Below are 67,004 nucleotides of genomic sequence, written 5' to 3'. Positions count from 1 at the left end.
CTAGGCTTAAGGCCGGGGCACAAGTGCGGGCTAGGCTTAAGGCCGGGGCACAAGTGCGGGCTAGGCTTAAGGCCGGGGCACAAGTGCGGGCTAGGCTTAAGGCCGGGGCACAAGTGCGGGCTAGGCTTAAGGCCGGGGCACAAGTGCGGGCTAGGCTTAAGGCCGGGGCACAAGTGCGGGCTAGGCTTAAGGCCGGGGCACAAGTGCGGGCTAGGCTTAAGGCTGGGGCACAAGTGCGGGCTTGGCTTAAGGCCGAGGCACAAGTGCGGGCTAGGCTTAAGGCCGGGAGACAAGTGCGGGCTGGGCTTAAGGCCGGGGCACAAGTGCGGGCTGGGCTTAAGGCCGCGGCACAAGTGCGGGCTGGGCTTAAGGCCGGGGCACAAGTGCGGGCTGGGCTTAAGGCCGGGGCACAAGTGCGGGCTGGACTTAAGGCCTGGGCACAAGTGCGGGCTGGGCTTAAGGCCTGGGCACAAGTGCGGGCTGGGCTTAAGGCCTGGGCACAAGTGCGGGCTGGGCTTAATGCCTGGGCACAAGTGCGGGCTGGGCTTAAAGCCTGGGCACAAGTGCGGGCTGGGCTTAAGGCCTCGGCACAAGTGCGGGCTGGGCTTAAGGCCTGGGCACAAGTGCGGGCTGGGCTTAAGGCCTGGGCACAAGTGCGGGCTGGGCTTAAGGCCTGGGCACAAGTGCGGGCTGGGCTTAAGGCCTGGGCACAAGTGCGGGCTGGGCTTAAGGCCTGGGCACAAGTGCGGGCTGGGCTTAAGGCCTGGGCACAAGTGCGGGCTGGGCTTAAGGCCTGGGCACAAGTGCGGGCTGGGCTTAAGGCCTGGGCACAAGTGCGGGCTGGGCTTAAGGCCTGTGCACAAGTGCGGGCTGGGCTTAAGGCCTGGGCACAAGTGCGGGCTGGGCTTAAGGCCTGGGCACAAGTGCGGGCTGGGCTTAAGGCCTGGGCACAAGTGCGGGCTGGGCTTAAGGCCTGGGCACAAGTGCGGGCTGGGCTTAAGGCCTGGGCACAAGTGCGGGCTGGGCTTAAGGCCTGGGCACAAGTGCGGGCTGGGCTTTAGGCCGGGGCACAAGTGCGGGCTAGGCTAAAGGCCGGGGCACAAGTGCGGGCTAGGCAAAAGGCCTGGGCACAAGTGCGGGCTAGGCTTAAGGCCGGGGCACAAGTGCGGGCTAGGCTTAAGGCCGGGGCACAAGTGCGGGCTAGGCTTAAGGCCGGGGCACAAGTGCGGGCTAGGCTTAAGGCCGGGGCACAAGTGCGGGCTAGGCTTAAGGCCGGGGCACAAGTGCGGGCTAGGCTTAAGGCCGGGGCACAAGTGCGGGCTAGGCTTAAGGCCGGGGCACAAGTGCGGGCTAGGCTTAAGGCCGGGGCACAAGTGCGGGCTAGGCTTAAGGCCGGGGCACAAGTGCGGGCTAGGCTTAAGGCCGGGGCACAAGTGCGGGCTAGGCTTAAGGCCGGGGCACAAGTGCGGGCTAGGCTTAAGGCCGGGGCACAAGTGCGGGCTAGGCTTAAGGCCGGGGCACAAGTGCGGGCTAGGCTTAAGGCCGGGGCACAAGTGCGGGCTAGGCTTAAGGCCGGGGCACAAGTGCGGGCTAGGCTTAAGGCCGGGGCACAAGTGCGGGCTAGGCTTAAGGCCGGGGCACAAGTGCGGCCTTGGCTTAAGGCCGGGGCACAAGTGCGGGCTAGGCTTAAGGCCGGGAGACAAGTGCGGGCTAGGCTTAAGGCCGGGGCACAAGTGCGGGCTGGGCTTAAGGCCGCGGCACAAGTGCGGGCTGGGCTTAAGGCCGGGGCACAAGTGCGGGCTGGGCTTAAGGCCGGGGCACAAGTGCGGGCTGGGCTTAAGGCCTGGGCACAAGTGCGGGCTGGGCTTAAGGCCTGGGCACAAGTGCGGGCTGGGCTTAAGGCCTGGGCACAAGTGCGGGCTGGGCTTAAGGCCTGGGCACAAGTGCGGGCTGGGCTTAAAGCCTCGGCACAAGTGCGGGCTGGGCTTAAGGCCTCGGCACAAGTGCGGGCTGGGCTTAAGGCCTGGGCACAAGTGCGGGCTGGGCTTAAGGCCTGGGCACAAGTGCGGGCTGGGCTTAAGGCCTGGGCACAAGTGCGGGCTGGGCTTAAGGCCTGGGCACAAGTGCGGGCTGGGCTTAAGGCCTGGGCACAAGTGCGTGCTGGGCTTAAGGCCTGGGCACAAGTGCGGGCTGGGCTTTAGGCCGGGGCACAAGTGCGGGCTAGGCTAAAGGCCGGGGCACAAGTGCGGGCTAGGCTAAAGGCCTGGGCACAAGTGCGGGCTAGGCTTAAGGCCGGGGCACAAGTGCGGGCTAGGCTTAAGGCCGGGGCACAAGTGCGGGCTAGGCTTAAGGCCGGGGCACAAGTGCGGGCTAGGCTTAAGGCCGGGGCACAAGTGCGGGCTAGGCTTAAGGCCGGGGCACAAGTGCGGGCTAGGCTTAAGGCCGGGGCACAAGTGCGGGCTAGGCTTAAGGCCGGGGCACAAGTGCGGGCTAGGCTGAAGGCCGGGGCACAAGTGCGGGCTAGGCTTAAGGCCGGGGGCACAAGTGCGGGCTAGGCATAAGGCCTGGGCACAAGTGCGGGCTAGGCTTAAGGCCGATGCACAAGTGCGGGCTAGGCTTAAGGCCAGGGCACAAGTGCGGGCTAGGTTTAAGGCCTGGGCACAAGTGCGGGCTAGGCTTAAGGCCTGGGCACAAGTGCGGGCTAGGCTTAAGGCCTGGGCACAAGTGCGGGCTAGGCTTAAGGCCTGGGCACAAGCGCGGGCTAGGCCTAAGGCCGGGGCACAAGCGCGGGCTAGGCTTAAGGCCGGGGCACAAGCGCGGGCTAGGCTTAAGGCCGATGCACAAGCGCGGGCTAGGCTTAAGGCCGGGGCACAAACGCGGGCTAGGCTTAAGGCCGGGGCACAAGCGCGGGCTAGGCTTAAGGCCTGGGCACAAGTGCGGGCTAGGCTTAAGGCCGGGGCACAAGTGCGGGCTAGGCTTAAGGCCGGGGCACAAGTGCGGGCTAGGCTTAAGGCCGGGGCACAAGTGCGGGCTAGGCTTAAGGCCGGGGCACAAGTGCGGGCTAGGCTTAAGGCCGGGGCACAAGTGCGGGCTAGGCTTAAGGCCGGGGCACAAGTGCGGGCTAGGCTTAAGGCCGGGGCACAAGTGCGGGCTAGGCTTAAGGCCGGGGCACAAGTGCGGGCTAGGCTTAAGTCCGGGGCACAAGTGCGGGCTAGGCTTAAGGCCGGGGCACAAGTGCGGGCTAGGCTTAAGGCCGGGGCACAAGTGCGGGCTAGGCTTAAGGCCGGGGCACAAGTGCGGGCTAGGCTTAAGGCCGGGGCACAAGTGCGGGCTAGGCTTAAGGCCGGGGCACAAGTGCAGTGCTGGCTAGGATCAAGGCAGGGGGCACAAGTGCTGGCTAGGCTTAAGGCATGGGCACAAGTGCGGGCTAGGCTTAAGGCCTGGGCACAAGTGCAGGCTAGGCTTAAGGCCTGGGCACAAGTGCAGTGCTGGCTAGGATCAAGGCAAGGGGGCACAAGTGCTGGCTAGGCTTAAGGCATGGGCACAAGTGCTGGCTAGGCTTAAGGCATACAGCTAACTCTTTGCACTCTTTGCATAAAGGGTTAGGCACCCATAGGGGTGAAGAGCTAGCTTTCACCCCTCTACTCTGTACTTGGACATTTAGGACTAGATCCTTTGTTGTACAGTGCGGAGCCTCTCCATAACCCCATGCTCCAAGCGACCAGGCACTTCTTGTCTGTCCTCCGTAAATGGGTAATGCCTTCTTCCCCAATTACAGTCGTGCATGTGCATTCAGACGGGACAAGAGCGAAGAGCATAAAGCTGGCCCTATGTGCATAACCAACATGAAGCTGAAGACAAAAACAAACAAACAAGCATACAAGGGGCTCAAAAGTGCGGGCTGGGCTTAAGGCCTGGGCACAAGTGGGGGCTGGGCTTAAGGCCTGGGCACAAGTGCGGGCTGGGCTTAAGGCCTGGGCACAAGTGCGGGCTGGGCTTAAGGCCTGGGCACAAGTGCGGGCTGGGCTTAAGGCCTGGGCACAAGTGCGGGCTGGGCTTAAGGCCTGGGCACAAGTGCGGGCTGGGCTTAAGGCCTGGGCACAAGTGCGGGCTGGGCTTAAGGCCTCGGCACAAGTGCGGGCTGGGCTTAAGGCCTAGGCACAAGTGCGGGCTGGGCTTAAGGCCTGGGCACAAGTGCGGGCTGGGCTTAAGGCCTGGGCACAAGTGCGGGCTGGGCTTAAGGCCTGGGCACAAGTGCGGGCTGGGCTTAAGGCCTGGGCACAAGTGCGGGCTAGGCTTAAGGCCTGGGCACAAGTGCGGGCTAGGCTTAAGGCCTGAGCACAAGTGCGGGCTAGGCTTAAGGCCTGAGCACAAGTGCGGGCTAGGCTTAAGGCCGGGGCACAAGTGCGGGCTAGGCCTAAGGCCGGGGCACAAGTGCGGGCTAGGCATAAGGCCTGGGCACAAGTGCGGGCTAGGCTTAAGGCCGATGCACAAGTGCGGGCTAGGCTTAAGGCCTGGGCACAAGTGCGGGCTAGGCTTAAGGCCTGAGCACAAGTGCGGGCTAGGCTTAAGGCCGGGGCACAAGTGCGGGCTAGGCCTAAGGCCGGGGCACAAGTGCGGGCTAGGCATAAGGCCTGGGCACAAGTGCGGGCTAGGCTTAAGGCCGATGCACAAGTGCGGGCTAGGCTTAAGGCCGGGGCACAAGTGCGGGCTAGGCTTAAGGCCTGGGCACAAGTGCGGGCTAGGCTTAAGGCCGGGGCACAAGTGCGGGCTAGGCTTAAGGCCGGGGCACAAGTGCGGGCTAGGCTTAAGGCCGGGGCACAAGTGCGGGCTAGGCTTAATCCCGGGGCACAAGTGCGGGCTAGGCTTAAGGCCTGGGCACAAGTGCGGGCTAGGCTTAAGGCCTGGGCACAAGTGCGGGCTAGGCTTAAGGCCTGGGCACAAGTGCGGGCTAGGCTTAAGGCCGATGCACAAGTGCGGGCTAGGCTTAAGGCCGGGGCACAAGTGCGGGCTAGGTTTAAGGCCTGGGCACAAGTGCGGGCTAGGCTTAAGGCCTGGGCACAAGTGCGGGCTAGGCTTAAGGCCTGGGCACAAGTGCGGGCTAGGCTTAAGGCCTGAGCACAAGTGCGGGCTAGGCTTAAGGCCGGGGCACAAGTGCGGGCTAGGCCTAAGGCCGGGGCACAAGTGCGGGCTAGGCTTAAGGCCTGGGCACAAGTGCGGGCTACGCTTAAGGCCGGGGGCACAAGTGCGGGCTAGGCTTAAGGCCGGGGGCACAAGTGCGGGCTAGGCATAAGGCCTGGGCACAAGTGCGGGCTAGGCTTAAGGCCGATGCACAAGTGCGGGCTAGGCTTAAGGCCGGGGCACAAGTGCGGGCTAGGTTTAAGGCCTGGGCACAAGTGCGGGCTAGGCTTAAGGCCTGGGCACAAGTGCGGGCTAGGCTTAAGGCCTGAGCACAAGTGCGGGCTAGGCTTAAGGCCGGGGCACAAGTGCGGGCTGGGCTTAAGGTCGGGGCACAAGTGCGGGCTGGGCTTAAGGTCGGGGCACAAGTGCGGGCTGGGCTTAAGGTCGGGGCACAAGTGCGGGCTAGGCTTAAGGCCTGGGCACAAGTGCGGGCTAGGCTTAAGGCCTGAGCACAAGTGCGGGCTAGGCTTAAGGCCGGGGCACAAGTGCGGGCTGGGCTTAAGGTCGGGGCACAAGTGCGGGCTGGGCTTAAGGTCGGGGCACAAGTGCGGGCTGGGCTTAAGGTCGGGGCACAAGTGCGGGCTAGGCTTAAGGCCGGGGCACAAGTGCGGGCTAGGCTTAAGGCCGGGGCACAAGTGCGGGCTAGGCTTAAGGCCGGGGCACAAGTGCGGGCTAGGCTTAAGGCCGGGGCAAAAGTGCGGGCTAGGCTTAAGGCCGGGGCACAAGTGCGGGCTAGGCTTAAGGCCGGGGCAAAAGTGCGGGCTAGGCTTAAGGCCAGGGCACAAGTGCGGGCTAGGCTTAAGGCCGGGGCACAAGTGCGGGCTAGGCTTAAGGCCGGGGCACAAGTGCGGGCTAGGCTTAAGGCCGGGGCACAAGTGCGGGCTAGGCTTAAGGCCGGGGCACAAGTGCTGGCTAGGCTTAAGGCCGGGGCACAAGTGCGGGCTAGGCTTAAGGCCGGGGCACAAGTGCAGTGCTGGCTAGGATCAAGGCAGGGGGCACAAGTGCTGGCTAGGCTTAAGGCATGGGCACAAGTGCCAGCTAGGCTTAAGGCCTGGGCACAAGTGCAGGCTAGGCTTAAGGCCTGGGCACAAGTGCAGTGCTGGCTAGGATCAAGGCAAGGGGGCACAAGTGCTGGCTAGGCTTAAGGCATGGGCACAAGTGCTGGCTAGGCTTAAGGCATACAGCTAACTCTTTGCACTCTTTGCATAAAGGGTTAGGCACCCATAGGGGTGAAGAGCTAGCTTTCACCCCTCTACTCTGTACTTGGACATTTAGGACTAGATCCTTTGTTGTACAGTGCGGAGCCTCTCCATAACCCCATGCTCCAAGCGACCAGGCACTTCTTGTCTGTCCTCCGTAAATGGGTAATGCCTTCTTCCCCAATTACAGTCGTGCATGTGCATTCAGACGGGACAAGAGCGAAGAGCATAAAGCTGGCCCTATGTGCATAACCAACATGAAGCTGAAGACAAAAACAAACAAACAAGCATACAAGGGGCTCAAAAGTGCGGGCTGGGCTTAAGGCCTGGGCACAAGTGGGGGCTGGGCTTAAGGCCGGGGCACAAGTGCGGGCTAGGCTTAAGGCCGGGGCACAAGTGCGGGCTAGGCTTAAGGCCGGGGCACAAGTGCGGGCTAGGCTTAAGGCCGGGGCACAAGTGCGGGCTAGGCTTAAGGCCGGGGCACAAGTGCGGGCTAGGCTTAAGGCCGGGGCACAAGTGCGGGCTAGGCTTAAGGCCGGGGCACAAGTGCGGGCTAGGCTTAAGGCCGGGGCACAAGTGCGGGCTTGGCTTAAGGCCGAGGCACAAGTGTGGGCTAGGCTTAAGGCCGGGAGACAAGTGCGGGCTGGGCTTAAGGCCGGGGCACAAGTGCGGGCTGGGCTTAAGGCCGCGGCACAAGTGAGGCTGGGCTTAAGGCCGGGGCACAAGTGCGGGCTGGGCTTAAGGCCGGGGCACAAGTGCGGGCTGGACTTAAGGCCTGGGCACAAGTGCGGGCTGGGCTTAAGGCCTGGGCACAAGTGCGGGCTGGGCTTAAGGCCTGGGCACAAGTGCGGGCTGGGCTTAATGCCTGGGCACAAGTGCGGGCTGGGCTTAAAGCCTGGGCACAAGTGCGGGCTGGGCTTAAGGCCTCGGCACAAGTGCGGGCTGGGCTTAAGGCCTGGGCACAAGTGCGGGCTGGGCTTAAGGCCGGGGCACAAGTGCGGGCTGGGCTTAAGGCCGGGGCACAAGTGCGGGCTGGGCTTAAGGCCTGGGCACAAGTGCGGGCTGGGCTTAAGGCCTGGGCACAAGTGCGGGCTGGGCTTAAGGCCTGGGCACAAGTGCGGGCTGGGCTTAAGGCCTGGGCACAAGTGCGGGCTGGGCTTAAAGCCTCGGCACAAGTGCGGGCTGGGCTTAAGGCCTCGGCACAAGTGCGGGCTGGGCTTAAGGCCTGGGCACAAGTGCGGGCTGGGCTTAAGGCCTGGGCACAAGTGCGGGCTGGGCTTAAGGCCTGGGCACAAGTGCGGGCTGGGCTTAAGGCCTAGGCACAAGTGCGGGCTGGGCTTAAGGCCTGGGCACAAGTGCGTGCTGGGCTTAAGGCCTGGGCACAAGTGCGGGCTGGGCTTTAGGCCGGGGCACAAGTGCGGGCTAGGCTAAAGGCCGGGGCACAAGTGCGGGCTAGGCTAAAGGCCTGGGCACAAGTGCGGGCTAGGCTTAAGGCCGGGGCACAAGTGCGGGCTAGGCTTAAGGCCGGGGCACAAGTGCGGGCTAGGCTTAAGGCCGGGGCACAAGTGCGGGCTAGGCTTAAGGCCGGGGCACAAGTGCGGGCTAGGCTTAAGGCCGGGGCACAAGTGCGGGCTAGGCTGAAGGCCGGGGCACAAGTGCGGGCTAGGCTTAAGGCCGGGGGCACAAGTGCGGGCTAGGCATAAGGCCTGGGCACAAGTGCGGGCTAGGCTTAAGGCCGATGCACAAGTGCGGGCTAGGCTTAAGGCCAGGGCACAAGTGCGGGCTAGGTTTAAGGCCTGGGCACAAGTGCGGGCTAGGCTTAAGGCCTGGGCACAAGTGCGGGCTAGGCTTAAGGCCTGGGCACAAGTGCGGGCTAGGCTTAAGGCCTGGGCACAAGTGCGGGCTAGGCTTAAGGCCGGGGCACAAGCGCGGGCTAGGCCTAAGGCCGGGGCACAAGCGCGGGCTAGGCTTAAGGCCGGGGCACAAGCGCGGGCTAGGCTTAAGGCCGATGCACAAGCGCGGGCTAGGCTTAAGGCCGGGGCACAAACGCGGGCTAGGCTTAAGGCCGGGGCACAAGCGCGGGCTAGGCTTAAGGCCTGGGCACAAGTGCGGGCTAGGCTTAAGGCCGGGGCACAAGTGCGGGCTAGGCTTAAGGCCGGGGCACAAGTGCGGGCTAGGCTTAAGGCCGGGGCACAAGTGCGGGCTAGGCTTAAGGCCGGGGCACAAGTGCGGGCTAGGCTTAAGGCCGGGGCACAAGTGCGGGCTAGGCTTAAGGCCGGGGCACAAGTGCGGGCTAGGCTTAAGGCCGGGGCACAAGTGCGGGCTAGGCTTAAGGCCGGGGCACAAGTGCGGGCTAGGCTTAAGGCCGGGGCACAAGTGCGGGCTAGGCTTAAGGCCGGGGCACAAGTGCGGGCTAGGCTTAAGGCCGGGGCACAAGTGCGGGCTAGGCTTAAGGCCGGGGCACAAGTGCGGGCTAGGCTTAAGGCCGGGGCACAAGTGCGGGCTAGGCTTAAGGCCGGGGCACAAGTGCAGTGCTGGCTAGGATCAAGGCAGGGGGCACAAGTGCTGGCTAGGCTTAAGGCATGGGCACAAGTGCCAGCTAGGCTTAAGGCCTGGGCACAAGTGCAGGCTAGGCTTAAGGCCTGGGCACAAGTGCAGTGCTGGCTAGGATCAAGGCAAGGGGGCACAAGTGCTGGCTAGGCTTAAGGCATGGGCACAAGTGCTGGCTAGGCTTAAGGCATACAGCTAACTCTTTGCACTCTTTGCATAAAGGGTTAGGCACCCATAGGGGTGAAGAGCTAGCTTTCACCCCTCTACTCTGTACTTGGACATTTAGGACTAGATCCTTTGTTGTACAGTGCGGAGCCTCTCCATAACCCCATGCTCCAAGCGACCAGGCACTTCTTGTCTGTCCTCCGTAAATGGGTAATGCCTTCTTCCCCAATTACAGTCGTGCATGTGCATTCAGACGGGACAAGAGCGAAGAGCATAAAGCTGGCCCTATGTGCATAACCAACATGAAGCTGAAGACAAAAACAAACAAACAAGCATACAAGGGGCTCAAAAGTGCGGGCTGGGCTTAAGGCCTGGGCACAAGTGGGGGCTGGGCTTAAGGCCTGGGCACAAGTGCGGGCTGGGCTTAAGGCCTGGGCACAAGTGCGGGCTGGGCTTAAGGCCTGGGCACAAGTGCGGGCTGGGCTTAAGGCCTGGGCACAAGTGCGGGCTGGGCTTAAGGCCTGGGCACAAGTGCGGGCTGGGCTTAAGGCCTGGGCACAAGTGCGGGCTGGGCTTAAGGCCTCGGCACAAGTGCGGGCTGGGCTTAAGGCCTAGGCACAAGTGCGGGCTGGGCTTAAGGCCTGGGCACAAGTGCGGGCTGGGCTTAAGGCCTGGGCACAAGTGCGGGCTGGGCTTAAGGCCTGGGCACAAGTGCGGGCTGGGCTTAAGGCCTGGGCACAAGTGCGGGCTGGGCTTTAGGCCGGGGCACAAGTGCGGGCTAGGCTAAAGGCCGGGGCACAAGTGCGGGCTAGGCTAAAGGCCGGGGCACAAGTGCGGGCTAGGCTTAAGGCCGGGGCACAAGTGCGGGCTAGGCTTAAGGCCGGGGCACAAGTGCGGGCTAGGCTTAAGGCCGGGGCACAAGTGCGGGCTAGGCTTAAGGCCGGGGCACAAGTGCGGGCTAGGCTTAAGGCCGGGGCACAAGTGCGGGCTAGGCTTAAGGCCGGGGCACAAGTGCGGGCTAGGCTTAAGGCCGGGGCACAAGTGCGGGCTAGGCTTAAGGCCGGGGCACAAGTGCGGGCTAGGCTTAAGGCCGGGGCACAAGTGCGGGCTAGGCTTAAGGCCGGGGCACAAGTGCGGGCTAGGCTTAAGGCCGGGGCACAAGTGCGGGCTAGGCTTAAGGCCGGGGCACAAGTGCGGGCTAGGCTTAAGGCCGGGGCACAAGTGCGGGCTAGGCTTAAGGCCGGGGCACAAGTGCGGGCTAGGCTTAAGGCCGGGGCACAAGTGCGGGCTAGGCTTAAGGCCGGGGCACAAGTGCGGGCTAGGCTTAAGGCCGGGGCACAAGTGCGGGCTAGGCTTAAGGCCGGGGCACAAGTGCGGGCTTGGCTTAAGGCCGGGGCACAAGTGCGGGCTGGGCTTAAGGCTGCGGCACAAGTGCGGGCTGGGCTTAAGGCCGGGGCACAAGTGCGGGCTAGGCTTAAGGCCGGGGCACAAGTGCGGGCTAGGCTTAAGGCCGGGGCACAAGTGCGGGCTAGGCTTAAGGCCAGGGCACAAGTGCGGGCTAGGCTTAAGGCCGGGGCACAAGTGCGGGCTAGGCTTAAGGCCGGGGCACAAGTGCGGGCTAGGCTTAAGGCCGGGGGCACAAGTGCGGGCTAGGCTTAAGGCCGGGGCACAAGTGCGGGCTAGGCTTAAGGCCGGGGGCACAAGTGCGGGCTAGGCTTAAGGCCGGGGGCACAAGTGCGGGCTAGGCATAAGGCCTGGGCACAAGTGCGGGCTAGGCTTAAGGCCGATGCACAAGTGCGGGCTAGGCTTAAGGCCAGGGCACAAGTGCGGGCTAGGTTTAAGGCCTGGGCACAAGTGCGGGCTAGGCTTAAGGCCTGGGCACAAGTGCGGGCTAGGCTTAAGGCCTGGGCACAAGCGCGGGCTAGGCTTAAGGCCTGGGCACAAGTGCGGGCTAGGCTTAAGGCCGGGGCACAAGCGCGGGCTAGGCCTAAGGCCGGGGCACAAGCGCGGGCTAGGCTTAAGGCCGGGGCACAAGCGCGGGCTAGGCTTAAGGCCGATGCACAAGCGCGGGCTAGGCTTAAGGCCGGGGCACAAACGCGGGCTAGGCTTAAGGCCGGGGCACAAGCGCGGGCTAGGCTTAAGGCCTGGGCACAAGTGCGGGCTAGGCTTAAGGCCGGGGCACAAGTGCGGGCTAGGCTTAAGGCCGGGGCACAAGTGCGGGCTAGGCTTAAGGCCGGGGCACAAGTGCGGGCTAGGCTTAAGGCCGGGGCACAAGTGCGGGCTAGGCTTAAGGCCGGGGCACAAGTGCGGGCTAGGCTTAAGGCCGGGGCACAAGTGCGGGCTAGGCTTAAGGCCGGGGCACAAGTGCGGGCTAGGCTTAAGGCCGGGGCACAAGTGCGGGCTAGGCTTAAGGCCGGGGCACAAGTGCGGGCTAGGCTTAAGGCCGGGGCACAAGTGCGGGCTAGGCTTAAGGCCGGGGCACAAGTGCGGGCTAGGCTTAAGGCCGGGGCACAAGTGCGGGCTAGGCTTAAGGCCGGGGCACAAGTGCGGGCTAGGCTTAAGGCCGGGGCACAAGTGCAGTGCTGGCTAGGATCAAGGCAGGGGGCACAAGTGCTGGCTAGGCTTAAGGCATGGGCACAAGTGCCAGCTAGGCTTAAGGCCTGGGCACAAGTGCAGGCTAGGCTTAAGGCCTGGGCACAAGTGCAGTGCTGGCTAGGATCAAGGCAAGGGGGCACAAGTGCTGGCTAGGCTTAAGGCATGGGCACAAGTGCTGGCTAGGCTTAAGGCATACAGCTAACTCTTTGCACTCTTTGCATAAAGGGTTAGGCACCCATAGGGGTGAAGAGCTAGCTTTCACCCCTCTACTCTGTACTTGGACATTTAGGACTAGATCCTTTGTTGTACAGTGCGGAGCCTCTCCATAACCCCATGCTCCAAGCGACCAGGCACTTCTTGTCTGTCCTCCGTAAATGGGTAATGCCTTCTTCCCCAATTACAGTCGTGCATGTGCATTCAGACGGGACAAGAGCGAAGAGCATAAAGCTGGCCCTATGTGCATAACCAACATGAAGCTGAAGACAAAAACAAACAAACAAGCATACAAGGGGCTCAAAAGTGCGGGCTGGGCTTAAGGCCTGGGCACAAGTGGGGGCTGGGCTTAAGGCCTGGGCACAAGTGCGGGCTGGGCTTAAGGCCTGGGCACAAGTGCGGGCTGGGCTTAAGGCCTGGGCACAAGTGCGGGCTGGGCTTAAGGCCTGGGCACAAGTGCGGGCTGGGCTTAAGGCCTGGGCACAAGTGCGGGCTGGGCTTAAGGCCTGGGCACAAGTGCGGGCTGGGCTTAAGGCCTCGGCACAAGTGCGGGCTGGGCTTAAGGCCTAGGCACAAGTGCGGGCTGGGCTTAAGGCCTGGGCACAAGTGCGGGCTGGGCTTAAGGCCTGGGCACAAGTGCGGGCTGGGCTTAAGGCCTGGGCACAAGTGCGGGCTGGGCTTAAGGCCTGGGCACAAGTGCGGGCTGGGCTTTAGGCCGGGGCACAAGTGCGGGCTAGGCTAAAGGCCGGGGCACAAGTGCGGGCTAGGCTAAAGGCCGGGGCACAAGTGCGGGCTAGGCTTAAGGCCGGGGCACAAGTGCGGGCTAGGCTTAAGGCCGGGGCACAAGTGCGGGCTAGGCTTAAGGCCGGGGCACAAGTGCGGGCTAGGCTTAAGGCCGGGGCACAAGTGCGGGCTAGGCTTAAGGCCGGGGCACAAGTGCGGGCTAGGCTTAAGGCCGGGGCACAAGTGCGGGCTAGGCTTAAGGCCGGGGCACAAGTGCGGGCTAGGCTTAAGGCCGGGGCACAAGTGCGGGCTAGGCTTAAGGCCGGGGCACAAGTGCGGGCTAGGCTTAAGGCCGGGGCACAAGTGCGGGCTAGGCTTAAGGCCGGGGCACAAGTGCGGGCTTGGCTTAAGGCCGGGGCACAAGTGCGGGCTGGGCTTAAGGCCGCGGCACAAGTGCGGGCTGGGCTTAAGGCCGGGGCACAAGTGCGGGCTGGGCTTAAGGCCGGGGCACAAGTGCGGGCTGGGCTTAAGGCCTGGGCACAAGTGCGGGCTGGGCTTAAGGCCTGGGCACAAGTGTGGGCTGGGCTTAAAGCCTGGGCACAAGTGCGGGCTGGGCTTAAGGCCTCGGCACAAGTGCGGGCTGGGCTTAAGGCCTGGGCACAAGTGCGGGCTGGGCTTAAGGCCTGGGCACAAGTGCGGGCTGGGCTTAAGGCCTGGGCACAAGTGCGGGCTGGGCTTAAGGCCTGGGCACAAGTGCGGGCTGGGCTTAAGGCCTGGGCACAAGTGCGGGCTGGGCTTAAGGCCTGGGCACAAGTGCGGGCTGGGCTTAAGGCCTGGGCACAAGTGCGGGCTGGGCTTAAGGCCTGGGCACAAGTGCGGGCTGGGCTTAAGGCCTGGGCACAAGTGCGGGCTGGGCTTTAGGCCGGGGCACAAGTGCGGGCTAGGCTAAAGGCCGGGGCACAAGTGCGGGCTAGGCTAAAGGCCTGGGCACAAGTGCGGGCTAGGCTTAAGGCCGGGGCACAAGTGCGGGCTAGGCTTAAGGCCGGGGCACAAGTGCGGGCTAGGCTTAAGGCCGGGGCACAAGTGCGGGCTAGGCTTAAGGCCGGGGCACAAGTGCGGGCTAGGCTGAAGGCCGGGGCACAAGTGCGGGCTAGGCTGAAGGCCGGGGCACAAGTGCGGGCTAGGCTTAAGGCCGGGGCACAAGTGCGGGCTAGGCTTAAGGCCGGGGCACAAGTGCGGGCTAGGCTTAAGGCCGGGGCACAAGTGCGGGCTAGGCTTAAGGCCGGGGCACAAGTGCGGGCTAGGCTTAAGGCCGGGGCACAAGTGCGGGCTAGGCTTAAGGCCTGGGCACAAGTGCGGGCTAGGCTTAAGGCCTGGGCACAAGTGCGGGCTAGGCTTAAGGCCTGGGCACAAGTGCGGGCTAGGCTTAAGGCTTGGGCACAAGTGCGGGCTAGGCTTAAGGCCTGAGCACAAGTGCGGGCTTGGCTTAAGTCCGTGGCACAAGTGCGGGCTAGGCTTAAGGCCGGGGGCACAAGTGCGGGCTAGGCTTAAGGCCGGGGCACAAGTGCGGGCTAGGCTTAAGGCCGGGGCACAAGTGCGGGCTAGGCTTAAGGCCTGGGCACAAGTGCGGGCTAGGCTTAAGGCCTGGGCACAAGTGCGGGCTAGGCTTCAGGCCGATGCACAAGTGCGGGCTAGGTTTAAGGCCTGGGCACAAGTGCGGGCTAGGCTTAAGGCCTGGGCACAAGTGCGGGCTAGGCTTAAGGCCTGGGCACAAGTGCGGGCTAGGCTTAAGGCCTGGGCACAAGTGCGGGCTAGGCTTAAGGCCTGGGCACAAGTGCGGGCTAGGCTTAAGGCCTGGGCACAAGTGCGGGCTAGGCTTAATCCCGGGGCACAAGTGCGGGCTAGGCTTAAGGCCTGGGCACAAGTGCGGGCTAGGCTTAAGGCCTGGGCACAAGTGCGGGCTAGGCTTAAGGCCTGGGCACAAGTGCGGGCTAGGCTTAAGGCCTGGGCACAAGTGCGGGCTACGCTTAAGGCCGTGGGCACAAGTGCGGGCTAGGCTTAAGGCCGGGGGCACAAGTGCGGGCTAGGCATAAGGCCTGGGCACAAGTGCGGGCTAGGCTTAAGGCCGATGCACAAGTGCGGGCTAGGCTTAAGGCCGGGGCACAAGTGCGGGCTAGGTTTAAGGCCTGGGCACAAGTGCGGGCTAGGCTTAAGGCCTGGGCACAAGTGCGGGCTAGGCTTAAGGCCTGGGCACAAGTGCGGGCTAGGCTTAAGGCCTGAGCACAAGTGCGGGCTAGGCTTAAGGCCGGGGCACAAGTGCGGGCTAGGCTTAAGGCCTGGGCACAAGTGCGGGCTACGCTTAAGGCCGGGGCACAAGTGCGGGCTAGGCTTAAGGCCGGGGCACAAGTGCGGGCTAGGCTTAAGGCCGGGGCACAAGTGCGGGCTAGGCTTAAGGCCGGGGCACAAGTGCGGGCTAGGCTTAAGGCCTGGGCACAAGTGCGGGCTAGGCTTAAGGCCTGGGCACAAGTGCGGGCTAGGCTTAAGGCCTGGGCACAAGTGCGGGCTAGGCTTAAGGCTTGGGCACAAGTGCGGGCTAGGCTTAAGGCCTGAGCACAAGTGCGGGCTTGGCTTAAGTCCGTGGCACAAGTGCGGGCTAGGCTTAAGGCCGGGGGCACAAGTGCGGGCTAGGCTTAAGGCCGGGGCACAAGTGCGGGCTAGGCTTAAGGCCGGGGCACAAGTGCGGGCTAGGCTTAAGGCCTGGGCACAAGTGCGGGCTAGGCTTAAGGCCTGGGCACAAGTGCGGGCTAGGCTTCAGGCCGATGCACAAGTGCGGGCTAGGTTTAAGGCCTGGGCACAAGTGCGGGCTAGGCTTAAGGCCTGGGCACAAGTGCGGGCTAGGCTTAAGGCCTGGGCACAAGTGCGGGCTAGGCTTAAGGCCTGGGCACAAGTGCGGGCTAGGCTTAAGGCCTGGGCACAAGTGCGGGCTAGGCTTAAGGCCTGGGCACAAGTGCGGGCTAGGCTTAATCCCGGGGCACAAGTGCGGGCTAGGCTTAAGGCCTGGGCACAAGTGCGGGCTAGGCTTAAGGCCTGGGCACAAGTGCGGGCTAGGCTTAAGGCCTGGGCACAAGTGCGGGCTAGGCTTAAGGCCTGGGCACAAGTGCGGGCTACGCTTAAGGCCGGGGGCACAAGTGCGGGCTAGGCTTAAGGCCGGGGGCACAAGTGCGGGCTAGGCATAAGGCCTGGGCACAAGTGCGGGCTAGGCTTAAGGCCGATGCACAAGTGCGGGCTAGGCTTAAGGCCGGGGCACAAGTGCGGGCTAGGTTTAAGGCCTGGGCACAAGTGCGGGCTAGGCTTAAGGCCTGGGCACAAGTGCGGGCTAGGCTTAAGGCCTGGGCACAAGTGCGGGCTAGGCTTAAGGCCTGAGCACAAGTGCGGGCTAGGCTTAAGGCCGGGGCACAAGTGCGGGCTAGGCTTAAGGCCTGGGCACAAGTGCGGGCTACGCTTAAGGCCGGGGGCACAAGTGCGGGCTAGGCTTAAGGCCGGGGGCACAAGTGCGGGCTAGGCATAAGGCCTGGGCACAAGTGCGGGCTAGGCTTAAGGCCGATGCACAAGTGCGGGCTAGGCTTAAGGCCGGGGCACAAGTGCGGGCTAGGTTTAAGGCCTGGGCACAAGTGCGGGCTAGGCTTAAGGCCTGGGCACAAGTGCGGGCTAGGCTTAAGGCCTGGGCACAAGTGCGGGCTAGGCTTAAGGCCTGAGCACAAGTGCGGGCTAGGCTTAAGGCCGGGGCACAAGTGCGGGCTGGGCTTAAGGTCGGGGCACAAGTGTGGGCTGGGCTTAAGGTCGGGGCACAAGTGCGGGCTGGGCTTAAGGTCGGGGCACAAGTGCGGGCTAGGCTTAAGGCCGGGGCACAAGTGCGGGCTAGGCTTAAGGCCGGGGCACAAGTGCGGGCTAGGCTTAAGGCCGGGGCACAAGTGCGGGCTAGGCTTAAGGCCGGGGCACAAGTGCGGGCTAGGCTTAAGGCCGGGGCACAAGTGCGGGCTAGGCTTAAGGCCGGGGCACAAGTGCGGGCTAGGCTTAAGGCCGGGGCACAAGTGCGGGCTAGGCTTAAGGCCGGGGCACAAGTGCGGGCTAGGCTTAAGGCCGGGGCACAAGTGCGGGCTAGGCTTAAGGCCGGGGCACAAGTGCGGGCTAGGCTTAAGGCCGGGGCACAAGTGCGGGCTAGGCTTAAGGCCGGGGCACAAGTGCGGGCTAGGCTTAAGGCCGGGGCACAAGTGCGGGCTAGGCTTAAGGCCGGGGCACAAGTGCGGGCTAGGCTTAAGGCCGGGGCACAAGTGCGGGCTAGGCTTAAGGCCGGGGCACAAGTGCGGGCTAGGCTTAAGGCCGGGGCACAAGTGCAGTGCTGGCTAGGATCAAGGCAGGGGGCACAAGTGCTGGCTAGGCTTAAGGCATGGGCACAAGTGCCAGCTAGGCTTAAGGCCTGGGCACAAGTGCAGGCTAGGCTTAAGGCCTGGGCACAAGTGCAGTGCTGGCTAGGATCAAGGCAAGGGGGCACAAGTGCTGGCTAGGCTTAAGGCATGGGCACAAGTGCTGGCTAGGCTTAAGGCATACAGCTAACTCTTTGCACTCTTTGCATAAAGGGTTAGGCACCCATAGGGGTGAAGAGCTAGCTTTCACCCCTCTACTCTGTACTTGGACATTTAGGACTAGATCCTTTGTTGTACAGTGCGGAGCCTCTCCATAACCCCATGCTCCAAGCGACCAGGCACTTCTTGTCTGTCCTCCGTAAATGGGTAATGCCTTCTTCCCCAATTACAGTCGTGCATGTGCATTCAGACGGGACAAGAGCGAAGAGCATAAAGCTGGCCCTATGTGCATAACCAACATGAAGCTGAAGACAAAAACAAACAAACAAGCATACAAGGGGCTCAAAAGTGCGGGCTGGGCTTAAGGCCTGGGCACAAGTGGGGGCTGGGCTTAAGGCCTGGGCACAAGTGCGGGCTGGGCTTAAGGCCTGGGCACAAGTGCGGGCTGGGCTTAAGGCCTGGGCACAAGTGCGGGCTGGGCTTAAGGCCTGGGCACAAGTGCGGGCTGGGCTTAAGGCCTGGGCACAAGTGCGGGCTGGGCTTAAGGCCTGGGCACAAGTGCGGGCTGGGCTTAAGGCCTCGGCACAAGTGCGGGCTGGGCTTAAGGCCTGGGCACAAGTGCGGGCTGGGCTTAAGGCCTGGGCACAAGTGCGGGCTGGGCTTAAGGCCTGGGCACAAGTGCGGGCTGGGCTTAAGGCCTGGGCACAAGTGCGGGCTGGGCTTAAGGCCTGGGCACAAGTGCGGGCTGGGCTTTAGGCCGGGGCACAAGTGCGGGCTAGGCTAAAGGCCGGGGCACAAGTGCGGGCTAGGCTAAAGGCCTGGGCACAAGTGCGGGCTAGGCTTAAGGCCGGGGCACAAGTGCGGGCTAGGCTTAAGGCCGGGGCACAAGTGCGGGCTAGGCTTAAGGCCGGGGCACAAGTGCGGGCTAGGCTTAAGGCCGGGGCACAAGTGCGGGCTAGGCTTAAGGCCGGGGCACAAGTGCGGGCTAGGCTTAAGGCCGGGGCACAAGTGCGGGCTAGGCTTAAGGCCGGGGCACAAGTGCGGGCTAGGCTTAAGGCCGGGGCACAAGTGCGGGCTAGGCTTAAGGCCGGGGCACAAGTGCGGGCTAGGCTTAAGGCCGGGGCACAAGTGCGGGCTTGGCTTAAGGCCGGGGCACAAGTGCGGGCTAGGCTTAAGGCCGGGAGACAAGTGCGGGCTGGGCTTAAGGCCGCGGCACAAGTGCGGGCTGGGCTTAAGGCCGGGGCACAAGTGCGGGCTGGGCTTAAGGCCGGGGCACAAGTGCGGGCTGGGCTTAAGGCCTGGGCACAAGTGCGGGCTGGGCTTAAGGCCTGGGCACAAGTGCGGGCTGGGCTTAAGGCCTGGGCACAAGTGCGGGCTGGGCTTAAGGCCTGGGCACAAGTGCGGGCTGGGCTTAAAGCCTGGGCACAAGTGCGGGCTGGGCTTAAGGCCTCAGCACAAGTGCGGGCTGGGCTTAAGGCCTGGGCACAAGTGCGGGCTGGGCTTAAGGCCTGGGCACAAGTGCGGGCTGGGCTTAAGGCCTGGGCACAAGTGCGGGCTGGGCTTAAGGCCTGGGCACAAGTGCGGGCTGGGCTTAAGGCCTGGGCACAAGTGCGGGCTGGGCTTAAGGCCTGGGCACAAGTGCGGGCTGGGCTTAAGGCCTGGGCACAAGTGCGGGCTGGGCTTAAGGCCTGGGCACAAGTGCGGGCTGGGCTTAAGGCCTGGGCACAAGTGCGGGCTGGGCTTAAGGCCTGGGCACAAGTGCGGGCTGGGCTTAAGGCCTGGGCACAAGTGCGGGCTGGGCTTTAGGCCGGGGCACAAGTGCGGGCTAGGCTAAAGGCCGGGGCACAAGTGCGGGCTAGGCTAAAGGCCTGGGCACAAGTGCGGGCTAGGCTTAAGGCCGGGGCACAAGTGCGGGCTAGGCTTAAGGCCGGGGCACAAGTGCGGGCTAGGCTTAAGGCCGGGGCACAAGTGCGGGCTAGGCTTAAGGCCGGGGCACAAGTGCGGGCTAGGCTGAAGGCCGGGGCACAAGTGCGGGCTAGGCTGAAGGCCTGGGCACAAGTGCGGGCTGGGCTTAAGGCCTGGGCACAAGTGCGGGCTGGGCTTAAGGCCTGGGCACAAGTGCGGGCTGGGCTTAAGGCCTGGGCACAAGTGCGGGCTGGGCTTAAGGCCTGGGCACAAGTGCGGGCTGGGCTTAAGGCCTGGGCACAAGTGCGGGCTGGGCTTAAGGCCTGGGCACAAGTGCGGGCTGGGCTTAAGGCCTGGGCACAAGTGCGGGCTGGGCTTAAGGCCTGGGCACAAGTGCGGGCTGGGCTTAAGGCCTGGGCACAAGTGCGGGCTGGGCTTTAGGCCGGGGCACAAGTGCGGGCTAGGCTAAAGGCCGGGGCACAAGTGCGGGCTAGGCTAAAGGCCTGGGCACAAGTGCGGGCTAGGCTTAAGGCCGGGGCACAAGTGCGGGCTAGGCTTAAGGCCGGGGCACAAGTGCGGGCTAGGCTTAAGGCCGGGGCACAAGTGCGGGCTAGGCTTAAGGCCGGGGCACAAGTGCGGGCTAGGCTTAAGGCCGGGGCACAAGTGCGGGCTAGGCTTAAGGCCGGGGCACAAGTGCGGGCTAGGCTGAAGGCCGGGGCACAAGTGCGGGCTAGGCTGAAGGCCGGGGCACAAGTGCGGGCTAGGCTGAAGGCCGGGGCACAAGTGCGGGCTAGGCTTAAGGCCGGGGCACAAGTGCGGGCTAGGCTTAAGGCCGGGGCACAAGTGCGGGCTAGGCTTAAGGCCGGGGCACAAGTGCGGGCTAGGCTTAAGGCCGGGGCACAAGTGCGGGCTAGGCTTAAGGCCGGGGCACAAGTGCGGGCTAGGCTTAAGGCCTGGGCACAAGTGCGGGCTAGGCTTAAGGCCTGGGCACAAGTGCGGGCTAGGCTTAAGGCTTGGGCACAAGTGCGGGCTAGGCTTAAGGCCTGAGCACAAGTGCGGGGTTGGCTTAAGTCCGTGGCACAAGTGCGGGCTAGGCTTAAGGCCGGGGGCACAAGTGCGGGCTAGGCTTAAGGCCGGGGCACAAGTGCGGGCTAGGCTTAAGGCCGGGGCACAAGTGCGGGCTAGGCTTAAGGCCTGGGCACAAGTGCGGGCTAGGCTTAAGGCCTGGGCACAAGTGCGGGCTAGGCTTAAGGCCTGGGCACAAGTGCGGGCTAGGCTTAAGGCCTGGGCACAAGTGCGGGCTAGGCTTAATCCCGGGGCACAAGTGCGGGCTAGGCTTAAGGCCTGGGCACAAGTGCGGGCTAGGCTTAAGGCCTGGGCACAAGTGCGGGCTAGGCTTAAGGCCTGGGCACAAGTGCGGGCTAGGCTTAAGGCCTGGGCACAAGTGCGGGCTACGCTTAAGGCCGGGGGCACAAGTGCGGGCTAGGCTTAAGGCCGGGGGCACAAGTGCGGGCTAGGCATAAGGCCTGGGCACAAGTGCGGGCTAGGCTTAAGGCCGATGCACAAGTGCGGGCTAGGCTTAAGGCCGGGGCACAAGTGCGGGCTAGGTTTAAGGCCTGGGCACAAGTGCGGGCTAGGCTTAAGGCCTGGGCACAAGTGCGGGCTAGGCTTAAGGCCTGGGCACAAGTGCGGGCTAGGCTTAAGGCCTGAGCACAAGTGCGGGCTAGGCTTAAGGCCGGGGCACAAGTGCGGGCTAGGCTTAAAGCCTGGGCACAAGTGCGGGCTACGCTTAAGGCCGGGGCACAAGTGCGGGCTAGGCTTAAGGCCGGGGCACAAGTGCGGGCTAGGCTTAAGGCCGGGGCACAAGTGCGGGCTAGGCTTAAGGCCGGGGCACAAGTGCGGGCTAGGCTTAAGGCCTGGGCACAAGTGCGGGCTAGGCTTAAGGCCTGGGCACAAGTGCGGGCTAGGCTTAAGGCCTGGGCACAAGTGCGGGCTAGGCTTAAGGCTTGGGCACAAGTGCGGGCTAGGCTTAAGGCCTGAGCACAAGTGCGGGCTTGGCTTAAGTCCGTGGCACAAGTGCGGGCTAGGCTTAAGGCCGGGGGCACAAGTGCGGGCTAGGCTTAAGGCCGGGGCACAAGTGCGGGCTAGGCTTAAGGCCGGGGCACAAGTGCGGGCTAGGCTTAAGGCCTGGGCACAAGTGCGGGCTAGGCTTAAGGCCTGGGCACAAGTGCGGGCTAGGCTTCAGGCCGATGCACAAGTGCGGGCTAGGTTTAAGGCCTGGGCACAAGTGCGGGCTAGGCTTAAGGCCTGGGCACAAGTGCGGGCTAGGCTTAAGGCCTGGGCACAAGTGCGGGCTAGGCTTAAGGCCTGGGCACAAGTGCGGGCTAGGCTTAAGGCCTGGGCACAAGTGCGGGCTAGGCTTAAGGCCTGGGCACAAGTGCGGGCTAGGCTTAATCCCGGGGCACAAGTGCGGGCTAGGCTTAAGGCCTGGGCACAAGTGCGGGCTAGGCTTAAGGCCTGGGCACAAGTGCGGGCTAGGCTTAAGGCCTGGGCACAAGTGCGGGCTAGGCTTAAGGCCTGGGCACAAGTGCGGGCTACGCTTAAGGCCGGGGGCACAAGTGCGGGCTAGGCTTAAGGCCGGGGGCACAAGTGCGGGCTAGGCATAAGGCCTGGGCACAAGTGCGGGCTAGGCTTAAGGCCGATGCACAAGTGCGGGCTAGGCTTAAGGCCGGGGCACAAGTGCGGGCTAGGTTTAAGGCCTGGGCACAAGTGCGGGCTAGGCTTAAGGCCTGGGCACAAGTGCGGGCTAGGCTTAAGGCCTGGGCACAAGTGCGGGCTAGGCTTAAGGCCTGAGCACAAGTGCGGGCTAGGCTTAAGGCCGGGGCACAAGTGCGGGCTAGGCTTAAGGCCTGGGCACAAGTGCGGGCTACGCTTAAGGCCGGGGGCACAAGTGCGGGCTAGGCTTAAGGCCGGGGGCACAAGTGCGGGCTAGGCATAAGGCCTGGGCACAAGTGCGGGCTAGGCTTAAGGCCGATGCACAAGTGCGGGCTAGGCTTAAGGCCGGGGCACAAGTGCGGGCTAGGTTTAAGGCCTGGGCACAAGTGCGGGCTAGGCTTAAGGCCTGGGCACAAGTGCGGGCTAGGCTTAAGGCCTGGGCACAAGTGCGGGCTAGGCTTAAGGCCTGAGCACAAGTGCGGGCTAGGCTTAAGGCCGGGGCACAAGTGCGGGCTGGGCTTAAGGTCGGGGCACAAGTGTGGGCTGGGCTTAAGGTCGGGGCACAAGTGCGGGCTGGGCTTAAGGTCGGGGCACAAGTGCGGGCTAGGCTTAAGGCCGGGGCACAAGTGCGGGCTAGGCTTAAGGCCGGGGCACAAGTGCGGGCTAGGCTTAAGGCCGGGGCACAAGTGCGGGCTAGGCTTAAGGCCGGGGCACAAGTGCGGGCTAGGCTTAAGGCCGGGGCACAAGTGCGGGCTAGGCTTAAGGCCGGGGCACAAGTGCGGGCTAGGCTTAAGGCCGGGGCACAAGTGCGGGCTAGGCTTAAGGCCGGGGCACAAGTGCGGGCTAGGCTTAAGGCCGGGGCACAAGTGCGGGCTAGGCTTAAGGCCGGGGCACAAGTGCGGGCTAGGCTTAAGGCCGGGGCACAAGTGCGGGCTAGGCTTAAGGCCGGGGCACAAGTGCGGGCTAGGCTTAAGGCCGGGGCACAAGTGCGGGCTAGGCTTAAGGCCGGGGCACAAGTGCGGGCTAGGCTTAAGGCCGGGGCACAAGTGCGGGCTAGGCTTAAGGCCGGGGCACAAGTGCGGGCTAGGCTTAAGGCCGGGGCACAAGTGCAGTGCTGGCTAGGATCAAGGCAGGGGGCACAAGTGCTGGCTAGGCTTAAGGCATGGGCACAAGTGCCAGCTAGGCTTAAGGCCTGGGCACAAGTGCAGGCTAGGCTTAAGGCCTGGGCACAAGTGCAGTGCTGGCTAGGATCAAGGCAAGGGGGCACAAGTGCTGGCTAGGCTTAAGGCATGGGCACAAGTGCTGGCTAGGCTTAAGGCATACAGCTAACTCTTTGCACTCTTTGCATAAAGGGTTAGGCACCCATAGGGGTGAAGAGCTAGCTTTCACCCCTCTACTCTGTACTTGGACATTTAGGACTAGATCCTTTGTTGTACAGTGCGGAGCCTCTCCATAACCCCATGCTCCAAGCGACCAGGCACTTCTTGTCTGTCCTCCGTAAATGGGTAATGCCTTCTTCCCCAATTACAGTCGTGCATGTGCATTCAGACGGGACAAGAGCGAAGAGCATAAAGCTGGCCCTATGTGCATAACCAACATGAAGCTGAAGACAAAAACAAACAAACAAGCATACAAGGGGCTCAAAAGTGCGGGCTGGGCTTAAGGCCTGGGCACAAGTGGGGGCTGGGCTTAAGGCCTGGGCACAAGTGCGGGCTGGGCTTAAGGCCTGGGCACAAGTGCGGGCTGGGCTTAAGGCCTGGGCACAAGTGCGGGCTGGGCTTAAGGCCTGGGCACAAGTGCGGGCTGGGCTTAAGGCCTGGGCACAAGTGCGGGCTGGGCTTAAGGCCTGGGCACAAGTGCGGGCTGGGCTTAAGGCCTCGGCACAAGTGCGGGCTGGGCTTAAGGCCTGGGCACAAGTGCGGGCTGGGCTTAAGGCCTGGGCACAAGTGCGGGCTGGGCTTAAGGCCTGGGCACAAGTGCGGGCTGGGCTTAAGGCCTGGGCACAAGTGCGGGCTGGGCTTAAGGCCTGGGCACAAGTGCGGGCTGGGCTTTAGGCCGGGGCACAAGTGCGGGCTAGGCTAAAGGCCGGGGCACAAGTGCGGGCTAGGCTAAAGGCCTGGGCACAAGTGCGGGCTAGGCTTAAGGCCGGGGCACAAGTGCGGGCTAGGCTTAAGGCCGGGGCACAAGTGCGGGCTAGGCTTAAGGCCGGGGCACAAGTGCGGGCTAGGCTTAAGGCCGGGGCACAAGTGCGGGCTAGGCTTAAGGCCGGGGCACAAGTGCGGGCTAGGCTTAAGGCCGGGGCACAAGTGCGGGCTAGGCTTAAGGCCGGGGCACAAGTGCGGGCTAGGCTTAAGGCCGGGGCACAAGTGCGGGCTAGGCTTAAGGCCGGGGCACAAGTGCGGGCTAGGCTTAAGGCCGGGGCACAAGTGCGGGCTTGGCTTAAGGCCGGGGCACAAGTGCGGGCTAGGCTTAAGGCCGGGAGACAAGTGCGGGCTGGGCTTAAGGCCGCGGCACAAGTGCGGGCTGGGCTTAAGGCCGGGGCACAAGTGCGGGCTGGGCTTAAGGCCGGGGCACAAGTGCGGGCTGGGCTTAAGGCCTGGGCACAAGTGCGGGCTGGGCTTAAGGCCTGGGCACAAGTGCGGGCTGGGCTTAAGGCCTGGGCACAAGTGCGGGCTGGGCTTAAGGCCTGGGCACAAGTGCGGGCTGGGCTTAAAGCCTGGGCACAAGTGCGGGCTGGGCTTAAGGCCTCAGCACAAGTGCGGGCTGGGCTTAAGGCCTGGGCACAAGTGCGGGCTGGGCTTAAGGCCTGGGCACAAGTGCGGGCTGGGCTTAAGGCCTGGGCACAAGTGCGGGCTGGGCTTAAGGCCTGGGCACAAGTGCGGGCTGGGCTTAAGGCCTGGGCACAAGTGCGGGCTGGGCTTAAGGCCTGGGCACAAGTGCGGGCTGGGCTTAAGGCCTGGGCACAAGTGCGGGCTGGGCTTAAGGCCTGGGCACAAGTGCGGGCTGGGCTTAAGGCCTGGGCAAAAGTGCGGGCTGGGCTTAAGGCCTGGGCACAAGTGCGGGCTGGGCTTAAGGCCTGGGCACAAGTGCGGGCTGGGCTTAAGGCCTGGGCACAAGTGCGGGCTGGGCTTTAGGCCGGGGCACAAGTGCGGGCTAGGCTAAAGGCCGGGGCACAAGTGCGGGCTAGGCTAAAGGCCTGGGCACAAGTGCGGGCTAGGCTTAAGGCCGGGGCACAAGTGCGGGCTAGGCTTAAGGCCGGGGCACAAGTGCGGGCTAGGCTTAAGGCCGGGGCACAAGTGCGGGCTAGGCTTAAGGCCGGGGCACAAGTGCGGGCTAGGCTTAAGGCCGGGGCACAAGTGCGGGCTAGGCTGAAGGCCGGGGCACAAGTGCGGGCTAGGCTGAAGGCCGGGGCACAAGTGCGGGCTAGGCTGAAGGCCGGGGCACAAGTGCGGGCTAGGCTTAAGGCCGGGGCACAAGTGCGGGCTAGGCTTAAGGCCGGGGCACAAGTGCGGGCTAGGCTTAAGGCCGGGGCACAAGTGCGGGCTAGGCTTAAGGCCGGGGCACAAGTGCGGGCTAGGCTTAAGGCCGGGGCACAAGTGCGGGCTAGGCTTAAGGCCGGGGCACAAGTGCGGGCTAGGCTTAAGGCCTGGGCACAAGTGCGGGCTAGGCTTAAGGCCTGGGCACAAGTGCGGGCTAGGCTTAAGGCTTGGGCACAAGTGCGGGCTAGGCTTAAGGCCTGAGCACAAGTGCGGGGTTGGCTTAAGTCCGTGGCACAAGTGCGGGCTAGGCTTAAGGCCGGGGGCACAAGTGCGGGCTAGGCTTAAGGCCGGGGCACAAGTGCGGGCTAGGCTTAAGGCCGGGGCACAAGTGCGGGCTAGGCTTAAGGCCTGGGCACAAGTGCGGGCTAGGCTTAAGGCCTGGGCACAAGTGCGGGCTAGGCTTCAGGCCGATGCACAAGTGCGGGCTAGGTTTAAGGCCTGGGCACAAGTGCGGGCTAGGCTTAAGGCCTGGGCACAAGTGCGGGCTAGGCTTAAGGCCTGGGCACAAGTGCGGGCTAGGCTTAAGGCCTGGGCACAAGTGCGGGCTAGGCTTAAGGCCTGGGCACAAGTGCGGGCTAGGCTTAAGGCCTGGGCACAAGTGCGGGCTAGGCTTAATCCCGGGGCACAAGTGCGGGCTAGGCTTAAGGCCTGGGCACAAGTGCGGGCTAGGCTTAAGGCCTGGGCACAAGTGCGGGCTAGGCTTAAGGCCTGGGCACAAGTGCGGGCTACGCTTAAGGCCGGTGGCACAAGTGCGGGCTAGGCTTAAGGCCGGGGGCACAAGTGCGGGCTAGGCATAAGGCCTGGGCACAAGTGCGGGCTAGGCTTAAGGCCGATGCACAAGTGCGGGCTAGGCTTAAGGCCGGGGCACAAGTGCGGTCTAGGTTTAAGGCCTGGGCACAAGTGCGGGCTAGGCTTAAGGCCTGGGCACAAGTGCGGGCTAGGCTTAAGGCCTGGGCACAAGTGCGGGCTAGGCTTAAGGCCTGAGCACAAGTGCGGGCTAGGCTTAAGGCCGGGGCACAAGTGCGGGCTAGGCCTAAGGCCGGGGCACAAGTGCGGGCTAGGCTTAAGGCCTGGGCACAAGTGCGGGCTACGCTTAAGGCCGGGGGCACAAGTGCGGGCTAGGCTTAAGGCCTGGGCACAAGTGCGGGCTAGGCTTAAGGCCTGGGCACAAGTGCGGGCTAGGCTTAAGGCCTGGGCACAAGTGCGGGCTAGGCTTAAGGCCTGGGCACAAGTGCGGGCTAGGCTTAAGGCCTGGGCACAAGTGCGGGCTAGGCTTAATCCCGGGGCACAAGTGCGGGCTAGGCTTAAGGCCTGGGCACAAGTGCGGGCTAGGCTTAAGGCCTGGGCACAAGTGCGGGCTAGGCTTAAGGCCTGGGCACAAGTGCGGGCTAGGCTTAAGGCCTGGGCACAAGTGCGGGCTACGCTTAAGGCCGGGGGCACAAGTGCGGGCTAGGCTTAAGGCCGGGGGCACAAGTGCGGGCTAGGCATAAGGCCTGGGCACAAGTGCGGGCTAGGCTTAAGGCCGATGCACAAGTGCAGGCTAGGCTTAAGGCCGGGGCACAAGTGCGGGCTAGGTTTAAGGCCTGGGCACAAGTGCGGGCTAGGCTTAAGGCCTGGGCACAAGTGCGGGCTAGGCTTAAGGCCTGGGCACAAGTGCGGGCTAGGCTTAAGGCCTGAGCACAAGTGCGGGCTAGGCTTAAGGCCGGGGCACAAGTGCGGGCTAGGCTTAAGGCCTGGGCACAAGTGCGGGCTACGCTTAAGGCCGGGGCACAAGTGCGGGCTAGGCTTAAGGCCGGGGCACAAGTGCGGGCTAGGCTTAAGGCCGGGGCACAAGTGCGGGCTAGGCTTAAGGCCGGGGCACAAGTGCGGGCTAGGCTTAAGGCCTGGGCACAAGTGCGGGCTAGGCTTAAGGCCTGGGCACAAGTGCGGGCTAGGCTTAAGGCCTGGGCACAAGTGCGGGCTAGGCTTAAGGCTTGGGCACAAGTGCGGGCTAGGCTTAAGGCCTGAGCACAAGTGCGGGCTTGGCTTAAGTCCGTGGCACAAGTGCGGGCTAGGCTTAAGGCCGGGGGCACAAGTGCGGGCTAGGCTTAAGGCCGGGGCACAAGTGCGGGCTAGGCTTAAGGCCGGGGCACAAGTGCGGGCTAGGCTTAAGGCCTGGGCACAAGTGCGGGCTAGGCTTAAGGCCTGGGCACAAGTGCGGGCTAGGCTTCAGGCCGATGCACAAGTGCGGGCTAGGTTTAAGGCCTGGGCACAAGTGCGGGCTAGGCTTAAGGCCTGGGCACAAGTGCGGGCTAGGCTTAAGGCCGGGGGCACAAGTGCGGGCTAGGCTTAAGGCCGGGGCACAAGTGCGGGCTAGGCTTAAGGCCGGGGCACAAGTGCGGGCTAGGCTTAAGGCCTGGGCACAAGTGCGGGCTAGGCTTAAGGCCTGGGCACAAGTGCGGGCTAGGCTTCAGGCCGATGCACAAGTGCGGGCTAGGTTTAAGGCCTGGGCACAAGTGCGGGCTAGGCTTAAGGCCTGGGCACAAGTGCGGGCTAGGCTTAAGGCCTGGGCACAAGTGCGGGCTAGGCTTAAGGCCTGGGCACAAGTGCGGGCTAGGCTTAAGGCCTGGGCACAAGTGCGGGCTAGGCTTAAGGCCTGGGCACAAGTGCGGGCTAGGCTTAATCCCGGGGCACAAGTGCGGGCTAGGCTTAAGGCCTGGGCACAAGTGCGGGCTAGGCTTAAGGCCTGGGCACAAGTGCGGGCTAGGCTTAAGGCCTGGGCACAAGTGCGGGCTAGGCTTAAGGCCTGGGCACAAGTGCGGGCTACGCTTAAGGCCGGGGGCACAAGTGCGGGCTAGGCTTAAGGCCGGGGGCACAAGTGCGGGCTAGGCATAAGGCCTGGGCACAAGTGCGGGCTAGGCTTAAGGCCGATGCACAAGTGCGGGCTAGGCTTAAGGCCGGGGCACAAGTGCGGGCTAGGTTTAAGGCCTGGGCACAAGTGCGGGCTAGGCTTAAGGCCTGGGCACAAGTGCGGGCTAGGCTTAAGGCCTGGGCACAAGTGCGGGCTAGGCTTAAGGCCTGAGCACAAGTGCGGGCTAGGCTTAAGGCCGGGGCACAAGTGCGGGCTAGGCTTAAGGCCTGGGCACAAGTGCGGGCTACGCTTAAGGCCGGGGGCACAAGTGCGGGCTAGGCTTAAGGCCGGGGGCACAAGTGCGGGCTAGGCATAAGGCCTGGGCACAAGTGCGGGCTAGGCTTAAGGCCGATGCACAAGTGCGGGCTAGGCTTAAGGCCGGGGCACAAGTGCGGGCTAGGTTTAAGGCCTGGGCACAAGTGCGGGCTAGGCTTAAGGCCTGGGCACAAGTGCGGGCTAGGCTTAAGGCCTGGGCACAAGTGCGGGCTAGGCTTAAGGCCTGAGCACAAGTGCGGGCTAGGCTTAAGGCCGGGGCACAAGTGCGGGCTGGGCTTAAGGTCGGGGCACAAGTGTGGGCTGGGCTTAAGGTCGGGGCACAAGTGCGGGCTGGGCTTAAGGTCGGGGCACAAGTGCGGGCTAGGCTTAAGGCCGGGGCACAAGTGCGGGCTAGGCTTAAGGCCGGGGCACAAGTGCGGGCTAGGCTTAAGGCCGGGGCACAAGTGCGGGCTAGGCTTAAGGCCGGGGCACAAGTGCGGGCTAGGCTTAAGGCCGGGGCACAAGTGCGGGCTAGGCTTAAGGCCGGGGCACAAGTGCGGGCTAGGCTTAAGGCCGGGGCACAAGTGCGGGCTAGGCTTAAGGCCGGGGCACAAGTGCGGGCTAGGCTTAAGGCCGGGGCACAAGTGCGGGCTAGGCTTAAGGCCGGGGCACAAGTGCGGGCTAGGCTTAAGGCCGGGGCACAAGTGCGGGCTAGGCTTAAGGCCGGGGCACAAGTGCGGGCTAGGCTTAAGGCCGGGGCACAAGTGCGGGCTAGGCTTAAGGCCGGGGCACAAGTGCGGGCTAGGCTTAAGGCCGGGGCACAAGTGCGGGCTAGGCTTAAGGCCGGGGCACAAGTGCGGGCTAGGCTTAAGGCCGGGGCACAAGTGCAGTGCTGGCTAGGATCAAGGCAGGGGGCACAAGTGCTGGCTAGGCTTAAGGCATGGGCACAAGTGCCAGCTAGGCTTAAGGCCTGGGCACAAGTGCAGGCTAGGCTTAAGGCCTGGGCACAAGTGCAGTGCTGGCTAGGATCAAGGCAAGGGGGCACAAGTGCTGGCTAGGCTTAAGGCATGGGCACAAGTGCTGGCTAGGCTTAAGGCATACAGCTAACTCTTTGCACTCTTTGCATAAAGGGTTAGGCACCCATAGGGGTGAAGAGCTAGCTTTCACCCCTCTACTCTGTACTTGGACATTTAGGACTAGATCCTTTGTTGTACAGTGCGGAGCCTCTCCATAACCCCATGCTCCAAGCGACCAGGCACTTCTTGTCTGTCCTCCGTAAATGGGTAATGCCTTCTTCCCCAATTACAGTCGTGCATGTGCATTCAGACGGGACAAGAGCGAAGAGCATAAAGCTGGCCCTATGTGCATAACCAACATGAAGCTGAAGACAAAAACAAACAAACAAGCATACAAGGGGCTCAAAAGTGCGGGCTGGGCTTAAGGCCTGGGCACAAGTGGGGGCTGGGCTTAAGGCCTGGGCACAAGTGCGGGCTGGGCTTAAGGCCTGGGCACAAGTGCGGGCTGGGCTTAAGGCCTGGGCACAAGTGCGGGCTGGGCTTAAGGCCTGGGCACAAGTGCGGGCTGGGCTTAAGGCCTGGGCACAAGTGCGGGCTGGGCTTAAGGCCTGGGCACAAGTGCGGGCTGGGCTTAAGGCCTCGGCACAAGTGCGGGCTGGGCTTAAGGCCTGGGCACAAGTGCGGGCTGGGCTTAAGGCCTGGGCACAAGTGCGGGCTGGGCTTAAGGCCTGGGCACAAGTGCGGGCTGGGCTTAAGGCCTGGGCACAAGTGCGGGCTGGGCTTAAGGCCTGGGCACAAGTGCGGGCTGGGCTTTAGGCCGGGGCACAAGTGCGGGCTAGGCTAAAGGCCGGGGCACAAGTGCGGGCTAGGCTAAAGGCCTGGGCACAAGTGCGGGCTAGGCTTAAGGCCGGGGCACAAGTGCGGGCTAGGCTTAAGGCCGGGGCACAAGTGCGGGCTAGGCTTAAGGCCGGGGCACAAGTGCGGGCTAGGCTTAAGGCCGGGGCACAAGTGCGGGCTAGGCTTAAGGCCGGGGCACAAGTGCGGGCTAGGCTTAAGGCCGGGGCACAAGTGCGGGCTAGGCTTAAGGCCGGGGCACAAGTGCGGGCTAGGCTTAAGGCCGGGGCACAAGTGCGGGCTAGGCTTAAGGCCGGGGCACAAGTGCGGGCTAGGCTTAAGGCCGGGGCACAAGTGCGGGCTTGGCTTAAGGCCGGGGCACAAGTGCGGGCTAGGCTTAAGGCCGGGAGACAAGTGCGGGCTGGGCTTAAGGCCGCGGCACAAGTGCGGGCTGGGCTTAAGGCCGGGGCACAAGTGCGGGCTGGGCTTAAGGCCGGGGCACAAGTGCGGGCTGGGCTTAAGGCCTGGGCACAAGTGCGGGCTGGGCTTAAGGCCTGGGCACAAGTGCGGGCTGGGCTTAAGGCCTGGGCACAAGTGCGGGCTGGGCTTAAGGCCTGGGCACAAGTGCGGGCTGGGCTTAAAGCCTGGGCACAAGTGCGGGCTGGGCTTAAGGCCTCAGCACAAGTGCGGGCTGGGCTTAAGGCCTGGGCACAAGTGCGGGCTGGGCTTAAGGCCTGGGCACAAGTGCGGGCTGGGCTTAAGGCCTGGGCACAAGTGCGGGCTGGGCTTAAGGCCTGGGCACAAGTGCGGGCTGGGCTTAAGGCCTGGGCACAAGTGCGGGCTGGGCTTAAGGCCTGGGCACAAGTGCGGGCTGGGCTTAAGGCCTGGGCACAAGTGCGGGCTGGGCTTAAGGCCTGGGCACAAGTGCGGGCTGGGCTTAAGGCCTGGGCACAAGTGCGGGCTGGGCTTAAGGCCTGGGCACAAGTGCGGGCTGGGCTTAAGGCCTGGGCACAAGTGCGGGCTGGGCTTAAGGCCTGGGCACAAGTGCGGGCTGGGCTTTAGGCCGGGGCACAAGTGCGGGCTAGGCTAAAGGCCGGGGCACAAGTGCGGGCTAGGCTAAAGGCCTGGGCACAAGTGCGGGCTAGGCTTAAGGCCGGGGCACAAGTGCGGGCTAGGCTTAAGGCCGGGGCACAAGTGCGGGCTAGGCTTAAGGCCGGGGCACAAGTGCGGGCTAGGCTTAAGGCCGGGGCACAAGTGCGGGCTAGGCTTAAGGCCGGGGCACAAGTGCGGGCTAGGCTGAAGGCCGGGGCACAAGTGCGGGCTAGGCTGAAGGCCGGGGCACAAGTGCGGGCTAGGCTGAAGGCCGGGGCACAAGTGCGGGCTAGGCTTAAGGCCGGGGCACAAGTGCGGGCTAGGCTTAAGGCCGGGGCACAAGTGCGGGCTAGGCTTAAGGCCGGGGCACAAGTGCGGGCTAGGCTTAAGGCCGGGGCACAAGTGCGGGCTAGGCTTAAGGCCGGGGCACAAGTGCGGGCTAGGCTTAAGGCCTGGGCACAAGTGCGGGCTAGGCTTAAGGCCTGGGCACAAGTGCGGGCTAGGCTTAAGGCTTGGGCACAAGTGCGGGCTAGGCTTAAGGCCTGAGCACAAGTGCGGGGTTGGCTTAAGTCCGTGGCACAAGTGCGGGCTAGGCTTAAGGCCGGGGGCACAAGTGCGGGCTAGGCTTAAGGCCGGGGCACAAGTGCGGGCTAGGCTTAAGGCCGGGGCACAAGTGCGGGCTAGGCTTAAGGCCTGGGCACAAGTGCGGGCTAGGCTTAAGGCCTGGGCACAAGTGCGGGCTAGGCTTCAGGCCGATGCACAAGTGCGGGCTAGGTTTAAGGCCTGGGCACAAGTGCGGGCTAGGCTTAAGGCCTGGGCACAAGTGCGGGCTAGGCTTAAGGCCTGGGCACAAGTGCGGGCTAGGCTTAAGGCCTGGGCACAAGTGCGGGCTAGGCTTAAGGCCTGGGCACAAGTGCGGGCTAGGCTTAAGGCCTGGGCACAAGTGCGGGCTAGGCTTAATCCCGGGGCACAAGTGCGGGCTAGGCTTAAGGCCTGGGCACAAGTGCGGGCTAGGCTTAAGGCCTGGGCACAAGTGCGGGCTAGGCTTAAGGCCTGGGCACAAGTGCGGGCTACGCTTAAGGCCGGTGGCACAAGTGCGGGCTAGGCTTAAGGCCGGGGGCACAAGTGCGGGCTAGGCATAAGGCCTGGGCACAAGTGCGGGCTAGGCTTAAGGCCGATGCACAAGTGCGGGCTAGGCTTAAGGCCGGGGCACAAGTGCGGTCTAGGTTTAAGGCCTGGGCACAAGTGCGGGCTAGGCTTAAGGCCTGGGCACAAGTGCGGGCTAGGCTTAAGGCCTGGGCACAAGTGCGGGCTAGGCTTAAGGCCTGAGCACAAGTGCGGGCTAGGCTTAAGGCCGGGGCACAAGTGCGGGCTAGGCCTAAGGCCGGGGCACAAGTGCGGGCTAGGCTTAAGGCCTGGGCACAAGTGCGGGCTACGCTTAAGGCCGGGGGCACAAGTGCGGGCTAGGCTTAAGGCCTGGGCACAAGTGCGGGCTAGGCTTAAGGCCTGGGCACAAGTGCGGGCTAGGCTTAAGGCCTGGGCACAAGTGCGGGCTAGGCTTAAGGCCTGGGCACAAGTGCGGGCTAGGCTTAAGGCCTGGGCACAAGTGCGGGCTAGGCTTAATCCCGGGGCACAAGTGCGGGCTAGGCTTAAGGCCTGGGCACAAGTGCGGGCTAGGCTTAAGGCCTGGGCACAAGTGCGGGCTAGGCTTAAGGCCTGGGCACAAGTGCGGGCTAGGCTTAAGGCCTGGGCACAAGTGCGGGCTACGCTTAAGGCCGGGGGCACAAGTGCGGGCTAGGCTTAAGGCCGGGGGCACAAGTGCGGGCTAGGCATAAGGCCTGGGCACAAGTGCGGGCTAGGCTTAAGGCCGATGCACAAGTGCAGGCTAGGCTTAAGGCCGGGGCACAAGTGCGGGCTAGGTTTAAGGCCTGGGCACAAGTGCGGGCTAGGCTTAAGGCCTGGGCACAAGTGCGGGCTAGGCTTAAGGCCTGGGCACAAGTGCGGGCTAGGCTTAAGGCCTGGGCACAAGTGCGGGCTAGGCTTAAGGCCTGGGCACAAGTGCGGGCTAGGCTTAAGGCTTGGGCACAAGTGCGGGCTAGGCTTAAGGCCTGAGCACAAGTGCGGGCTTGGCTTAAGTCCGTGGCACAAGTGCGGGCTAGGCTTAAGGCCGGGGGCACAAGTGCGGGCTAGGCTTAAGGCCGGGGCACAAGTGCGGGCTAGGCTTAAGGCCGGGGCACAAGTGCGGGCTAGGCTTAAGGCCTGGGCACAAGTGCGGGCTAGGCTTAAGGCCTGGGCACAAGTGCGGGCTAGGCTTCAGGCCGATGCACAAGTGCGGGCTAGGTTTAAGGCCTGGGCACAAGTGCGGGCTAGGCTTAAGGCCTGGGCACAAGTGCGGGCTAGGCTTAAGGCCTGGGCACAAGTGCGGGCTAGGCTTAAGGCCTGGGCACAAGTGCGGGCTAGGCTTAAGGCCTGGGCACAAGTGCGGGCTAGGCTTAAGGCCTGGGCACAAGTGCGGGCTAGGCTTAATCCCGGGGCACAAGTGCGGGCTAGGCTTAAGGCCTGGGCACAAGTGCGGGCTAGGCTTAAGGCCTGGGCACAAGTGCGGGCTAGGCTTAAGGCCTGGGCACAAGTGCGGGCTAGGCTTAAGGCCTGGGCACAAGTGCGGGCTACGCTTAAGGCCGGGGGCACAAGTGCGGGCTAGGCTTAAGGCCGGGGGCACAAGTGCGGGCTAGGCATAAGGCCTGGGCACAAGTGCGGGCTAGGCTTAAGGCCGATGCACAAGTGCGGGCTAGGCTTAAGGCCGGGGCACAAGTGCGGGCTAGGTTTAAGGCCTGGGCACAAGTGCGGGCTAGGCTTAAGGCCTGGGCACAAGTGCGGGCTAGGCTTAAGGCCTGGGCACAAGTGCGGGCTAGGCTTAAGGCCTGAGCACAAGTGCGGGCTAGGCTTAAGGCCGGGGCACAAGTGCGGGCTAGGCTTAAGGCCTGGGCACAAGTGCGGGCTACGCTTAAGGCCGGGGGCACAAGTGCGGGCTAGGCTTAAGGCCGGGGGCACAAGTGCGGGCTAGGCATAAGGCCTGGGCACAAGTGCGGGCTAGGCTTAAGGCCGATGCACAAGTGCGGGCTAGGCTTAAGGCCGGGGCACAAGTGCGGGCTAGGTTTAAGGCCTGGGCACAAGTGCGGGCTAGGCTTAAGGCCTGGGCACAAGTGCGGGCTAGGCTTAAGGCCTGGGCACAAGTGCGGGCTAGGCTTAAGGCCTGAGCACAAGTGCGGGCTAGGCTTAAGGCCGGGGCACAAGTGCGGGCTGGGCTTAAGGTCGGGGCACAAGTGTGGGCTGGGCTTAAGGTCGGGGCACAAGTGCGGGCTGGGCTTAAGGTCGGGGCACAAGTGCGGGCTAGGCTTAAGGCCGGGGCACAAGTGCGGGCTAGGCTTAAGGCCGGGGCACAAGTGCGGGCTAGGCTTAAGGCCGGGGCACAAGTGCGGGCTAGGCTTAAGGCCGGGGCACAAGTGCGGGCTAGGCTTAAGGCCGGGGCACAAGTGCGGGCTAGGCTTAAGGCCGGGGCACAAGTGCGGGCTAGGCTTAAGGCCGGGGCACAAGTGCGGGCTAGGCTTAAGGCCGGGGCACAAGTGCGGGCTAGGCTTAAGGCCGGGGCACAAGTGCGGGCTAGGCTTAAGGCCGGGGCACAAGTGCGGGCTAGGCTTAAGGCCGGGGCACAAGTGCGGGCTAGGCTTAAGGCCGGGGCACAAGTGCGGGCTAGGCTTAAGGCCGGGGCACAAGTGCGGGCTAGGCTTAAGGCCGGGGCACAAGTGCGGGCTAGGCTTAAGGCCGGGGCACAAGTGCGGGCTAGGCTTAAGGCCGGGGCACAAGTGCGGGCTAGGCTTAAGGCCGGGGCACAAGTGCAGTGCTGGCTAGGATCAAGGCAGGGGGCACAAGTGCTGGCTAGGCTTAAGGCATGGGCACAAGTGCCAGCTAGGCTTAAGGCCTGGGCACAAGTGCAGGCTAGGCTTAAGGCCTGGGCACAAGTGCAGTGCTGGCTAGGATCAAGGCAAGGGGGCACAAGTGCTGGCTAGGCTTAAGGCATGGGCACAAGTGCTGGCTAGGCTTAAGGCATACAGCTAACTCTTTGCACTCTTTGCATAAAGGGTTAGGCACCCATAGGGGTGAAGAGCTAGCTTTCACCCCTCTACTCTGTACTTGGACATTTAGGACTAGATCCTTTGTTGTACAGTGCGGAGCCTCTCCATAACCCCATGCTCCAAGCGACCAGGCACTTCTTGTCTGTCCTCCGTAAATGGGTAATGCCTTCTTCCCCAATTACAGTCGTGCATGTGCATTCAGACGGGACAAGAGCGAAGAGCATAAAGCTGGCCCTATGTGCATAACCAACATGAAGCTGAAGACAAAAACAAACAAACAAGCATACAAGGGGCTCAAAAGTGCGGGCTGGGCTTAAGGCCTGGGCACAAGTGGGGGCTGGGCTTAAGGCCTGGGCACAAGTGCGGGCTGGGCTTAAGGCCTGGGCACAAGTGCGGGCTGGGCTTAAGGCCTGGGCACAAGTGCGGGCTGGGCTTAAGGCCTGGGCACAAGTGCGGGCTGGGCTTAAGGCCTGGGCACAAGTGCGGGCTGGGCTTAAGGCCTGGGCACAAGTGCGGGCTGGGCTTAAGGCCTCGGCACAAGTGCGGGCTGGGCTTAAGGCCTGGGCACAAGTGCGGGCTGGGCTTAAGGCCTGGGCACAAGTGCGGGCTGGGCTTAAGGCCTGGGCACAAGTGCGGGCTGGGCTTAAGGCCTGGGCACAAGTGCGGGCTGGGCTTAAGGCCTGGGCACAAGTGCGGGCTGGGCTTTAGGCCGGGGCACAAGTGCGGGCTAGGCTAAAGGCCGGGGCACAAGTGCGGGCTAGGCTAAAGGCCTGGGCACAAGTGCGGGCTAGGCTTAAGGCCGGGGCACAAGTGCGGGCTAGGCTTAAGGCCGGGGCACAAGTGCGGGCTAGGCTTAAGGCCGGGGCACAAGTGCGGGCTAGGCTTAAGGCCGGGGCACAAGTGCGGGCTAGGCTTAAGGCCGGGGCACAAGTGCGGGCTAGGCTTAAGGCCGGGGCACAAGTGCGGGCTAGGCTTAAGGCCGGGGCACAAGTGCGGGCTAGGCTTAAGGCCGGGGCACAAGTGCGGGCTAGGCTTAAGGCCGGGGCACAAGTGCGGGCTAGGCTTAAGGCCGGGGCACAAGTGCGGGCTTGGCTTAAGGCCGGGGCACAAGTGCGGGCTAGGCTTAAGGCCGGGAGACAAGTGCGGGCTGGGCTTAAGGCCGCGGCACAAGTGCGGGCTGGGCTTAAGGCCGGGGCACAAGTGCGGGCTGGGCTTAAGGCCGGGGCACAAGTGCGGGCTGGGCTTAAGGCCTGGGCACAAGTGCGGGCTGGGCTTAAGGCCTGGGCACAAGTGCGGGCTGGGCTTAAGGCCTGGGCACAAGTGCGGGCTGGGCTTAAGGCCTGGGCACAAGTGCGGGCTGGGCTTAAAGCCTGGGCACAAGTGCGGGCTGGGCTTAAGGCCTCAGCACAAGTGCGGGCTGGGCTTAAGGCCTGGGCACAAGTGCGGGCTGGGCTTAAGGCCTGGGCACAAGTGCGGGCTGGGCTTAAGGCCTGGGCACAAGTGCGGGCTGGGCTTAAGGCCTGGGCACAAGTGCGGGCTGGGCTTAAGGCCTGGGCACAAGTGCGGGCTGGGCTTAAGGCCTGGGCACAAGTGCGGGCTGGGCTTAAGGCCTGGGCACAAGTGCGGGCTGGGCTTAAGGCCTGGGCACAAGTGCGGGCTGGGCTTAAGGCCTGGGCACAAGTGCGGGCTGGGCTTAAGGCCTGGGCACAAGTGCGGGCTGGGCTTAAGGCCTGGGCACAAGTGCGGGCTGGGCTTAAGGCCTGGGCACAAGTGCGGGCTGGGCTTTAGGCCGGGGCACAAGTGCGGGCTAGGCTAAAGGCCGGGGCACAAGTGCGGGCTAGGCTAAAGGCCTGGGCACAAGTGCGGGCTAGGCTTAAGGCCGGGGCACAAGTGCGGGCTAGGCTTAAGGCCGGGGCACAAGTGCGGGCTAGGCTTAAGGCCGGGGCACAAGTGCGGGCTAGGCTTAAGGCCGGGGCACAAGTGCGGGCTAGGCTTAAGGCCGGGGCACAAGTGCGGGCTAGGCTGAAGGCCGGGGCACAAGTGCGGGCTAGGCTGAAGGCCGGGGCACAAGTGCGGGCTAGGCTGAAGGCCGGGGCACAAGTGCGGGCTAGGCTTAAGGCCGGGGCACAAGTGCGGGCTAGGCTTAAGGCCGGGGCACAAGTGCGGGCTAGGCTTAAGGCCGGGGCACAAGTGCGGGCTAGGCTTAAGGCCGGGGCACAAGTGCGGGCTAGGCTTAAGGCCGGGGCACAAGTGCGGGCTAGGCTTAAGGCCTGGGCACAAGTGCGGGCTAGGCTTAAGGCCTGGGCACAAGTGCGGGCTAGGCTTAAGGCTTGGGCACAAGTGCGGGCTAGGCTTAAGGCCTGAGCACAAGTGCGGGGTTGGCTTAAGTCCGTGGCACAAGTGCGGGCTAGGCTTAAGGCCGGGGGCACAAGTGCGGGCTAGGCTTAAGGCCGGGGCACAAGTGCGGGCTAGGCTTAAGGCCGGGGCACAAGTGCGGGCTAGGCTTAAGGCCTGGGCACAAGTGCGGGCTAGGCTTAAGGCCTGGGCACAAGTGCGGGCTAGGCTTCAGGCCGATGCACAAGTGCGGGCTAGGTTTAAGGCCTGGGCACAAGTGCGGGCTAGGCTTAAGGCCTGGGCACAAGTGCGGGCTAGGCTTAAGGCCTGGGCACAAGTGCGGGCTAGGCTTAAGGCCTGGGCACAAGTGCGGGCTAGGCTTAAGGCCTGGGCACAAGTGTGGGCTAGGCTTAAGGCCTGGGCACAAGTGCGGGCTAGGCTTAATCCCGGGGCACAAGTGCGGGCTAGGCTTAAGGCCTGGGCACAAGTGCGAGCTAGGCTTAAGGCCTGGGCACAAGTGCGGGCTAGGCTTAAGGCCTGGGCACAAGTGCGGGCTACGCTTAAGGCCGGTGGCACAAGTGCGGGCTAGGCTTAAGGCCGGGGGCACAAGTGCGGGCTAGGCATAAGGCCTGGGCACAAGTGCGGGCTAGGCTTAAGGCCGATGCACAAGTGCGGGCTAGGCTTAAGGCCGGGGCACAAGTGCGGTCTAGGTTTAAGGCCTGGGCACAAGTGCGGGCTAGGCTTAAGGCCTGGGCACAAGTGCGGGCTAGGCTTAAGGCCTGGGCACAAGTGCGGGCTAGGCTTAAGGCCTGAGCACAAGTGCGGGCTAGGCTTAAGGCCGGGGCACAAGTGCGGGCTAGGCCTAAGGCCGGGGCACAAGTGCGGGCTAGGCTTAAGGCCTGGGCACAAGTGCGGGCTACGCTTAAGGCCGGGGGCACAAGTGCGGGCTAGGCTTAAGGCCGGGGGCACAAGTGCGGGCTAGGCTTAAGGCCTGGGCACAAGTGCGGGCTAGGCTTAAGGCCTGGGCACAAGTGCGGGCTGGGCTTAAAGCCTGGGCACAAGTGCGGGCTGGGCTTAAGGCCTCAGCACAAGTGCGGGCTGGGCTTAAGGCCTGGGCACAAGTGCGGGCTGGGCTTAAGGCCTGGGCACAAGTGCGGGCTGGGCTTAAGGCCTGGGCACAAGTGCGGGCTGGGCTTAAGGCCTGGGCACAAGTGCGGGCTGGGCTTAAGGCCTGGGCACAAGTGCGGGCTGGGCTTAAGGCCTGGGCACAAGTGCGGGCTGGGCTTAAGGCCTGGGCACAAGTGCGGGCTGGGCTTAAGGCCTGGGCACAAGTGCGGGCTGGGCTTAAGGCCTGGGCACAAGTGCGGGCTGGGCTTAAGGCCTGGGCACAAGTGCGGGCTGGGCTTAAGGCCTGGGCACAAGTGCGGGCTGGGCTTAAGGCCTGGGCACAAGTGCGGGCTGGGCTTTAGGCCGGGGCACAAGTGCGGGCTAGGCTAAAGGCCGGGGCACAAGTGCGGGCTAGGCTAAAGGCCTGGGCACAAGTGCGGGCTAGGCTTAAGGCCGGGGCACAAGTGCGGGCTAGGCTTAAGGCCGGGGCACAAGTGCGGGCTAGGCTTAAGGCCGGGGCACAAGTGCGGGCTAGGCTTAAGGCCGGGGCACAAGTGCGGGCTAGGCTTAAGGCCGGGGCACAAGTGCGGGCTAGGCTGAAGGCCGGGGCACAAGTGCGGGCTAGGCTGAAGGCCGGGGCACAAGTGCGGGCTAGGCTGAAGGCCGGGGCACAAGTGCGGGCTAGGCTTAAGGCCGGGGCACAAGTGCGGGCTAGGCTTAAGGCCGGGGCACAAGTGCGGGCTAGGCTTAAGGCCGGGGCACAAGTGCGGGCTAGGCTTAAGGCCGGGGCACAAGTGCGGGCTAGGCTTAAGGCCGGGGCACAAGTGCGGGCTAGGCTTAAGGCCTGGGCACAAGTGCGGGCTAGGCTTAAGGCCTGGGCACAAGTGCGGGCTAGGCTTAAGGCTTGGGCACAAGTGCGGGCTAGGCTTAAGGCCTGAGCACAAGTGCGGGGTTGGCTTAAGTCCGTGGCACAAGTGCGGGCTAGGCTTAAGGCCGGGGGCACAAGTGCGGGCTAGGCTTAAGGCCGGGGCACAAGTGCGGGCTAGGCTTAAGGCCGGGGCACAAGTGCGGGCTAGGCTTAAGGCCTGGGCACAAGTGCGGGCTAGGCTTAAGGCCTGGGCACAAGTGCGGGCTAGGCTTCAGGCCGATGCACAAGTGCGGGCTAGGTTTAAGGCCTGGGCACAAGTGCGGGCTAGGCTTAAGGCCTGGGCACAAGTGCGGGCTAGGCTTAAGGCCTGGGCACAAGTGCGGGCTAGGCTTAAGGCCTGGGCACAAGTGCGGGCTAGGCTTAAGGCCTGGGCACAAGTGCGGGCTAGGCTTAAGGCCTGGGCACAAGTGCGGGCTAGGCTTAATCCCGGGGCACAAGTGCGGGCTAGGCTTAAGGCCTGGGCACAAGTGCGGGCTAGGCTTAAGGCCTGGGCACAAGTGCGGGCTAGGCTTAAGGCCTGGGCACAAGTGCGGGCTACGCTTAAGGCCGGTGGCACAAGTGCGGGCTAGGCTTAAGGCCGGGGGCACAAGTGCGGGCTAGGCATAAGGCCTGGGCACAAGTGCGGGCTAGGCTTAAGGCCGATGCACAAGTGCGGGCTAGGCTTAAGGCCGGGGCACAAGTGCGGTCTAGGTTTAAGGCCTGGGCACAAGTGCGGGCTAGGCTTAAGGCCTGGGCACAAGTGCGGGCTAGGCTTAAGGCCTGGGCACAAGTGCGGGCTAGGCTTAAGGCCTGAGCACAAGTGCGGGCTAGGCTTAAGGCCGGGGCACAAGTGCGGGCTAGGCCTAAGGCCGGGGCACAAGTGCGGGCTAGGCTTAAGGCCTGGGCACAAGTGCGGGCTACGCTTAAGGCCGGGGGCACAAGTGCGGGCTAGGCTTAAGGCCTGGGCACAAGTGCGGGCTAGGCTTAAGGCCTGGGCACAAGTGCGGGCTAGGCTTAAGGCCTGGGCACAAGTGCGGGCTAGGCTTAAGGCCTGGGCACAAGTGCGGGCTAGGCTTAAGGCCTGGGCACAAGTGCGGGCTAGGCTTAATCCCGGGGCACAAGTGCGGGCTAGGCTTAAGGCCTGGGCACAAGTGCGGGCTAGGCTTAAGGCCTGGGCACAAGTGCGGGCTAGGCTTAAGGCCTGGGCACAAGTGCGGGCTAGGCTTAAGGCCTGGGCACAAGTGCGGGCTACGCTTAAGGCCGGGGGCACAAGTGCGGGCTAGGCTTAAGGCCGGGGGCACAAGTGCGGGCTAGGCATAAGGCCTGGGCACAAGTGCGGGCTAGGCTTAAGGCCGATGCACAAGTGCAGGCTAGGCTTAAGGCCGGGGCACAAGTGCGGGCTAGGTTTAAGGCCTGGGCACAAGTGCGGGCTAGGCTTAAGGCCTGGGCACAAGTGCGGGCTAGGCTTAAGGCCTGGGCACAAGTGCGGGCTAGGCTTAAGGCCTGGGCACAAGTGCGGGCTAGGCTTAAGGCCTGGGCACAAGTGCGGGCTAGGCTTAAGGCTTGGGCACAAGTGCGGGCTAGGCTTAAGGCCTGAGCACAAGTGCGGGCTTGGCTTAAGTCCGTGGCACAAGTGCGGGCTAGGCTTAAGGCCGGGGGCACAAGTGCGGGCTAGGCTTAAGGCCGGGGCACAAGTGCGGGCTAGGCTTAAGGCCGGGGCACAAGTGCGGGCTAGGCTTAAGGCCTGGGCACAAGTGCGGGCTAGGCTTAAGGCCTGGGCACAAGTGCGGGCTAGGCTTCAGGCCGATGCACAAGTGCGGGCTAGGTTTAAGGCCTGGGCACAAGTGCGGGCTAGGCTTAAGGCCTGGGCACAAGTGCGGGCTAGGCTTAAGGCCTGGGCACAAGTGCGGGCTAGGCTTAAGGCCTGGGCACAAGTGCGGGCTAGGCTTAAGGCCTGGGCACAAGTGCGGGCTAGGCTTAAGGCCTGGGCACAAGTGCGGGCTAGGCTTAATCCCGGGGCACAAGTGCGGGCTAGGCTTAAGGCCTGGGCACAAGTGCGGGCTAGGCTTAAGGCCTGGGCACAAGTGCGGGCTAGGCTTAAGGCCTGGGCACAAGTGCGGGCTAGGCTTAAGGCCTGGGCACAAGTGCGGGCTACGCTTAAGGCCGGGGGCACAAGTGCGGGCTAGGCTTAAGGCCGGGGGCACAAGTGCGGGCTAGGCATAAGGCCTGGGCACAAGTGCGGGCTAGGCTTAAGGCCGATGCACAAGTGCGGGCTAGGCTTAAGGCCGGGGCACAAGTGCGGGCTAGGTTTAAGGCCTGGGCACAAGTGCGGGCTAGGCTTAAGGCCTGGGCACAAGTGCGGGCTAGGCTTAAGGCCTGGGCACAAGTGCGGGCTAGGCTTAAGGCCTGAGCACAAGTGCGGGCTAGGCTTAAGGCCGGGGCACAAGTGCGGGCTAGGCTTAAGGCCTGGGCACAAGTGCGGGCTACGCTTAAGGCCGGGGGCACAAGTGCGGGCTAGGCTTAAGGCCGGGGGCACAAGTGCGGGCTAGGCATAAGGCCTGGGCACAAGTGCGGGCTAGGCTTAAGGCCGATGCACAAGTGCGGGCTAGGCTTAAGGCCGGGGCACAAGTGCGGGCTAGGTTTAAGGCCTGGGCACAAGTGCGGGCTAGGCTTAAGGCCTGGGCACAAGTGCGGGCTAGGCTTAAGGCCTGGGCACAAGTGCGGGCTAGGCTTAAGGCCTGAGCACAAGTGCGGGCTAGGCTTAAGGCCGGGGCACAAGTGCGGGCTGGGCTTAAGGTCGGGGCACAAGTGTGGGCTGGGCTTAAGGTCGGGGCACAAGTGCGGGCTGGGCTTAAGGTCGGGGCACAAGTGCGGGCTAGGCTTAAGGCCGGGGCACAAGTGCGGGCTAGGCTTAAGGCCGGGGCACAAGTGCGGGCTAGGCTTAAGGCCGGGGCACAAGTGCGGGCTAGGCTTAAGGCCGGGGCACAAGTGCGGGCTAGGCTTAAGGCCGGGGCACAAGTGCGGGCTAGGCTTAAGGCCGGGGCACAAGTGCGGGCTAGGCTTAAGGCCGGGGCACAAGTGCGGGCTAGGCTTAAGGCCGGGGCACAAGTGCGGGCTAGGCTTAAGGCCGGGGCACAAGTGCGGGCTAGGCTTAAGGCCGGGGCACAAGTGCGGGCTAGGCTTAAGGCCGGGGCACAAGTGCGGGCTAGGCTTAAGGCCGGGGCACAAGTGCGGGCTAGGCTTAAGGCCGGGGCACAAGTGCGGGCTAGGCTTAAGGCCGGGGCACAAGTGCGGGCTAGGCTTAAGGCCGGGGCACAAGTGCGGGCTAGGCTTAAGGCCGGGGCACAAGTGCGGGCTAGGCTTAAGGCCGGGGCACAAGTGCAGTGCTGGCTAGGATCAAGGCAGGGGGCACAAGTGCTGGCTAGGCTTAAGGCATGGGCACAAGTGCCAGCTAGGCTTAAGGCCTGGGCACAAGTGCAGGCTAGGCTTAAGGCCTGGGCACAAGTGCAGTGCTGGCTAGGATCAAGGCAAGGGGGCACAAGTGCTGGCTAGGCTTAAGGCATGGGCACAAGTGCTGGCTAGGCTTAAGGCATACAGCTAACTCTTTGCACTCTTTGCATAAAGGGTTAGGCACCCATAGGGGTGAAGAGCTAGCTTTCACCCCTCTACTCTGTACTTGGACATTTAGGACTAGATCCTTTGTTGTACAGTGCGGAGCCTCTCCATAACCCCATGCTCCAAGCGACCAGGCACTTCTTGTCTGTCCTCCGTAAATGGGTAATGCCTTCTTCCCCAATTACAGTCGTGCATGTGCATTCAGACGGGACAAGAGCGAAGAGCATAAAGCTGGCCCTATGTGCATAACCAACATGAAGCTGAAGACAAAAACAAACAAACAAGCATACAAGGGGCTCAAAAGTGCGGGCTGGGCTTAAGGCCTGGGCACAAGTGGGGGCTGGGCTTAAGGCCTGGGCACAAGTGCGGGCTGGGCTTAAGGCCTGGGCACAAGTGCGGGCTGGGCTTAAGGCCTGGGCACAAGTGCGGGCTGGGCTTAAGGCCTGGGCACAAGTGCGGGCTGGGCTTAAGGCCTGGGCACAAGTGCGGGCTGGGCTTAAGGCCTGGGCACAAGTGCGGGCTGGGCTTAAGGCCTCGGCACAAGTGCGGGCTGGGCTTAAGGCCTGGGCACAAGTGCGGGCTGGGCTTAAGGCCTGGGCACAAGTGCGGGCTGGGCTTAAGGCCTGGGCACAAGTGCGGGCTGGGCTTAAGGCCTGGGCACAAGTGCGGGCTGGGCTTAAGGCCTGGGCACAAGTGCGGGCTGGGCTTTAGGCCGGGGCACAAGTGCGGGCTAGGCTAAAGGCCGGGGCACAAGTGCGGGCTAGGCTAAAGGCCTGGGCACAAGTGCGGGCTAGGCTTAAGGCCGGGGCACAAGTGCGGGCTAGGCTTAAGGCCGGGGCACAAGTGCGGGCTAGGCTTAAGGCCGGGGCACAAGTGCGGGCTAGGCTTAAGGCCGGGGCACAAGTGCGGGCTAGGCTTAAGGCCGGGGCACAAGTGCGGGCTAGGCTTAAGGCCGGGGCACAAGTGCGGGCTAGGCTTAAGGCCGGGGCACAAGTGCGGGCTAGGCTTAAGGCCGGGGCACAAGTGCGGGCTAGGCTTAAGGCCGGGGCACAAGTGCGGGCTAGGCTTAAGGCCGGGGCACAAGTGCGGGCTTGGCTTAAGGCCGGGGCACAAGTGCGGGCTAGGCTTAAGGCCGGGAGACAAGTGCGGGCTGGGCTTAAGGCCGCGGCACAAGTGCGGGCTGGGCTTAAGGCCGGGGCACAAGTGCGGGCTGGGCTTAAGGCCGGGGCACAAGTGCGGGCTGGGCTTAAGGCCTGGGCACAAGTGCGGGCTGGGCTTAAGGCCTGGGCACAAGTGCGGGCTGGGCTTAAGGCCTGGGCACAAGTGCGGGCTGGGCTTAAGGCCTGGGCACAAGTGCGGGCTGGGCTTAAAGCCTGGGCACAAGTGCGGGCTGGGCTTAAGGCCTCAGCACAAGTGCGGGCTGGGCTTAAGGCCTGGGCACAAGTGCGGGCTGGGCTTAAGGCCTGGGCACAAGTGCGGGCTGGGCTTAAGGCCTGGGCACAAGTGCGGGCTGGGCTTAAGGCCTGGGCACAAGTGCGGGCTGGGCTTAAGGCCTGGGCACAAGTGCGGGCTGGGCTTAAGGCCTGGGCACAAGTGCGGGCTGGGCTTAAGGCCTGGGCACAAGTGCGGGCTGGGCTTAAGGCCTGGGCACAAGTGCGGGCTGGGCTTAAGGCCTGGGCACAAGTGCGGGCTGGGCTTAAGGCCTGGGCACAAGTGCGGGCTGGGCTTAAGGCCTGGGCACAAGTGCGGGCTGGGCTTAAGGCCTGGGCACAAGTGCGGGCTGGGCTTTAGGCCGGGGCACAAGTGCGGGCTAGGCTAAAGGCCGGGGCACAAGTGCGGGCTAGGCTAAAGGCCTGGGCACAAGTGCGGGCTAGGCTTAAGGCCGGGGCACAAGTGCGGGCTAGGCTTAAGGCCGGGGCACAAGTGCGGGCTAGGCTTAAGGCCGGGGCACAAGTGCGGGCTAGGCTTAAGGCCGGGGCACAAGTGCGGGCTAGGCTTAAGGCCGGGGCACAAGTGCGGGCTAGGCTGAAGGCCGGGGCACAAGTGCGGGCTAGGCTGAAGGCCGGGGCACAAGTGCGGGCTAGGCTGAAGGCCGGGGCACAAGTGCGGGCTAGGCTTAAGGCCGGGGCACAAGTGCGGGCTAGGCTTAAGGCCGGGGCACAAGTGCGGGCTAGGCTTAAGGCCGGGGCACAAGTGCGGGCTAGGCTTAAGGCCGGGGCACAAGTGCGGGCTAGGCTTAAGGCCGGGGCACAAGTGCGGGCTAGGCTTAAGGCCTGGGCACAAGTGCGGGCTAGGCTTAAGGCCTGGGCACAAGTGCGGGCTAGGCTTAAGGCTTGGGCACAAGTGCGGGCTAGGCTTAAGGCCTGAGCACAAGTGCGGGGTTGGCTTAAGTCCGTGGCACAAGTGCGGGCTAGGCTTAAGGCCGGGGGCACAAGTGCGGGCTAGGCTTAAGGCCGGGGCACAAGTGCGGGCTAGGCTTAAGGCCGGGGCACAAGTGCGGGCTAGGCTTAAGGCCTGGGCACAAGTGCGGGCTAGGCTTAAGGCCTGGGCACAAGTGCGGGCTAGGCTTCAGGCCGATGCACAAGTGCGGGCTAGGTTTAAGGCCTGGGCACAAGTGCGGGCTAGGCTTAAGGCCTGGGCACAAGTGCGGGCTAGGCTTAAGGCCTGGGCACAAGTGCGGGCTAGGCTTAAGGCCTGGGCACAAGTGCGGGCTAGGCTTAAGGCCTGGGCACAAGTGTGGGCTAGGCTTAAGGCCTGGGCACAAGTGCGGGCTAGGCTTAATCCCGGGGCACAAGTGCGGGCTAGGCTTAAGGCCTGGGCACAAGTGCGAGCTAGGCTTAAGGCCTGGGCACAAGTGCGGGCTAGGCTTAAGGCCTGGGCACAAGTGCGGGCTACGCTTAAGGCCGGTGGCACAAGTGCGGGCTAGGCTTAAGGCCGGGGGCACAAGTGCGGGCTAGGCATAAGGCCTGGGCACAAGTGCGGGCTAGGCTTAAGGCCGATGCACAAGTGCGGGCTAGGCTTAAGGCCGGGGCACAAGTGCGGTCTAGGTTTAAGGCCTGGGCACAAGTGCGGGCTAGGCTTAAGGCCTGGGCACAAGTGCGGGCTAGGCTTAAGGCCTGGGCACAAGTGCGGGCTAGGCTTAAGGCCTGAGCACAAGTGCGGGCTAGGCTTAAGGCCGGGGCACAAGTGCGGGCTAGGCCTAAGGCCGGGGCACAAGTGCGGGCTAGGCTTAAGGCCTGGGCACAAGTGCGGGCTACGCTTAAGGCCGGGGGCACAAGTGCGGGCTAGGCTTAAGGCCGGGGGCACAAGTGCGGGCTAGGCATAAGGCCTGGGCACAAGTGCGGGCTAGGCTTAAGGCCGATGCACAAGTGCCGGCTAGGCTTAAGGCCGGGGCACAAGTGCGGGCTAGGTTTAAGGCCTGGGCACAAGTGCGGGCTAGGCTTAAGGCCTGGGCACAAGTGCAGGCTAGGCTTAAGGCCTGAGCACAAGTGCGGGCTAGGCTTAAGGCCGGGGCACAAGTGCGGGCTGGGCTTAAGGTCGGGGCACAAGTGCGGGCTAGGCTTAAGGCCTGGGCACAAGTGCGGGCTAGGCTTAAGGCTTGGGCACAAGTGCGGGCTAGGCTTAAGGCCTGAGCACAAGTGCGGGGTTGGCTTAAGTCCGTGGCACAAGTGCGGGCTAGGCTTAAGGCCGGGGGCACAAGTGCGGGCTAGGCTTAAGGCCGGGGCACAAGTGCGGGCTAGGCTTAAGGCCGGGGCACAAGTGCGGGCTAGGTTTAAGGCCTGGGCACAAGTGCGGGCTAGGCTTAAGGCCTGGGCACAAGTGCAGGCTAGGCTTAAGGCCTGAGCACAAGTGCGGGCTAGGCTTAAGGCCGGGGCACAAGTGCGGGCTAGGCTTAAGGCCTGGGCACAAGTGCGGGCTAGGCTTAAGGCCTGGGCACAAGTGCGGGCTAGGCTTAAGGCTTGGGCACAAGTGCGGGCTAGGCTTAAGGCCTGAGCACAAGTGCGGGGTTGGCTTAAGTCCGTGGCACAAGTGCGGGCTAGGCTTAAGGCCGGGGGCACAAGTGCGGGCTAGGCTTAAGGCCGGGGCACAAGTGCGGGCTAGGCTTAAGGCCGGGGCACAAGTGCGGGCTAAGCTTAAGGCCTGGGCACAAGTGCGGGCTAGGCTTAAGGCCTGGGCACAAGTGCGGGCTAGGCTTCAGGCCGATGCACAAGTGCGGGCTAGGTTTAAGGCCTGGGCACAAGTGCGGGCTAGGCTTAAGGCCTGGGCACAAGTGCGGGCTAGGCTTAAGGCCTGGGCACAAGTGCGGGCTAGGCTTAAGGCCTGGGCACAAGTGCGGGCTAGGCTTAAGGCCTGGGCACAAGTGCGGGCTAGGCTTAAGGCCTGGGCACAAGTGCGGGCTAGGCTTAATCCCGGGGCACAAGTGCGGGCTAGGCTTAAGGCCTGGGCACAAGTGCGGGCTAGGCTTAAGGCCTGGGCACAAGTGCGGGCTAGGCTTAAGGCCTGGGCACAAGTGCGGGCTACGCTTAAGGCCGGGGGCACAAGTGCGGGCTAGGCTTAAGGCCGGGGGCACAAGTGCGGGCTAGGCATAAGGCCTGGGCACAAGTGCGGGCTAGGCTTAAGGCCGATGCACAAGTGCGGGCTAGGCTTAAGGCCGGGGCACAAGTGCGGGCTAGGTTTAAGGCCTGGGCACAAGTGCGGGCTAGGCTTAAGGCCTGGGCACAAGTGCGGGCTAGGCTTAAGGCCTGGGCACAAGTGCGGGCTAGGCTTAAGGCCTGAGCACAAGTGCGGGCTAGGCTTAAGGCCGGGGCACAAGTGCGGGCTAGGCCTAAGGCCGGGGCACAAGTGCGGGCTAGGCTTAAGGCCTGGGCACAAGTGCGGGCTACGCTTAAGGCCGGGGGCACAAGTGCGGGCTAGGCTTAAGGCCGGGGGCACAAGTGCGGGCTAGGCATAAGGCCTGGGCACAAGTGCGGGCTAGGCTTAAGGCCGATGCACAAGTGCCGGCTAGGCTTAAGGCCGGGGCACAAGTGCGGGCTAGGTTTAAGGCCTGGGCACAAGTGCGGGCTAGGCTTAAGGCCTGGGCACAAGTGCAGGCTAGGCTTAAGGCCTGAGCACAAGTGCGGGCTAGGCTTAAGGCCGGGGCACAAGTGCGGGCTGGGCTTAAGGTCGGGGCACAAGTGCGGGCTGGGCTTAAGGTCGGGGCACAAGTGCGGGCTAGGCTTAAGGCCGGGGCACAAGTGCGGGCTAGGCTTAAGGCCGGGGCACAAGTGCGGGCTAGGCTTAAGGCCGGGGCACAAGTGCGGGCTAGGCTTAAGGCCGGGGCACAAGTGCGGGCTAGGCTTAAGGCCGGGGCACAAGTGCGGGCTAGGCTTAAGGCCGGGGCACAAGTGCGGGCTAGGCTTAAGGCCGGGGCACAAGTGCGGGCTAGGCTTAAGGCCGGGGCACAAGTGCGGGCTAGGCTTAAGGCCGGGGCACAAGTGCGGGCTAGGCTTAAGGCCGGGGCACAAGTGCGGGCTAGGCTTAAGGCCGGGGCACAAGTGCGGGCTAGGCTTAAGGCCGGGGCACAAGTGCGGGCTAGGCTTAAGGCCGGGGCACAAGTGCGGGCTAGGCTTAAGGCCGGGGCACAAGTGCGGGCTAGGCTTAAGGCCGGGGCACAAGTGCAGTGCTGGCTAGGATCAAGGCAGGGGGCACAAGTGCTGGCTAGGCTTAAGGCATGGGCACAAGTGCCAGCTAGGCTTAAGGCCTGGGCACAAGTGCAGGCTAGGCTTAAGGCCTGGGCACAAGTGCAGTGCTGGCTAGGATCAAGGCAAGGGGGCACAAGTGCTGGCTAGGCTTAAGGCATGGGCACAAGTGCTGGCTAGGCTTAAGGCATACAGCTAACTCTTTGCACTCTTTGCATAAAGGGTTAGGCACCCATAGGGGTGAAGAGCTAGCTTTCACCCCTCTACTCTGTACTTGGACATTTAGGACTAGATCCTTTGTTGTACAGTGCGGAGCCTCTCCATAACCCCATGCTCCAAGCGACCAGGCACTTCTTGTCTGTCCTCCGTAAATGGGTAATGCCTTCTTCCCCAATTACAGTCGTGCATGTGCATTCAGACGGGACAAGAGCGAAGAGCATAAAGCTGGCCCTATGTGCATAACCAACATGAAGCTGAAGACAAAAACAAACAAACAAGCATACAAGGGGCTCAAAAGTGCGGGCTGGGCTTAAGGCCTGGGCACAAGTGGGGGCTGGGCTTAAGGCCTGGGCACAAGTGCGGGCTGGGCTTAAGGCCTGGGCACAAGTGCGGGCTGGGCTTAAGGCCTGGGCACAAGTGCGGGCTGGGCTTAAGGCCTGGGCACAAGTGCGAGCTGGGCTTAAGGCCTGGGCACAAGTGCGGGCTGGGCTTAAGGCCTGGGCACAAGTGCGGGCTGGGCTTAAGGCCTCGGCACAAGTGCGGGCTGGGCTTAAGGCCTGGGCACAAGTGCGGGCTGGGCTTAAGGCCTGGGCACAAGTGCGGGCTGGGCTTAAGGCCTGGGCACAAGTGCGGGCTGGGCTTAAGGCCTGGGCACAAGTGCGGGCTGGGCTTAAGGCCTGGGCACAAGTGCGGGCTGGGCTTAAGGCCTGGGCACAAGTGCGGGCTGGGCTTTAGGCCGGGGCACAAGTGCGGGCTAGGCTAAAGGCCGGGGCACAAGTGCGGGCTAGGCTAAAGGCCTGGGCACAAGTGCGGGCTAGGCTTAAGGCCGGGGCACAAGTGCGGGCTAGGCTTAAGGCCGGGGCACAAGTGCGGGCTAGGCTTAAGGCCGGGGCACAAGTGCGGGCTAGGCTTAAGGCCGGGGCACAAGTGCGGGCTAGGCTTAAGGCCGGGGCACAAGTGCGGGCTAGGCTTAAGGCCGGGGCACAAGTGCGGGCTAGGCTTAAGGCCGGGGCACAAGTGCGGGCTAGGTTTAAGGCCTGGGCACAAGTGCGGGCTAGGCTTAAGGCCTGGGCACAAGTGCGGGCTGGGCTTAAGGCCTCGGCACAAGTGCGGGCTGGGCTTAAGGCCTGGGCACAAGTGCGGGCTGGGCTTAAGGCCTGGGCACAAGTGCGGGCTGGGCTTAAGGCCTGGGCACAAGTGCGGGCTGGGCTTAAGGCCTGGGCACAAGTGCGGGCTGGGCTTAAGGCCTGGGCACAAGTGCGGGCTGGGCTTAAGGCCTGGGCACAAGTGCGGGCTGGGCTTTAGGCCGGGGCACAAGTGCGGGCTAGGCTAAAGGCCGGGGCACAAGTGCGGGCTAGGCTAAAGGCCTGGGCACAAGTGCGGGCTAGGCTTAAGGCCGGGGCACAAGTGCGGGCTAGGCTTAAGGCCGGGGCACAAGTGCGGGCTAGGCTTAAGGCCGGGGCACAAGTGCGGGCTAGGCTTAAGGCCGGGGCACAAGTGCGGGCTAGGCTTAAGGCCGGGGCACAAGTGCGGGCTAGGCTTAAGGCCGGGGCACAAGTGCGGGCTAGGCTTAAGGCCGGGGCACAAGTGCGGGCTAGGTTTAAGGCCTGGGCACAAGTGCGGGCTAGGCTTAAGGCCTGGGCACAAGTGCGGGCTAGGCTTAAGGCCTGGGCACAAGTGCGGGCTAGGCTAAAGGCCTGGGCACAAGTGCGGGCTAGGCTTAAGGCCGGGGCACAAGTGCGGGCTAGGCTTAAGGCCGGGGCACAAGTGCGGGCTAGGCTTAAGGCCGGGGCACAAGTGCGGGCTAGGCTTAAGGCCGGGGCACAAGTGCGGGCTAGGCTTAAGGCCGGGGCACAAGTGCGGGCTAGGCTTAAGGCCGGGGCACAAGTTCGGGCTAGGCTTAAGGCCGGGGCACAAGTGCGGGCTAGGCTTAAGGCCGGGGCACAAGTGCGGGCTAGGCTTAAGGCCGGGGCACAAGTGCGGGCTAGGCTTAAGGCCGGGGCACAAGTGCGGGCTAGGCTTAAGGCCGGGGCACAAGTGCGGGCTTGGCTTAAGGCCGGGGCACAAGTGCGGGCTAGGCTTAAGGCCGGGAGACAAGTGCGGGCTGGGCTTAAGGCCGCGGCACAAGTGCGGGCTGGGCTTAAGGCCGGGGCACAAGTGCGGGCTGGGCTTAAGGCCGGGGCACAAGTGCGGGCTGGGCTTAAGGCCTGGGCACAAGTGCGGGCTGGGCTTAAGGCCTGGGCACAAGTGCGGGCTGGGCTTAAGGCCTGGGCACAAGTGCGGGCTGGGCTTAAGGCCTGGGCACAAGTGCGGGCTGGGCTTAAAGCTTGGGCACAAGTGCGGGCTGGGCTTAAGGCCTCAGCACAAGTGCGGGCTGGGCTTAAGGCCTGGGCACAAGTGCGGGCTGGGCTTAAGGCCTGGGCACAAGTGCGGGCTGGGCTTAAGGCCTGGGCACAAGTGCGGGCTGGGCTTAAGGCCTGGGCACAAGTGCGGGCTGGGCTTAAGGCCTGGGCACAAGTGCGGGCTGGGCTTAAGGCCTGGGCACAAGTGCGGGCTGGGCTTAAGGCCTGGGCACAAGTGCGGGCTGGGCTTAAGGCCTGGGCACAAGTGCGGGCTGGGCTTAAGGCCTGGGCACAAGTGCGGGCTGGGCTTTAGGCCGGGGCACAAGTGCGGGCTAGGCTAAAGGCCGGGGCACAAGTGCGGGCTAGGCTAAAGGCCTGGGCACAAGTGCGGGCTAGGCTTAAGGCCGGGGCACAAGTGCGGGCTAGGCTTAAGGCCGGGGCACAAGTGCGGGCTAGGCTTAAGGCCGGGGCACAAGTGCGGGCTAGGCTTAAGGCCGGGGCACAAGTGCGGGCTAGGCTGAAGGCCGGGGCACAAGTGCGGGCTAGGCTGAAGGCCGGGACACAAGTGCGGGCTAGGCTTAAGGCCGGGGCACAAGTGCGGGCTAGGCTTAAGGCCGGGGCACAAGTGCGGGCTAGGCTTAAGGCCAGGGCACAAGTGCGGGCTAGGCTTAAGGCCGGGGCACAAGTGCGGGCTAGGCTTAAGGCCGGGGCACAAGTGCGGGCTAGGCTTAAGGCCTGGGCACAAGTGCGGGCTAGGCTTAAGGCCTGGGCACAAGTGCGGGCTAGGCTTAAGGCCTGGGCACAAGTGCGGGCTAGGCTTAAGGCTTGGGCACAAGTGCGGGCTAGGCTTAAGGCCTGAGCACAAGTGCGGGCTTGGCTTAAGTCTGTGGCACAAGTGCGGGCTAGGCTTAAGGCCGGGGGCACAAGTGCGGGCTAGGCTTAAGGCCGGGGCACAAGTGCGGGCTAGGCTTAAGGCCGGGGCACAAGTGCGGGCTAGGCTTAAGGCCTGGGCACAAGTGCGGGCTAGGCTTAAGGCCTGGGCACAAGTGCGGGCTAGGCTTCAGGCCGATGCACAAGTGCGGGCTAGGCTTAAGGCCTGGGCACAAGTGCGGGCTAGGCTTCAGGCCGATGCACAAGTGCGGGCTAGGTTTAAGGCCTGGGCACAAGTGCGGGCTAGGCTTAAGGCCTGGGCACAAGTGCGGGCTAGGCTTAAGGCCTGGGCACAAGTGCGGGCTAGGCTTAAGGCCTGGGCACAAGTGCGGGCTAGGCTTAAGGCCTGGGCACAAGTGCGGGCTAGGCTTAAGGCCTGGGCACAAGTGCGGGCTAGGCTTAATCCCGGGGCACAAGTGCGGGCTAGGCTTAAGGCCTGGGCACAAGTGCGGGCTAGGCTTAAGGCCTGGGCACAAGTGCGGGCTAGGCTTAAGGCCTGGGCACAAGTGCGGGCTAGGCTTAAGGCCTGGGCACAAGTGCGGGCTACGCTTAAGGCCGGGGGCACAAGTGCGGGCTAGGCTTAAGGCCGGGGGCACAAGTGCGGGCTAGGCATAAGGCCTGGGCACAAGTGCGGGCTAGGCTTAAGGCCGATGCACAAGTGCGGGCTAGGCTTAAGGCCGGGGCACAAGTGCGGGCTAGGTTTAAGGCCTGGGCACAAGTGCGGGCTAGGCTTAAGGCCTGGGCACAAGTGCGGGCTAGGCTTAAGGCCTGGGCACAAGTGCGGGCTAGGCTTAAGGCCTGAGCACAAGTGCGGGCTAGGCTTAAGGCCGGGGCACAAGTGCGGGCTAGGCCTAAGGCCGGGGCACAAGTGCGGGCTAGGCTTAAGGCCTGGGCACAAGTGCGGGCTACGCTTAAGGCCGGGGGCACAAGTGCGGGCTAGGCTTAAGGCCGGGGGCACAAGTGCGGGCTAGGCATAAGGCCTGGGCACAAGTGCGGGCTAGGCTTAAGGCCGATGCACAAGTGCGGGCTAGGCTTAAGGCCGGGGCACAAGTGCGGGCTAGGTTTAAGGCCTGGGCACAAGTGCGGGCTAGGCTTAAGGCCTGGGCACAAGTGCGGGCTAGGCTTAAGGCCTGAGCACAAGTGCGGGCTAGGCTTAAGGCCGGGGCACAAGTGCGGGCTGGGCTTAAGGTCGGGGCACAAGTGCGGGCTGGGCTTAAGGTCGGGGCACAAGTGCGGGCTAGGCTTAAGGCCGGGGCACAAGTGCGGGCTAGGCTTAAGGCCGGGGCACAAGTGCGGGCTAGGCTTAAGGCCGGGGCACAAGTGCGGGCTAGGCTTAAGGCCGGGGCACAAGTGCGGGCTAGGCTTAAGGCCGGGGCACAAGTGCGGGCTAGGCTTAAGGCCGGGGCACAAGTGCGGGCTAGGCTTAAGGCCGGGGCACAAGTGCGGGCTAGGCTTAAGGCCGGGGCACAAGTGCGGGCTAGGCTTAAGGCCGGGGCAAAAGTGCGGGCTAGGCTTAAGGCCGGGGCACAAGTGCGGGCTAGGCTTAAGGCCGGGGCACAAGTGCGGGCTAGGCTTAAGGCCGGGGCACAAGTGCGGGCTAGGCTTAAGGCCGGGGCACAAGTGCGGGCTAGGCTTAAGGCCGGGGCACAAGTGCGGGCTAGGCTTAAGGCCTGGGCACAAGTGCAGGCTAGGCTTAAGGCCTGGGCACAAGTGCAGTGCTGGCTAGGATCAAGGCAAGGGGGCACAAGTGCAGGCTAGGCTTAAGGCATGGGCACAAGTGCTGGCTAGGCTTAAGGCATACAGCTAACTCTTTGCACTCTTTGCATAAAGGGTTAGGCACCCATAGGGGTGAAGAGCTAGCTTTCACCCCTCTACTCTGTACTTGGACATTTAGGACTAGATCCTTTGTTGTACAGTGCGGAGCCTCTCCATAACCCCATGCTCCAAGCGACCAGGCACTTCTTGTCTGTCCTCCGTAAATGGGTAATGCCTTCTTCCCCAATTACAGTCGTGCATGTGCATTCAGACGGGACAAGAGCGAAGAGCATAAAGCTGGCCCTATGTGCATAACCAACATGAAGCTGAAGACAAAAACAAACAAACAAGCATACAAGGGGCTCAAAAGTGCGGGCTGGGCTTAAGGCCTGGGCACAAGTGCGGGCTAGGCTTAAGGCCTGGGCACAAGTGCGGGCTAGGCTTAAGGCTTGGGCACAAGTGCGGGCTAGGCTTAAGGCCTGAGCACAAGTGCGGGCTTGGCTTAAGTCCGTGGCACAAGTGCGGGCTAGGCTTAAGGCCGGGGGCACAAGTGCGGGCTAGGCTTAAGGCCGGGGCACAAGTGCGGGCTAGGCTTAAGGCCGGGGCACAAGTGCGGGCTAGGCTTAAGGCCTGGGCACAAGTGCGGGCTAGGCTTAAGGCCTGGGCACAAGTGCGGGCTAGGCTTCAGGCCGATGCACAAGTGCGGGCTAGGTTTAAGGCCTGGGCACAAGTGCGGGCTAGGCTTAAGGCCTGGGCACAAGTGCGGGCTAGGCTTAAGGCCTGGGCACAAGTGCGGGCTAGGCTTAAGGCCGGGGCACAAGTGCGGGCTAGGCTTAAGGCCGGGGCACAAGTGCGGGCTAGGCTGAAGGCCGGGGCACAAGTGCGGGCTAGGCTGAAGGCCGGGACACAAGTGCGGGCTAGGCTTAAGGCCGGGGCACAAGTGCGGGCTAGGCTTAAGGCCGGGGCACAAGTGCGGGCTAGGCTTAAGGCCGGGGCACAAGTGCGGGCTAGGCTTAAGGCCGGGGCACAAGTGCGGGCTAGGCTTAAGGCCGGGGCACAAGTGCGGGCTAGGCTTAAGGCCTGGGCACAAGTGCGGGCTAGGCTTAAGGCCTGGGCACAAGTGCGGGCTAGGCTTAAGGCCTGGGCACAAGTGCGGGCTAGGCTTAAGGCTTGGGCACAAGTGCGGGCTAGGCTTAAGGCCTGAGCACAAGTGCGGGCTAGGCTTAAGGCCGGGGCACAAGTGCGGGCTAGGCTTAAGGCCGGGGCACAAGTGCGGGCTAGGCTTAAGGCCTGGGCACAAGTGCGGGCTAGGCTTAAGGCCTGGGCACAAGTGCGGGCTAGGCTTCAGGCCGATGCACAAGTGCGGGCTAGGCTTAAGGCCTGGGCACAAGTGCGGGCTAGGCTTCAGGCCGATGCACAAGTGCGGGCTAGGTTTAAGGCCTGGGCACAAGTGCGGGCTAGGCTTAAGGCCTGGGCACAAGTGCGGGCTAGGCTTAAGGCCTGGGCACAAGTGCGGGCTAGGCTTAAGGCCTGGGCACAAGTGCGGGCTAGGCTTAAGGCCTGGGCACAAGTGCGGGCTAGGCTTAAGGCCTGGGCACAAGTGCGGGCTAGGCTTAATCCCGGGGCACAAGTGCGGGCTAGGCTTAAGGCCTGGGCACAAGTGCGGGCTAGGCTTAAGGCCTGGGCACAAGTGCGGGCTAGGCTTAAGGCCTGGGCACAAGTGCGGGCTAGGCTTAAGGCCTGGGCACAAGTGCGGGCTAGGCTTAAGGCCTGGGCACAAGTGCGGGCTACGCTTAAGGCCGGGGGCACAAGTGCGGGCTGGGCTTAAGGCCTGGGCACAAGTGCGGGCTGGGCTTAAGGCCTGGGCACAAGTGCGGGCTGGGCTTAAGGCCTGGGCACAAGTGCGGGCTGGGCTTAAGGCCTGGGCACAAGTGCGGGCTGGGCTTAAGGCCTGGGCACAAGTGCGGGCTGGGCTTAAGGCCTGGGCACAAGTGCGGGCTGGGCTTTAGGCCGGGGCACAAGTGCGGGCTAGGCTAAAGGCCGGGGCACAAGTGCGGGCTAGGCTAAAGGCCTGGGCACAAGTGCGGGCTAGGCTTAAGGCCGGGGCACAAGTGCGGGCTAGGCTTAAGGCCGGGGCACAAGTGCGGGCTAGGCTTAAGGCCGGGGCACAAGTGCGGGCTAGGCTTAAGGCCGGGGCACAAGTGCGGGCTAGGCTTAAGGCCGGGGCACAAGTGCGGGCTAGGCTTAAGGCCGGGGCACAAGTGCGGGCTAGGCTTAAGGCCGGGGCACAAGTGCGGGCTAGGTTTAAGGCCTGGGCACAAGTGCGGGCTAGGCTTAAGGCCTGGGCACAAGTGCGGGCTGGGCTTAAGGCCTCGGCACAAGTGCGGGCTGGGCTTAAGGCCTGGGCACAAGTGCGGGCTGGGCTTAAGGCCTGGGCACAAGTGCGGGCTGGGCTTAAGGCCTGGGCACAAGTGCGGGCTGGGCTTAAGGCCTGGGCACAAGTGCGGGCTGGGCTTAAGGCCTGGGCACAAGTGCGGGCTGGGCTTAAGGCCTGGGCACAAGTGCGGGCTGGGCTTTAGGCCGGGGCACAAGTGCGGGCTAGGCTAAAGGCCGGGGCACAAGTGCGGGCTAGGCTAAAGGCCTGGGCACAAGTGCGGGCTAGGCTTAAGGCCGGGGCACAAGTGCGGGCTAGGCTTAAGGCCGGGGCACAAGTGCGGGCTAGGCTTAAGGCCGGGGCACAAGTGCGGGCTAGGCTTAAGGCCGGGGCACAAGTGCGGGCTAGGCTTAAGGCCGGGGCACAAGTGCGGGCTAGGCTTAAGGCCGGGGCACAAGTGCGGGCTAGGCTTAAGGCCGGGGCACAAGTGCGGGCTAGGTTTAAGGCCTGGGCACAAGTGCGGGCTAGGCTTAAGGCCTGGGCACAAGTGCGGGCTAGGCTTAAGGCCTGGGCACAAGTGCGGGCTAGGCTAAAGGCCTGGGCACAAGTGCGGGCTAGGCTTAAGGCCGGGGCACAAGTGCGGGCTAGGCTTAAGGCCGGGGCACAAGTGCGGGCTAGGCTTAAGGCCGGGGCACAAGTGCGGGCTAGGCTTAAGGCCGGGGCACAAGTGCGGGCTAGGCTTAAGGCCGGGGCACAAGTGCGGGCTAGGCTTAAGGCCGGGGCACAAGTTCGGGCTAGGCTTAAGGCCGGGGCACAAGTGCGGGCTAGGCTTAAGGCCGGGGCACAAGTGCGGGCTAGGCTTAAGGCCGGGGCACAAGTGCGGGCTAGGCTTAAGGCCGGGGCACAAGTGCGGGCTAGGCTTAAGGCCGGGGCACAAGTGCGGGCTTGGCTTAAGGCCGGGGCACAAGTGCGGGCTAGGCTTAAGGCCGGGAGACAAGTGCGGGCTGGGCTTAAGGCCGCGGCACAAGTGCGGGCTGGGCTTAAGGCCGGGGCACAAGTGCGGGCTGGGCTTAAGGCCGGGGCACAAGTGCGGGCTGGGCTTAAGGCCTGGGCACAAGTGCGGGCTGGGCTTAAGGCCTGGGCACAAGTGCGGGCTGGGCTTAAGGCCTGGGCACAAGTGCGGGCTGGGCTTAAGGCCTGGGCACAAGTGCGGGCTGGGCTTAAAGCCTGGGCACAAGTGCGGGCTGGGCTTAAGGCCTCAGCACAAGTGCGGGCTGGGCTTAAGGCCTGGGCACAAGTGCGGGCTGGGCTTAAGGCCTGGGCACAAGTGCGGGCTGGGCTTAAGGCCTGGGCACAAGTGCGGGCTGGGCTTAAGGCCTGGGCACAAGTGCGGGCTGGGCTTAAGGCCTGGGCACAAGTGCGGGCTGGGCTTAAGGCCTGGGCACAAGTGCGGGCTGGGCTTAAGGCCTGGGCACAAGTGCGGGCTGGGCTTAAGGCCTGGGCACAAGTGCGGGCTGGGCTTAAGGCCTGGGCACAAGTGCGGGCTGGGCTTTAGGCCGGGGCACAAGTGCGGGCTAGGCTAAAGGCCGGGGCACAAGTGCGGGCTAGGCTAAAGGCCTGGGCACAAGTGCGGGCTAGGCTTAAGGCCGGGGCACAAGTGCGGGCTAGGCTTAAGGCCGGGGCACAAGTGCGGGCTAGGCTTAAGGCCGGGGCACAAGTGCGGGCTAGGCTTAAGGCCGGGGCACAAGTGCGGGCTAGGCTGAAGGCCGGGGCACAAGTGCGGGCTAGGCTGAAGGCCGGGACACAAGTGCGGGCTAGGCTTAAGGCCGGGGCACAAGTGCGGGCTAGGCTTAAGGCCGGGGCACAAGTGCGGGCTAGGCTTAAGGCCAGGGCACAAGTGCGGGCTAGGCTTAAGGCCGGGGCACAAGTGCGGGCTAGGCTTAAGGCCGGGGCACAAGTGCGGGCTAGGCTTAAGGCCTGGGCACAAGTGCGGGCTAGGCTTAAGGCCTGGGCACAAGTGCGGGCTAGGCTTAAGGCCTGGGCACAAGTGCGGGCTAGGCTTAAGGCTTGGGCACAAGTGCGGGCTAGGCTTAAGGCCTGAGCACAAGTGCGGGCTTGGCTTAAGTCTGTGGCACAAGTGCGGGCTAGGCTTAAGGCCGGGGGCACAAGTGCGGGCTAGGCTTAAGGCCGGGGCACAAGTGCGGGCTAGGCTTAAGGCCGGGGCACAAGTGCGGGCTAGGCTTAAGGCCTGGGCACAAGTGCGGGCTAGGCTTAAGGCCTGGGCACAAGTGCGGGCTAGGCTTCAGGCCGATGCACAAGTGCGGGCTAGGCTTAAGGCCTGGGCACAAGTGCGGGCTAGGCTTCAGGCCGATGCACAAGTGCGGGCTAGGTTTAAGGCCTGGGCACAAGTGCGGGCTAGGCTTAAGGCCTGGGCACAAGTGCGGGCTAGGCTTAAGGCCTGGGCACAAGTGCGGGCTAGGCTTAAGGCCTGGGCACAAGTGCGGGCTAGGCTTAAGGCCTGGGCACAAGTGCGGGCTAGGCTTAAGGCCTGGGCACAAGTGCGGGCTAGGCTTAATCCCGGGGCACAAGTGCGGGCTAGGCTTAAGGCCTGGGCACAAGTGCGGGCTAGGCTTAAGGCCTGGGCACAAGTGCGGGCTAGGCTTAAGGCCTGGGCACAAGTGCGGGCTAGGCTTAAGGCCTGGGCACAAGTGCGGGCTACGCTTAAGGCCGGGGGCACAAGTGCGGGCTAGGCTTAAGGCCGGGGGCACAAGTGCGGGCTAGGCATAAGGCCTGGGCACAAGTGCGGGCTAGGCTTAAGGCCGATGCACAAGTGCGGGCTAGGCTTAAGGCCGGGGCACAAGTGCGGGCTAGGTTTAAGGCCTGGGCACAAGTGCGGGCTAGGCTTAAGGCCTGGGCACAAGTGCGGGCTAGGCTTAAGGCCTGGGCACAAGTGCGGGCTAGGCTTAAGGCCTGAGCACAAGTGCGGGCTAGGCTTAAGGCCGGGGCACAAGTGCGGGCTAGGCCTAAGGCCGGGGCACAAGTGCGGGCTAGGCTTAAGGCCTGGGCACAAGTGCGGGCTACGCTTAAGGCCGGGGGCACAAGTGCGGGCTAGGCTTAAGGCCGGGGGCACAAGTGCGGGCTAGGCATAAGGCCTGGGCACAAGTGCGGGCTAGGCTTAAGGCCGATGCACAAGTGCGGGCTAGGCTTAAGGCCGGGGCACAAGTGCGGGCTAGGTTTAAGGCCTGGGCACAAGTGCGGGCTAGGCTTAAGGCCTGGGCACAAGTGCGGGCTAGGCTTAAGGCCTGAGCACAAGTGCGGGCTAGGCTTAAGGCTGGGGCACAAGTGCGGGCTGGGCTTAAGGTCGGGGCACAAGTGCGGGCTGGGCTTAAGGTCGGGGCACAAGTGCGGGCTAGGCTTAAGGCCGGGGCACAAGTGCGGGCTAGGCTTAAGGCCGGGGCACAAGTGCGGGCTAGGCTTAAGGCCGGGGCACAAGTGCGGGCTAGGCTTAAGGCCGGGGCACAAGTGCGGGCTAGGCTTAAGGCCGGGGCACAAGTGCGGGCTAGGCTTAAGGCCGGGGCACAAGTGCGGGCTAGGCTTAAGGCCGGGGCACAAGTGCGGGCTAGGCTTAAGGCCGGGGCACAAGTGCGGGCTAGGCTTAAGGCCGGGGCAAAAGTGCGGGCTAGGCTTAAGGCCGGGGCACAAGTGCGGGCTAGGCTTAAGGCCGGGGCACAAGTGCGGGCTAGGCTTAAGGCCGGGGCACAAGTGCGGGCTAGGCTTAAGGCCGGGGCACAAGTGCGGGCTAGGCTTAAGGCCGGGGCACAAGTGCGGGCTAGGCTTAAGGCCTGGGCACAAGTGCAGGCTAGGCTTAAGGCCTGGGCACAAGTGCAGTGCTGGCTAGGATCAAGGCAAGGGGGCACAAGTGCAGGCTAGGCTTAAGGCATGGGCACAAGTGCTGGCTAGGCTTAAGGCATACAGCTAACTCTTTGCACTCTTTGCATAAAGGGTTAGGCACCCATAGGGGTGAAGAGCTAGCTTTCACCCCTCTACTCTGTACTTGGACATTTAGGACTAGATCCTTTGTTGTACAGTGCGGAGCCTCTCCATAACCCCATGCTCCAAGCGACCAGGCACTTCTTGTCTGTCCTCCGTAAATGGGTAATGCCTTCTTCCCCAATTACAGTCGTGCATGTGCATTCAGACGGGACAAGAGCGAAGAGCATAAAGCTGGCCCTATGTGCATAACCAACATGAAGCTGAAGACAAAAACAAACAAACAAGCATACAAGGGGCTCAAAAGTGCGGGCTGGGCTTAAGGCCTGGGCACAAGTGGGGGCTGGGCTTAAGGCCTGGGCACAAGTGCGGGCTGGGCTTAAGGCCTGGGCACAAGTGCGGGCTGGGCTTAAGGCCTGGGCACAAGTGCGGGCTGGGCTTAAGGCCTGGGCACAAGTGCGGGCTGGGCTTAAGGCCTGGGCACAAGTGCGGGCTGGGCTTAAGGCCTGGGCACAAGTGCGGGCTGGGCTTAAGGCCTCGGCACAAGTGCGGGCTGGGCTTAAGGCCTGGGCACAAGTGCGGGCTGGGCTTAAGGCCTGGGCACAAGTGCGGGCTGGGCTTAAGGCCTGGGCACAAGTGCGGGCTGGGCTTAAGGCCTGGGCACAAGTGCGGGCTGGGCTTAAGGCCTGGGCACAAGTGCGGGCTGGGCTTAAGGCCTGGGCACAAGTGCGGGCTGGGCTTTAGGCCGGGGCACAAGTGCGGGCTAGGCTAAAGGCCGGGGCACAAGTGCGGGCTAGGCTAAAGGCCTGGGCACAAGTGCGGGCTAGGCTTAAGGCCGGGGCACAAGTGCGGGCTAGGCTTAAGGCCGGGGCACAAGTGCGGGCTAGGCTTAAGGCCGGGGCACAAGTGCGGGCTAGGCTTAAGGCCGGGGCACAAGTGCGGGCTAGGCTTAAGGCCGGGGCACAAGTGCGGGCTAGGCTTAAGGCCGGGGCACAAGTGCGGGCTAGGCTTAAGGCCGGGGCACAAGTGCGGGCTAGGTTTAAGGCCTGGGCACAAGTGCGGGCTAGGCTTAAGGCCTGGGCACAAGTGCGGGCTAGGCTTAAGGCCTGGGCACAAGTGCGGGCTAGGCTAAAGGCCTGGGCACAAGTGCGGGCTAGGCTTAAGGCCGGGGCACAAGTGCGGGCTAGGCTTAAGGCCGGGGCACAAGTGCGGGCTAGGCTTAAGGCCGGGGCACAAGTGCGGGCTAGGCTTAAGGCCGGGGCACAAGTGCGGGCTAGGCTTAAGGCCGGGGCACAAGTGCGGGCTGGGCTTAAGGCCGGGGCACAAGTGCGGGCTGGGCTTAAGGCCTGGGCACAAGTGCGGGCTGGGCTTAAGGCCTGGGCACAAGTGCGGGCTGGGCTTAAGGCCTGGGCACAAGTGCGGGCTGGGCTTAAGGCCTGGGCACAAGTGCGGGCTGGGCTTAAGGCCTGGGCACAAGTGCGGGCTGGGCTTTAGGCCGGGGCACAAGTGCGGGCTAGGCTAAAGGCCGGGGCACAAGTGCGGGCTAGGCTAAAGGCCTGGGCACAAGTGCGGGCTAGGCTTAAGGCCGGGGCACAAGTGCGGGCTAGGCTTAAGGCCGGGGCACAAGTGCGGGCTAGGCTTAAGGCCGGGGCACAAGTGCGGGCTAGGCTTAAGGCCGGGGCACAAGTGCGGGCTAGGCTTAAGGCCGGGGCACAAGTGCGGGCTAGGCTGAAGGCCGGGGCACAAGTGCGGGCTAGGCTGAAGGCCGGGGCACAAGTGCGGGCTAGGCTGAAGGCCGGGGCACAAGTGCGGGCTAGGCTTAAGGCCGGGGCACAAGTGCGGGCTAGGCTTAAGGCCGGGGCACAAGTGCGGGCTAGGCTTAAGGCCGGGGCACAAGTGCGGGCTAGGCTTAAGGCCGGGGCACAAGTGCGGGCTAGGCTTAAGGCCGGGGCACAAGTGCGGGCTAGGCTTAAGGCCTGGGCACAAGTGCGGGCTAGGCTTAAGGCCTGGGCACAAGTGCGGGCTAGGCTTAAGGCCTGGGCACAAGTGCGGGCTAGGCTTAAGGCTTGGGCACAAGTGCGGGCTAGGCTTAAGGCCTGAGCACAAGTGCGGGCTTGGCTTAAGTCCGTGGCACAAGTGCGGGCTAGGCTTAAGGCCGGGGGCACAAGTGCGGGCTAGGCTTAAGGCCGGGGCACAAGTGCGGGCTAGGCTTAAGGCCGGGGCACAAGTGCGGGCTAGGCTTAAGGCCGGGGCACAAGTGCGGGCTAGGCTTAAGGCCTGGGCACAAGTGCGGGCTAGGCTTAAGGCCTGGGCACAAGTGCGGGCTAGGCTTCAGGCCGATGCACAAGTGCGGGCTAGGTTTAAGGCCTGGGCACAAGTGCGGGCTAGGCTTAAGGCCTGGGCACAAGTGCGGGCTAGGCTTAAGGCCTGGGCACAAGTGCGGGCTAGGCTTAAGGCCTGGGCACAAGTGCGGGCTAGGCTTAAGGCCTGGGCACAAGTGCGGGCTAGGCTTAAGGCCTGGGCACAAGTGCGGGCTAGGCTTAATCCCGGGGCACAAGTGCGGGCTAGGCTTAAGGCCTGGGCACAAGTGCGGGCTAGGCTTAAGGCCTGGGCACAAGTGCGGGCTAGGCTTAAGGCCTGGGCACAAGTGCGGGCTACGCTTAAGGCCGGGGGCACAAGTGCGGGCTAGGCTTAAGGCCGGGGGCACAAGTGCGGGCTAGGCATAAGGCCTGGGCACAAGTGCGGGCTAGGCTTAAGGCCGATGCACAAGTGCGGGCTAGGCTTAAGGCCGGGGCACAAGTGCGGGCTAGGTTTAAGGCCTGGGCACAAGTGCGGGCTAGGCTTAAGGCCTGGGCACAAGTGCGGGCTAGGCTTAAGGCCTGGGCACAAGTGCGGGCTAGGCTTAAGGCCTGAGCACAAGTGCGGGCTAGGCTTAAGGCCGGGGCACAAGTGCGGGCTAGGCCTAAGGCCGGGGCACAAGTGCGGGCTAGGCTTAAGGCCTGGGCACAAGTGCGGGCTACGCTTAAGGCCGGGGGCACAAGTGCGGGCTAGGCTTAAGGCCGGGGGCACAAGTGCGGGCTAGGCATAAGGCCTGGGCACAAGTGCGGGCTAGGCTTAAGGCCGATGCACAAGTGCGGGCTAGGCTTAAGGCCGGGGCACAAGTGCGGGCTAGGCTTAAGGCCGGGGCACAAGTGTGGGCTAGGCTTAAGGCCGGGGCACAAGTGCGGGCTAGGCTTAAGGCCGGGGCACAAGTGCGGGCTAGGCTTAAGGCCGGGGCACAAGTGCGGGCTAGGCTTAAGGCCGGGGCACAAGTGCGGGCTAGGCTTAAGGCCGGGGCACAAGTGCAGTGCTGGCTAGGATCAAGGCAGGGGGCACAAGTGCTGGCTAGGCTTAAGGCATGGGCACAAGTGCCAGCTAGGCTTAAGGCCTGGGCACAAGTGCAGGCTAGGCTTAAGGCCTGGGCACAAGTGCAGTGCTGGCTAGGATCAAGGCAAGGGGGCACAAGTGCTGGCTAGGCTTAAGGCATGGGCACAAGTGCTGGCTAGGCTTAAGGCATACAGCTAACTCTTTGCACTCTTTGCATAAAGGGTTAGGCACCCATAGGGGTGAAGAGCTAGCTTTCACCCCTCTACTCTGTACTTGGACATTTAGGACTAGATCCTTTGTTGTACAGTGCGGAGCCTCTCCATAACCCCATGCTCCAAGCGACCAGGCACTTCTTGTCTGTCCTCCGTAAATGGGTAATGCCTTCTTCCCCAATTACAGTCGTGCATGTGCATTCAGACGGGACAAGAGCGAAGAGCATAAAGCTGGCCCTATGTGCATAACCAACATGAAGCTGAAGACAAAAACAAACAAACAAGCATACAAGGGGCTCAAAAGTGCGGGCTGGGCTTAAGGCCTGGGCACAAGTGGGGGCTGGGCTTAAGGCCTGGGCACAAGTGCGGGCTGGGCTTAAGGCCTGGGCACAAGTGCGGGCTGGGCTTAAGGCCTGGGCACAAGTGCGGGCTGGGCTTAAGGCCTGGGCACAAGTGCGGGCTGGGCTTAAGGCCTGGGCACAAGTGCGGGCTGGGCTTAAGGCCTCGGCACAAGTGCGGGCTGGGCTTAAGGCCTGGGCACAAGTGCGGGCTGGGCTTAAGGCCTGGGCACAAGTGCGGGCTGGGCTTAAGGCCTGGGCACAAGTGCGGGCTGGGCTTAAGGCCTGGGCACAAGTGCGGGCTGGGCTTAAGGCCTGGGCACAAGTGCGGGCTGGGCTTAAGGCCTGGGCACAAGTGCGGGCTGGGCTTTAGGCCGGGGCACAAGTGCGGGCTAGGCTAAAGGCCGGGGCACAAGTGCGGGCTAGGCTAAAGGCCTGGGCACAAGTGCGGGCTAGGCTTAAGGCCGGGGCACAAGTGCGGGCTAGGCTTAAGGCCGGGGCACAAGTGCGGGCTAGGCTTAAGGCCGGGGCACAAGTGCGGGCTAGGCTTAAGGCCGGGGCACAAGTGCGGGCTAGGCTTAAGGCCGGGGCACAAGTGCGGGCTAGGCTTAAGGCCGGGGCACAAGTGCGGGCTAGGCTTAAGGCCGGGGCACAAGTGCGGGCTAGGTTTAAGGCCTGGGCACAAGTGCGGGCTAGGCTTAAGGCCTGGGCACAAGTGCGGGCTAGGCTTAAGGCCTGGGCACAAGTGCGGGCTAGGCTAAAGGCCTGGGCACAAGTGCGGGCTAGGCTTAAGGCCGGGGCACAAGTGCGGGCTAGGCTTAAGGCCGGGGCACAAGTGCGGGCTAGGCTTAAGGCCGGGGCACAAGTGCGGGCTAGGCTTAAGGCCGGGGCACAAGTGCGGGCTAGGCTTAAGGCCGGGGCACAAGTGCGGGCTAGGCTTAAGGCCGGGGCACAAGTGCGGGCTAGGCTTAAGGCCGGGGCACAAGTTCGGGCTAGGCTTAAGGCCGGGGCACAAGTGCGGGCTAGGCTTAAGGCCGGGGCACAAGTGCGGGCTAGGCTTAAGGCCGGGGCACAAGTGCGGGCTAGGCTTAAGGCCGGGGCACAAGTGCGGGCTTGGCTTAAGGCCGGGGCACAAGTGCGGGCTAGGCTTAAGGCCGGGAGACAAGTGCGGGCTGGGCTTAAGGCCGCGGCACAAGTGCGGGCTGGGCTTAAGGCCGGGGCACAAGTGCGGGCTGGGCTTAAGGCCGGGGCACAAGTGCGGGCTGGGCTTAAGGGCTGGGCACAAGTGCGGGCTGGGCTTAAGGCCTGGGCACAAGTGCGGGCTGCGCTTAAGGCCTGGGCACAAGTGCGGGCTGGGCTTAAGGCCTGGGCACAAGTGCGGGCTGGGCTTAAAGCCTGGGCACAAGTGCGGGCTGGGCTTAAGGCCTCAGCACAAGTGCGGGCTGGGCTTAAGGCCTGGGCACAAGTGCGGGCTGGGCTTAAGGCCTGGGCACAAGTGCGGGCTGGGCTTAAGGCCTGGGCACAAGTGCGGGCTGGGCTTAAGGCCTGGGCACAAGTGCGGGCTGGGCTTAAGGCCTGGGCACAAGTGCGGGCTGGGCTTAAGGCCTGGGCACAAGTGCAGGCTGGGCTTAAGGCCTGGGCACAAGTGCGGGCTGGGCTTAAGGCCTGGGCACAAGTGCGGGCTGGGCTTAAGGCCTGGGCACAAGTGCGGGCTGGGCTTTAGGCCGGGGCACAAGTGCGGGCTAGGCTAAAGGCCGGGGCACAAGTGCGGGCTAGGCTAAAGGCCTGGGCACAAGTGCGGGCTAGGCTTAAGGCCGGGGCACAAGTGCGGGCTAGGCTTAAGGCCGGGGCACAAGTGCGGGCTAGGCTTAAGGCCGGGGCACAAGTGCGGGCTAGGCTTAAGGCCGGGGCACAAGTGCGGGCTAGGCTTAAGGCCGGGGCACAAGTGCGGGCTAGGCTGAAGGCCGGGGCACAAGTGCGGGCTAGGCTGAAGGCCGGGACACAAGTGCGGGCTAGGCTTAAGGCCGGGGCACAAGTGCGGGCTAGGCTTAAGGCCGGGGCACAAGTGCGGGCTAGGCTTAAGGCCGGGGCACAAGTGCGGGCTAGGCTTAAGGCCGGGGCACAAGTGCGGGCTAGGCTTAAGGCCGGGGCACAAGTGCGGGCTAGGCTTAAGGCCTGGGCACAAGTGCGGGCTAGGCTTAAGGCCTGGGCACAAGTGCGGGCTAGGCTTAAGGCCTGGGCACAAGTGC

The sequence above is a fragment of the Ranitomeya imitator genome, chromosome 6 (genome assembly GCF_032444005.1).
Source record: "Ranitomeya imitator isolate aRanImi1 chromosome 6, aRanImi1.pri, whole genome shotgun sequence".
Classification (NCBI taxonomy): domain Eukaryota; kingdom Metazoa; phylum Chordata; class Amphibia; order Anura; family Dendrobatidae; genus Ranitomeya; species Ranitomeya imitator.
The sequence above is the reverse complement of the archived record's forward strand: the minus strand, read 5'-3'. Positions refer to the sequence as shown.